We start from the raw sequence: 72,089 nt of genomic DNA, 5'->3' as shown, positions 1-72,089 counted from the left end.
TGAATGTGACCCAGATGAGGGCTTCAAGTGCTACAAGTTCCCTTTGAGGACCTGTGTGTGTGTGTGTGTGTGTGTGTGTGTGTGTGTGTGTGTGTGTGTGTGTGTGTGTGTGTGTGTGTGTGTGTGTGTGTGTGTGTGTGTGTGTGTGTGTGTGTGTGTGTGTGTGTGTGTGTGTGTGTGTGTGTGTGTGTGTGTGTTTGTCATATAGCTCTACTTGCATGGCTGTTATATCAATCACTCAACAAAACCCCCAGGAAGACATGGTTGGAATGTTCCCGCCAAACTTCTCTCTGTCTCAACCCCATGTTTACTCCCAGCATTGTGTCTCTTGAGTGTGACTGGAGGTCATGAAATCTCCCTACAGTCTTCTCTAAGTGGCTAGTGGCCTCCACTGTGGTCTGCTGGGAGATTTTACCACTCGTAAAACATGAGTTCTCAAGGGCTAATCACTGACCCTTCATGTTCCTCTCTGTCTCTCTCTCTCTCTCAGTTTACCTGGAGTTGACATACCATACGACGTCAAACCCCTATTCGTTGACAATGGGGGTCAGATAGCTCACCTGGCCCTGCTGATAATAGCCCAGGTCTGACTCTGGTCAGCCCCTCACATCTCCCATTGTTCAGGAGCAGGAGCGAGGCCTAGGCCTGCTTGTCCAAACGTTTACCAACCGGCACCCTCTCTAAACTCACCAAACAAAAGGTTGTCTATACTACTGCTGCTGTGCTTGAATGTAACCACACACAGTCAGGCATGCGCGCGCGCACACACACACACTGTGGTGGAAAAATACTAAATTGTCATACTTAAAGGTATCTTAATAGAAAATGACTCTTTAAATGTACCTAAGTTTTTATTTTAGCAATTCCATTTACTTTCGATACTTAAGTATATTAAAAACCAAATACTTTTAGACTTTTACTCTGGTAATATTTTACTGGGTGACTTTCACTTTTACTTGAGTCATTTTCTATTAATAATATACACTACCTGTGAAATGTTTTAGAACACCTACTCATTCAAGGGTTTTTCTTCATTTTTTACTATTTTCTAAGTTGTAAAATAATAGTGAAGACATCAAAACTATGAAATAACACATATGGAATCATGTAGTAACCAAAGAAGTGTTAAACAAATCAAAATATATTTGACATGAGAGATTCTTCAAATAGCCACCTTTTTTGTCTTGATGACAGCTTTGCACACTCTTGGCATTCTCTCAACCAGCTTCATGAGGTAGTCACCTGGAATGCATTTCAATTAACAGGTATGCCTTCATAAAAGTTCATTTGTGGAATTTCTTTTCTTCTTAATGTGTTTGAGCCAATTAGTTGTGTTGTGACAAGGTAGGGGAGGGGTATACAGAAGATAGCCCCATTTGGTAAGAGACCAAGTCCATATTATGGCAAGAACAGCTCAAATAAGAAAAGAGAAACAACAGTCCATCATTACTTTAGTTGCAAAAACCATCAAGCGCTGTGATGAAACTGGCTCTGATGAAGACCGCCACAGGAAAGGAAGACCCAGAGTTACCTCTGATGCAGGGGATAAGTTCATTACAGTTAACTGCACCTCAGAAATTGCAGCCCAAATCAATGCTTCACAGAGTTCAAGTAACAGACACATCTCAACATCAACCGTTTAGAGGAGACTGTGAATCCGGCCTTCATGTTCCAATTGCTGCAAAGAAACCACTACTAAAGGACACCAATAAGAAGAAGAGACTTTCTTGGGCCAAGAAACACGAGCAATGGACATTAGACCAGTGGAAATTTGTCCTTCGATCTGGAGTCGAAATATGAGATTTTTGGTTCCAACCGCTTTGTGATGAGTTGGACTGCAGAGTGAAGGAAAAGCAGCCAACAAGTGCTCAGCATATGTGGGAACTCCTTCAAGACTGTTGGAAAAGCATTCCAGGTTAAACTGGTTGAGAGAATGCCAAGAGTGTGCAAAGCTGTCATTACGGAAAAGGATGGCTCTTTTAAGAATCAAATATAAAATACATTTTGATTTGTTTAGCACTTGTTTTGGTTACTACATGATTCCATATGTGTTATATAATAGTTTTGATGTCTTCACTATTATTCTACAATGTAGACAATAGTAAAAAATAAAGAAAAACCCTTTAATGAGCAGGTGTCCTAAAACTTTTGACCGGTCGTGCATGATATCATCTTTGTCTCTCAAAATAATTTGAACCTTAAAATTTTTTATTTAAATGATTCCAATTTAAAAGTTTAAATTCAACCAGAGAGCGCCCTTGGGTTGTGGGACTAGTCGCACTTGACTGTTGCACTTGAATCATTCCCACGTTGAATGGCTAAGCCTGCTATGCTATGGAACCACTATACTATAACAATATATAGCGAGGCAGAGGCACAGAAACTCACATCGTTACCCTCAAATCATTTTCATATTAGGTTATATAATAATCTTCAACCTTTTCCCCTTTCTCCCGGCCCCTCTCCAGCCCTGCTACAGCCTCTGTGAAGACCACCTCCCCTTTCTCAAAGACCCCCTTTGCCACAGCCTCTGTGAAGAACACCATCTCCTCTGCTGTCTCTCAGGGAACCTCCAGCTCTGCTATAGTCTCTGTCAGTGCTCTCCTCTGCTATAGTCTCTGTCAGTGCTCTCCTCTGTTATAGTCTCTGTCAGTGCTCTCCTCTGCTATAGTCTCTGTCAGTGCTCTCCTCTGTTATAGTCTCTGTCAGTGCTCTCCTCTGTTATAGTCTCTGTCAGTGCTCTCCTCTGTTATAGTCTCTGTCAGTGCTCTCCTCTGTTATAGTCTCTGTCAGTGCTCTCCTCTGCTATAGTCTCTGTCAGTGCTCTCCTCTGCTATAGTCTCTGTCAGTGCTCTCCTCTGCTATAGTCTCTGTCAGTGCTCTCCTCTGTTATAGTCTCTGTCAGTGCTCTCCTCTGCTATAGTCTCTGTCAGTGCTCTCCTCTGCTATAGTCTCTGTCAGTGCTCTCCTCTGTTATAGTCTCTGTCAGTGCTCTCCTCTGCTATAGTCTCTGTCAGTGCTCTCCTCTGTTATAGTCTCTGTCAGTGCTCTCCTCTGCTATAGTCTCTGTCAGTGCTCTCCTCTGTTATAGTCTCTGTCAGTGCTCTCCTCTGTTATAGTCTCTGTCAGTGCTCTCCTCTGTTATAGTCTCTGTCAGTGCTCTCCTCTGCTATAGTCTCTGTCAGTGCTCTCCTCTGTTATAGTCTCTGTCAGTGCTCTCTTCTGCTATAGTCTCTGTCAGTGCTCTCCTCTGTTATAGTCTCTGTCAGTGCTCTCCTCTGCTATAGTCTCTGTCAGTGCTCTCCTCTGCTATAGTCTCTGTCAGTGCTCTCCTCTGTTATAGTCTCTGTCAGTGCTCTCCTCTGCTATAGTCTCTGTCAGTGCTCTCCTCTGCTATAGTCTCTGTCAGTGCTCTCCTCTGTTATAGTCTCTGTCAGTGCTCTCCTCTGCTATAGTCTCTGTCAGTGCTCTCCTCTGCTATAGTCTCTGTCAGTGCTCTCCTCTGTTATAGTCTCTGTCAGTGCTCTCCTCTGCTATAGTCTCTGTCAGTGCTCTCCTCTGCTATAGTCTCTGTCAGTGCTCTCCTCTGTTATAGTCTCTGTCAGTGCTCTCCTCTGCTATAGTCTCTGTCAGTGCTCTCCTCTGCTATAGTCTCTGTCAGTGCTCTCCTCTGTTATAGTCTCTGTCAGTGCTCTCCTCTGCTATAGTCTCTGTCAGTGCTCTCCTCTGTTATAGTCTCTGTCAGTGCTCTCCTCTGCTATAGTCTCTGTCAGTGCTCTCCTCTGTTATAGTCTCTGTCAGTGCTCTCCTCTGTTATAGTCTCTGTCAGTGCTCTCCTCTGTTATAGTCTCTGTCAGTGCTCTCCTCTGCTATAGTCTCTGTCAGTGCTCTCCTCTGTTATAGTCTCTGTCAGTGCTCTCCTCTGCTATAGTCTCTGTCAGTGCTCTCCTCTGTTATAGTCTCTGTCAGTGCTCTCCTCTGCTATAGTCTCTGTCAGTGCTCTCCTCTGCTATAGTCTCTGTCAGTGCTCTCCTCTGTTATAGTCTCTGTCAGTGCTCTCCTCTGCTATAGTCTCTGTCAGTGCTCTCCTCTGCTATAGTCTCTGTCAGTGCTCTCCTCTGTTATAGTCTCTGTCAGTGCTCTCCTCTGCTATAGTCTCTGTCAGTGCTCTCCTCTGCTATAGTCTCTGTCAGTGCTCTCCTCTGTTATAGTCTCTGTCAGTGCTCTCCTCTGCTATAGTCTCTGTCAGTGCTCTCCTCTGCTATAGTCTCTGTCAGTGCTCTCCTCTGTTATAGTCTCTGTCAGTGCTCTCCTCTGCTATAGTCTCTGTCAGTGCTCTCCTCTGCTATAGTCTCTGTCAGTGCTCTCCTCTGCTATAGTCTCTGTCAGTGCTCTCCTCTGCTATAGTCTCTGTCAGTGCTCTCCTCTGTTATAGTCTCTGTCAGTGCTCTCCTCTGTTATAGTCTCTGTCAGTGCTCTCCTCTGCTATAGTCTCTGTCAGTGCTCTCCTCTGCAAATGCAAACACCTTGATTGGTTATTGTGGCAACGCATCACTAGTCTCCATAGACTCTACTGTACTCCAGACCCTTTTTAAAAATCCAAAATTAGGGTCTTGATTCAATCATATCGAGAGTTAACCCACGGTTGCTCTTGTGTGTCACAAACCCCTCCCTTCCTTCCTACTGAGCACACACTGGTTGAATCAACGTCTATTCCACGCCATTTAAACTAAATGAGTTGAACCAACATGGAATAGATGTTGAATTGGCAACTGTCCCCAGTGGATTATTATCCCGAGCGCTTTAGAAGTTCAAAACATGTCACATCTGCTCCCGCTCTCCCTCGCTGGCGCTCGAGGCCGCCAGGCTGCTCGTCATTACACACACCTGCCACCAGCGCTTCATCGGACTCACCTGGACTCCATCACATCATTGGATTGCCTCTCCTATATCTGTCACTTCCTCAGGTTCATTCCCATGTCTACATTGATGTTGTTTTGTTTCTCTTGTCCAGATGCTGTTCTTGTTTAGTTTCATGTCTATTTATTATTAAATCTTCACCATGTACTTCCCGTCTCCCAGCGTCTGTCGTTACGGAACCGTTATAAAACAGAGATATAAGATGTAGCCTATTGCATAATTGTCATGTTAATTTGGAGGGGGATTTAAAGCCTAATCTGATCGGGATTACACTTTTAGAATATTCTTTGCCGAGGGATAGAATAATGTTTTTCGGAAGACAAAGGTTCGTTGTAAGACAAAGGGTTCTACCTAGAACCTTTAACATCCTAAGAACCGTTTTTTGGAAGAAAGTTTTTTTTGATGATTCCTTGGAAGGGAAGAAGGATTCTACCTAGAACCATATATAATATTTCCCAGCATGCTCTATTTCAGGGAGATTTTCTGATTTTCTGAGATATACTGAGCAAGAGGACAAGTACATTAGAGTGTCTAGTGTGAGAAACAGGCACATCACAAGTCCTCAACTGGAAACTTCAATAAATAGTACCTGCAAAACATCAGTCTCAATGTCAACAGTGAAGAAGCGATTCCGGGATGCTGGCCTTCTAGGCAGAGTTGCAAAGAAAAAGCCATATCTCAGACTGGCCAATAAAAATAAAAGATTAAGAAGGGCAAAAGAACACAGACACTGGACAGAGGAACTCTACCTAGAAGGCCAGCATCCCGGAGTCGCCTCTTCACTGTTGACGATGAGACTGGTGTTTTGCGGGTACTATTTAATGAAGCTGCCAGTTGAGGACTCGTGAGGCGTCTGGAATAAGAAGAAACCGCGACAGATAACTGATCATGGAAGATACTAACTGCATGAAGAAGGTAGCGGGAGTTTAGTTCAGTAATAAACCTGACCTCATTGTGATTGTTCCACCATTATCATTCCGTTCATTAAGAACAACACGTCTATATGGTGTGATTGTTCCACCATTATCATTCCATTCATTAATAACAACACATCTATATGGTGTGATTGTTCCACCATTATCATTCCGTTCATTAAGAACAACACGTCTATCTGGTGTGATTGTTCCACCATTATCATTCCATTCATTAAGAACAACACGTCTATCTGGTGTGATTGTTCCACCATTATCATTCCATTCATTAAGAACAACACATCTATATGGTGTGATTGTTCCACCATTATCATTCCATTCATTAAGAACAACACGTCTATCTGGTGTGATTGTTCCACCATTATCATTCCGTTCATTAAGAACAACACGTCTATCTGGTGTGATTGTTCCACCATTATCATTCCGTTCATTAAGAACAACACGTCTATATGGTGTGATTGTTCCACCATTATCATTCCATTCATTAAGAACAACACGTCTATCTGGTGTGATTGTTCCACCATTATCATTCCGTTCATTAAGAACAACACGTCTATCTGGTGTGATTGTTCCACCATTATCATTCCATTCATTAAGAACAACACGTCTATCTGGTGTGATTGTTCCACCATTATCATTCCATTCATTAAGAACAACACGTCTATCTGGTGTGATTGTTCCACCATTATCATTCCATTCATTAATAACAACACGTCTATCTGGTGTGATTGCTCCACCATTATCATTCCATTCATTAATAACAACAAGTCTATATGGTGTGATTGTTCCACCATTATCATTCCGTTCATTAAGAACAACACGTCTATCTGGTGTGATTGTTCCACCATTATCATTCCATTCATTAAGTTCAACAAGTCTATATGGTGTGATTGTTCCACCATTATCATTCCATTCATTAAGAACAACAAGTCTATATGGTGTGATTGTTCCACCATTATCATTCCATTCATTAAGAACAACACGTCTATCTGGTGTGATTGTTCCACCATTATCATTCCGTTCATTAAGAACAACACGTCTATCTGGTGTGATTGTTCCACCATTATCATTCCATTCATTAAGAACAACACGTCTATATGGTGTGATTGTTCCACCATTATCATTCCATTCATTAAGAACAACACGTCTATCTGGTGTGATTGTTCCACCATTATCATTCCATTCATTAATAACAACACATCTATATGGTGTGATTGTTCCACCATTATCATTCCATTCATTAAGAACAACACGTCTATCTGGTGTGATTGTTCCACCATTATCATTCCATTCATTAAGAACAACACGTCTATCTGGTGTGATTGTTCCACCATTATCATTCCATTCATTAATAACAACACATCTATATGGTGTGATTGTTCCACCATTATCATTCCATTCATTAAGAACAACACGTCTATCTGGTGTGATTGTTCCACCATTATCATTCCATTCATTAAGAACAACACGTCTATCTGGTGTGATTGTTCCACCATTATCATTCCATTCATTAAGAACAACACGTCTATCTGGTGTGATTGTTCCACCATTATCATTCCATTCATTAAGAACAACACGTCTATCTGGTGTGATTGTTCCACCATTATCATTCCGTTCATTAAGAACAACACGTCTATCTGGTGTGATTGTTCCACCATTATCATTCCGTTCATTAAGAACAACACGTCTATCTGGTGTGATTGTTCCACCATTATCATTCCGTTCATTAAGAACAACACGTCTATCTGGTGTGATTGTTCCACCATTATCATTCCGTTCATTAAGAACAACACGTCTATCTGGTGTGATTGTTCCACCATTATCATTCCGTTCTTTAAGAACAACACGTCTATCTGGTGTGATTGTTCCACCATTATCATTCCATTCATTAATAACAACAAGTCTATATGGTGTGATTGTTCCACCATTATCATTCCATTCATTAAGAACAACACGTCTATCTGGTGTGATTGTTCCACCATTATCATTCCATTCATTAAGAACAACACGTCTATCTGGTGTGATTGTTCCACCATTATCATTCCGTTCATTAAGAACAACACGTCTATCTGGTGTGATTGTTCCACCATTATCATTCCGTTCATTAAGAACAACACGTCTATCTGGTGTGATTGTTCCACCATTATCATTCCGTTCATTAAGAACAACACGTCTATCTGGTGTGATTGTTCCACCATTATCATTCCGTTCATTAAGAACAACACGTCTATCTGGTGTGATTGTTCCACCATTATCATTCCGTTCATTAAGAACAACACGTCTATCTGGTGTGATTGTTCCACCATTATCATTCCGTTCATTAAGAACAACACGTCTATCTGGTGTGATTGTTCCACCATTATCATTCCGTTCATTAAGAACAACACGTCTATCTGGTGTGATTGTTCCACCATTATCATTCCGTTCATTAAGAACAACACGTCTATCTGGTGTGATTGTTCCACCATTATCATTCCGTTCATTAAGAACAACACGTCTATCTGGTGTGATTGTTCCACCATTATCATTCCATTCATTAAGAACAACACGTCTATCTGGTGTGATTGTTCCACCATTATCATTCCGTTCATTAAGAACAACACGTCTATCTGGTGTGATTGTTCCACCATTATCATTCCGTTCATTAAGAACAACACGTCTATCTGGTGTGATTGTTCCACCATTATCATTCCGTTCATTAAGAACAACACGTCTATCTGGTGTGATTGTTCCACCATTATCATTCCGTTCATTAAGAACAACACGTCTATCTGGTGTGATTGTTCCACCATTATCATTCCGTTCATTAAGAACAACACGTCTATCTGGTGTGATTGTTCCACCATTATCATTCCGTTCATTAAGAACAACACGTCTATCTGGTGTGATTGTTCCACCATTATCATTCCGTTCATTAAGAACAACACGTCTATCTGGTGTGATTGTTCCACCATTATCATTCCGTTCATTAAGAACAACACGTCTATCTGGTGTGATTGTTCCACCATTATCATTCCGTTATCTCAGCTGATAAGAACACTTCTGGAGAATATAACGGTTGTTTAGAAATGTTATTTCTGTCTGTTTCTATTTATTATCGTAACAGGCATATATTATTATTAAGCATTAGACACAGAACTCTCAAAACATGAAAACATTCATCCAAACTATTGTATACCGTCAAAATTGCAAATACATTCTTCAAAAGAACAGAAAGTTAGTCTGTATTTTCAAAAATCCCAGTAGATAAATAGATTCTCAGTCACTAAATCATGATGATCAAAACTGGACGTACAACTATCCAAAGGTGCAGAATTATGGGTAATTACTCTCCTTTGATACATAATGTATATCACCAAACAATTTCATACACATCTAATCAAATATTATTCCTGATTAAAAAAAATATATATAGAGAGATAGAAAGGGATAAAGGGGGGGGTTGAGAGAGAGATAAATATGTTTATTTATTTTATATATATTTATAGAAATCAAACTGGATGGACATCAGAAATAGAGGAAGGACTAAAAACAAACAACATTTAACTATTGTAAAATAGTCTGTAAAATGTGTATAATATGTAAAAACTGAAGGTAGAAGCCTAAGTGTCATTGTTTATTAGTTTACTCCAATTGGGGGAGGGTGGTAGGGTTTGTGGGGAATAATAAAGGTATATTCTACAAAAAAGTATGTATGTATGTGTACATGCATGAATGTTTATGTGTACATATATATATATATATATGTGTATGTATGTATGTATGTATGTATGTATGTATGTATGTATGTATGTATGTATGTATGTATGTATGTATGTATGTATGTATGTATGTATGTATGTGTACATGCATGAATGGTTATGTGTACATATATATATATATATATGTGTATGTATGTATGTATGTATGTATGTATGTATGTATGTATGTATGTATGTATGTATGTATGTATGTATGTATATGGATATATACATTTACCTCCAAAATATATGGGGGATTAGAAATGATGCAGACAATTACATTGATGGAAACAACAATCTATCTGCAGTATTAAAGCTGATCCCCCCCCCCCCCCCCAAAAAATAAATAAATAATAATATGACATTTGAAATGTCTTTATTCTTTTTGAACTATTGTGAGTTTAATGTTAATTATTTTTATTGTTTATTTCACTTTGGTTTATTATCTATTTCACTTGCTTTGTTCCCCAGTTCTGCCACTGAGCAAGGCAGTTAACCCACTGTTCCCCGGGCGCCAAGGCAGTTAACCCACTGTTCCCCGGGCGCCAAGGCAGTTAACCCACTGTTCCCTGGGCGCCAAAGACGTGGATGTCCATTATGGCAGCCCCCCCCCACCTCTCTGATTCAGAGGGGTTAAATGCGGAAGACACATTTCAGTTGAATGCATTCAGTTGTACAATTGACTGGGTATCCCTCTTTCCCTTTCCCCTTTCCCATGCCAATAAATCCCCTTAAATTAGAGAGAGAGAGAGAGAGAGAGAGAGAGAGAGAGAGAGAGAGAGAGAGAGAGAGAGAGAGAGAGAGAGAGAGAGAGAGAGAGAGAGAGAGAGAGAGAGAGAGAGAGAGAGAGAGAGAGAGAAGAGAGAGAGAGAGAGAGAGAGAGAGAGAGAGAGAGAGAGAGAGAGAGAGAGAGAGAGAGAGAGAGAGAGAGAGATTAGGGTTCTCCCTGGGCCCTGAGTGATATCAGGAGACAGGAATGAAATGGGTTCAGGTTCTGCTGACATGGCCTTTCAGGGGCCCAGAACCGGGTGATTCCTACTACCACAGACCACAGGCCACATACCCTGATGGTATTCTGTATTCTCTCACTCTCACTCTCTGTGTGTGTGTGTGTGTAAAATGGTCACTGCATTCTCTCTTGACTCTTTCTTATGTGTTTTTTACGATCAAAGCTTGTCAATGAGAATTTGGTATTCCTGTGCATATCCGAAATAACATTATGTCCCACATCCAGCCCTTTCACCCACATGGCTCAGTCGTTGGTGTAATGGCTGTCTATCTCTTCCTCCTCATCTGACGAGGAGAGGCGAGAAGGATCGGAGGACCAATACGCAGAGTGGTAAGTTTCCATGTTTTAATATAATCCACGAAAACAAGACACAATACAAAATAACAAAAGAACTAACCGAAACAGTCCCGTGTGGCAACAAACACTGACACGGAAGACAAACACCCACAAACCAACAGTGAAAACAGGCAACCTAAATATGGCTCCCATTCAGAGACAATGCAAAACACCTGCCTCTGATTGAGAACCATATCAGGCTAAATGAACAAACCTAAACATAGAAACAAATAACATAGACTGCCCACCCCAACTCACGCCCTGACCATACTAACTAAAGACAAAAGGGAAAATAAAGGTCAGAACGTGACCGTTGGCTGGACTTCTCGTCAATTAAGTGGCAGAAAAAACCATTGACCCTTTCTGCCACTAGCAGACACGACTATGATCGTGAGAGCTAACGAGAGCGATCCTGTAGAGGTTAAGTATGTATTGCATTAAACATTTATAACATCATTATGATGCCTTATTAAACATTATCAACACATTTATGATGCCTTATTAAACATTATCAACACATTTATGATGCCTTATTAAACATTATCAACACATTTATGATGCCTTAAACACTACTAACATATTCATGGTGCCTTATAAAACATTAATAACATATTTATGATGCCTTAAATGTTAATAACATATTTATGAAGCTTTAATTACACATGCTTCGTGCTTCAGAGGGCCTGGTCCTGCAGAGCATATTGATCAGTGTTGATTATTCAGTGTATAATTTATAGTGTTGATTCAAGAGATAAATTGACTCTGTAAGAGTAACATTAGCACTTAGTGGTGTAAAGGAACCACCAGTGTTGACGTTAATAACCAGAGTTATTGTTTTACACTGTGGAGAGTAAACCAGTCCAATCAAAACCACACCCATCATTATTATATTTCCCAGAATGCACGACTGCAGGTAGATCTTTAAGGATTGTTTTTGTACATCTGTGTTTTTTGCATGTACTTTGATTGATTTAATCTTATGCTACACAAAAATAAATAAGATACATTTTTATTAACTGATCCAATCAGTTAGTTAGATGTATTTATTTTCTGGTTTAAATGGTTTAGGTAGTGCTTTTTATCAAGTTTCCTAACCCTGACAGTCATTCTGAATGCAGGTTGCAGGTGAATAAAAAATCTTACTCTTGAATATTCTAACTCTGTCTGGATTCCAATGGGAATTACAAATCATTTTCTAAGTCAGCACAATGTGACTTGCAGGCCTGATGTGGTCTGTAGACCAGGGGTTTCCTAACACCGCTGTGTTAGGGTAAAACTAGGCCATCAGTTAAGCCAATACGTAAGGCCTTATGATAGATGTAATGTATTGTCATAGAGTTGAATTTGTATTCGCCAAGGAACTCACTTTGTGAAATCCAAAGGCCTTTAAAAGGAAAGAATTCAACAACAACCATGTCTCTGTCACTAACAAATACAATAATGGGTGTTAACTCTTAAATCTACTCAAAAAGAAAAGGCACACTGGGAAATATGCAAATTGGGCTTTACAACGTACAGTGTTAAAACACCCCCCAAAAATATTCACTGCAGTTTCATTATTATGAGCTACGCAAACACTCCAATCAAGTTCCTTTGAATACTTGTAAACAGTAAAATGGGGAACACTGCAACATAATTACATCTATAACACTTTCCAAAGTGTTGTTTTAACCCCAGTACAGTCGGACTCATACGTCAACTATATGTCGTGTACCTTTAAAGTTAAATGTACAACATGTATTTTGCTGTGTGCTGTAACCCTGACTCTACCAGCCACTCTTCTAATAATTAAGGCTAATAAACAGTTTTTTTACTGAGTAAAAAAAGCAGTAATTGTATGCAGAAATGAGGTCACCCTTTTTATTTAACCTTTAATTAACTAGGCAAGCCAGTTAAGAACAAATTCTTATTTACAATGACGGCCTACACCGGCCAAACCCGGACAACGCTGGGCCAATTGTGCACCAGCGTTGGGGTGGGGGACTCCCAATCACAGCTGGTTGTGATACAGCCTGGATTTGAACCAAGGTGTCTGTCATGACATCTCTAGCACTGAGATGCAGTGCCTTAGACCGCTGCGCCACTCGGGAACCCATACTCTTTAATTTCAAGTAAAAAAGAAATCTTAAATTCGAATTTATTATACAAAGAACAGATGACAATGCTTGAAATTATTGAAATAACTCTATAACATTTTTGATGCAGAATTTACACAATTCAAAAGACAATTGGTCTGTAGTCGTAATAAGGTGTAAATCAGTATTGCCCTCTGGTGGTATGATTTGGAACTGGTAATTTACCCACATTACACTCCCGGACGTTAGGTGGCAGTAAACACTTGCAGTTGGTCACCAAACGTCACTAATGAAGACAGAAGAAGACACATGAGGAAGTTTTACCTTGCTTCTTTGTTTAGTATCTTCAAGTGCATATTTTTTATATTTCGGAAACCTTTAGCTAGCGTACAAATAATGAGCGTCATCTAGTCTGCAACACAACTTCATGCAATTTTACGATTTTGTTTTGATTGAACACATGAGTTAATTTAGTGTACATCATTTATGTTAACTACTAACGGTAGCTAGCTAGCTAGCTAGCAAATACAGTCAGGAGCATTTATTGATGTCAATCTCTGACGGCTTGCTCAAATCATGATGGTGAGTACCAGCTATCCATAACCCACTACAGTGCTGGAAAGTAAATCATGTATTAATCAATGTACATGTTGTATGGGTTGTGTACAGTTAACCCTCAATCATGACTCAAATTCCATAGCTTTACATTGAGCCATTGGACGTCCCTTAGGTCTGTTTAGTAACGCGGGTGTATTAGTACACACGCGTTGCTTTCAATTGTATTGGTTTGCACAAAAACCGTCTGTGGGAAGCCAGAATTGAGATACAATTCCATTTCAAGTTACTGTGCTGGTGGGCAGGACGGTTGGTCAGTATGACAGGGGGGAATTTCATACAAAATATCTAAAGGATCGTATTATTAAACTAAGTTTCCAAACATGGGTCTGTTGTAGAACCACTTTATCGATTCTTACCTTATGTCAGAGATACAAGTCCCCACATGTAAAAAATGTTTTTGTCCAAATGTGTCTCACATGCAGGACTTTTATTTTGATATGAGGTAAGCAGAGAGGAAGTGGGTCTAAAACAGACCCACCTTTGGAAACTTTGTTTAATAATACGATCCTTTAGATATTTTGTATGAAATTCCCCCCTGTCATACTGACCAACCGTCCTGCCCACCAGCACAGTAACTTGAAATATAATTGTATTTCACTTCTGGCTTCCCACAGACGGTTTTTATGCAAACCAATACAATTGGCAGTGACTCTAGTGTATATAAAAACACCTATATGTCCCCTTTAGCCTTACGAGGCTAATGACCCGATGCTGCGCAAAATGCTCTGTCTAAAAGCAAATACGGCTCGTTTTTGGAGACATTTGGAACTTAACTTTCATATAAGCGAGAAATCATTTTTCAAATACAAAAAATACACTTCCTGTATGCAGTTTAGGTTCGTGTTATTTTGAAAACACATGCAATCCAGACGGAAATGTGGAATGGAATCGTCCAAATGCGAGCACAAGGTGAGAGGATGTGTCGAACTCGAAGCCAGGTACAACTTTGCTAAACTGCGCACAGTAAGTGTGTCTTTTGTATTTGAAATTGTATTTATTACAGTTAAGTTCCAAAGATTTCCAAAACCGTATCGCTAGCGAGGATTAATAACATTTCTAAATGTTAAAACATCGTCGGGATTGTAGTTCATATGGAGCCAGCTGTCCTCCATGACATCTGCTGAGAACCCAAGACAAGGGCCAGCTGTAAGCCAACTTGAACCCCCTTGGGTTCTGGAGAGGTTGTGTACAGTATGTCTGAAGCCCTAACCCTGAAATATAAGCTGTAACAATCTTTTCAGTGTTCACACTTTTCTGATCTTATGTTTATAATCAGAGATTACCAGAGAAATGTCCTCTCAAGTCCAATTTACCAGTTAATGTCTGATCTTTATTTTAGGATGGTGAGAAAAAACCCAGCCTGCTGCTCTCCTTTACCGAACCCAAATCTGAGGGTCCTGATTGTAAGAGTGGAGCCCAGAGTGAACAGCAGGTTCCAGAGATGGCATCAGTGAAGCAGGAAGACTGCAGTCAAACACTGGGGCTGAATGTCAACATTAAAGATGAAGTAAAGGAGGAAGAGATTGAAACATTTGTGTATCATGGTAAAAAAAAACTTTTCACAGTCTCAGAATAGGACTGTAGGAGTGCTGATGTAGGATCAGTTTAGCCTTTTAGATCATAATGAATAATATTATATGGATGGGGAGACCTGATCCTAGATCAGCATATCTAATCTGTGTGACTTTAGGTCCAGGTGAACTGACTAGGCTAACGCTCCTGTTTTAATGAAAGAGGTAATCTAGATGGTGTCTCATGCTACTCACCTGATTTACCATCAACATTTTATGTCTTCTTCACTAGACGTGTAACGTTTAAACAACATCGGGATCGTTAATGTTTAGAAAAAATCCCTAACCGAAGAAATGTTTTTCGCTCACAAAATTTAGATCACCGTGCAGTTATCACACAACATATTATTTTCTGTGTTATAGCCTAGCTACAGTAGATGATAGGCTATAAAGGCCTGGGGAAGTTGTGTAATTTAAATAGAGAGTAAGAAGCAAACTCTAGGTTACTTTGGTGAATATGTGAGATACAGATACCTATACTTGCAGTTCTTTCTGCCTGCCCCCTCCTCTCTCTCCCTCACGCTGGCCTGCCTACCCCTCCTCTCTCTCCCTCACGTTGGCCTGCCTGCCCCCTCCTCTCTCTCCCTCCTCTCCCTCCCTCATGCTGGCCTGCCTGCCCCCTCCTCTCTCTCCCTCACACTGGCCTACCTGCCCCCCCTCCCTCTCTCTCCCTCACGCTGGCCTGCCTGCCCCCTCCCCTCTCTCCCTCCTCTCCCTCCCTCACGCTGGCCTACCTGCCCCCTCCTCTCTCTCCCTCACGCTGGCCTGCCTGCCCCCTTCTCTCTCTCACTCCCTCACGCTGGCCTGCCTGCCCCCTCCTCTCTCTCCCTCACGCTGGCCTGCCTGCCCCCTTCTCTCTCTCCCTCCTCTCTCCCTCACGCTGGCCTGCCTGCCCCCTCCTCTCTCTCCCTTCTCTCTCTCCCTCACGCTGGCTCACCTCCTCTTTCACTTCGCTAATGTGAGTGTGTGTTCAGTCTTCGATCTGTTGCGTGTAGAATATCCTAATGTATTCAATGATGTTAGGGTCCTGTTTTACTGAAGTTGTGAGAGACAGATCTTGATTACCGATAGATAGTGAACAGTTCTGACTCTTATCTGCCTGGTGGCGGACCTGCCTATACTGGTCCCCTACCTTCTCTCTCAGTCCCTCGCTAACTCGCTTTGGATTCTAGCTGACTCGAATCTTGCCACTCCGAAATGGGAGTTGACACTGAGAGTTGACGTGCAAGGGAATCTATTATTTTGTAGTTGACTCTCCACCACTACGTCATCGTTGTTAACAGTTGGAAAAATGTCAGAGCTAGGCAAGCGACAGCAGCGAAGTCCTGTTTGGTGACGATACTTTGAGAAGTTAAAGGAGAAGGTGGTGAAATGCAAAACTCCGGGAACGGAGTAGCGATGACTGCGGTAGACTGAACTGCATTGCCCTAGTTTTCATATGCAGGACCCTTTTGCCTCATGAATACATGCCATTTTATTATTTTTGTCGTATCTTTTAAACCTTAAAAAAAAATACTGTTTAAAAAATAAAAAATAAAAAAATGTATGTCACATCCCTATTCTTGAACTTAGGGCCGCCTGGAGAACTCAAAGAAGAGACAGAAGAACTCAAAGTCTTACTACTCAAAGGTATGTGTTTTCTACCTTCTCACACATGGAACATTTTTAAGCCACAGTTCAGAGTCTGGCCAGAATTCAAACCAACGTAGATACCCGACATCACTCAGCAATTTAATTTTAGAATGCCTTGTTTCAGGGAGTATGACACATGCACAACCATCAGGCTAATGGCATTCACCTGTCACTGGGGTATGCATTTTCCCCCCCACAAATTACAACAAAAACACAATTGAATAATGGCCTAGCACCTTATTTTACAGCTACGTAGGACCATGATAGAGGTGGACAATTGTGCTAAGCTCGTAACCCATTGTTTTTATTCCTCAGGAATGAAGGGAACCGGTGCCGCCTCTAGCCTTTTGGGGGCCCTAAGTGGGCAAAACATACACTACCGTTAAAAAGTTTGGGGTCACTTAGAAATGTCCTTGTTTTTGAAAGGAAAGCAAAAAAAATTGTCCATTTAGAATAACAAATTGATCTGAAATACAGTGTAGACAATGTTAATGCTGTAAATGACTATTGTAGCTGGAAACGGCTGATTTAAAAAAAAAAATTGAATTTCTACATCGGCGTACAGAGGCCCATTATCAGCAACCATCACTCCTGTGTTCCAATGGCACATTGTGTTAGCTAATCCAAGTTTATCATTTTAAAAGGCTAATTGATCATTAGAAAACACTTTTGCAATTATGTTAGCACAGCTAAAAACTGTTGTTCTGATTTAAAGAAGCAATAAAACTGGCCTTCTTTAGACTAGTTGAGTATCTGGAGCATCAGCATTTGTGGGTTCAATTAAAAGCTCAAAGTGGTCAGAAACAAATAACTTACTTCTGAAACTCGTCAGTCTATTCTTGTTCGGAGAAATGAAGGCTATTCCATGCGAGAAATTGCCAAGACACTGAAGATCTGGAACAACGCTGTGTACTACTCCCTTCACAGAACAGCGCAAACTGGCTCTAACCAGAATAGAAAGAGGAGTGGGAGGCCCCGGTGCACAACTGTGCAAGAGGACACGTACATTAGTGTCTAGTTTGAGAAACAGGCGCCTCACAGGTCCTCAACTGGCAGCTTCATTAAATTGTACCCGCAAAACACCAGTCTCAACGTCAACAGTGAAGAGGCGACTCTGGGATGTTGGCCTTCTAGGCAGAGTTCCTCTGTCCATCTTAATCTTTTCTTTTTATTGGCCAGTCTGAGATATATGGCTTTTTCTTTGCAACTCAGCCTAGCAGACCAACACCCCGGAGTCGCCTCTTCACTGTTGACGTTGCATCCCGGCCAGACCCTCCGCTAACCCGGACGACGCTGGGCCAATTGTGCACTGCCCTATGGGACTCCCGATCACGGCTGGGTTGTGATACAGCCCGGGATTGAACCAGGGTCTGTACTGACGCCTCTAGTACCTTAGACCGATGCGCCACTCTGGAGGCCCAAAATGGAGGAGTTTTAAAGCTAATTTCCTGCAATTCGCCAATTTTTCTATGACTGTTCATATGATATCTGTGCGAGAGTGACTAACAAAAGCGATGTGGTTCCCCCTGGAGGTCAGGGCCCCTGAGCACGTGCCCGGGGGTAATTTGGTGATGATTACTACAAGGTTTAGATATCTGGCTAGACTACCTTACCTAGCAGTCTAAAACATTTTAGCTGACATGGGCTAATTGAGTGACTTACATAAGTGGAAAATTGCCAACGCACTACCAAATTTTGAAATTGCACCTTGCGTATTTTACTTTTATAAATCTCAACAGACTGAGTTCGTATAAAAAACGCAACCCTGGCGGCTGCAGGGCCCTACGCGCAGCTTGTAGTTTACGTATAGGAAGCGGCGGCACTAAATGGAACCATCGGAGGAGAGCTGGACATACTCGTCTCCAGTGAAATGTTGTCTGAAATGTATCGGACATTTAACTCTGAAACTGAACCAACCCCTCAAAGGAGCAACACGTTGAAATGTCTATTGTTGCAGCAGGATTATTTTTGAGGAAGTTACTGTGGAAAATCCAGACTTAATAGAAGATAGACTTTCATTCTGGAGAGGGTTTACTGCCTCATTATGCTGTAGACTTTCATTCTGGAGAGGGTTTACTGCCTCATTATGCTGTAGACTTTCATTCTGGAGAGGGTTTACTGCCTCATTATGCTGTAGACTTTCATAGCAAGAGATGCCATTTATGACTGAGCAGTATTGTTTTTCTGTTGTGATTTACACAGGAGAAGGACCTGACTACGCTGAACTTAAGGTTGCAGTTGAAACGTCCAGAGAGCAACACCATGAAGAAAGCAAAGCTAAGGGGTCTCACCACTGCCCGCACTGTGAGAAGAGTTTCCCATTCCCATCATATCTTGAAAGACACCTGCGGAAACATACAGGAGAGAAGCCTTACTCCTGCCCTGTCTGTGGGAAGTGCTTCAGAACGTCAACTCATTTAACCACTCACCAGGGAGTTCACACAGGGGAGAGACCTTACTCCTGCTCTGACTGTGGGAAATGTTTCTCTCTTATAAGTAACTTTAAACAACATCAGCGAACACATTCTGGAGAGAAGCCTTACTCCTGCTCTGATTGTGGGGAGAGTTTCTCTCAACATGGTAACATGCGCCGTCACCAGAAAAGACATTCTGGAGAGAAGCCTTACTCCTGCTCTGATTGTGGGAAGAGTTTTATTACAACATCTGAATTAATCAGTCACCAGAGAGTGCACACAGGAGAGAAACCTTTCCACTGTTCTGTCTGTGGGCAGAATTACTTTAGCCTGAGTAATTTAATACGCCACCAGAGAATACATACCTAGGACAGAAGCCATATTCCTGCTTGACTGTGTGAAGTGCTTCAAAACATAATCTGAACTAGAGGTCTTTACGAATCCACCTGTACCCGAATACCCGAGAACCGATCCGGGACATGAGCGGATCTGGATCCAGAATTCTAAATAATGTTACAGGTCTGGGTCGGATCTGATTTGATTGTCATGGGTCTCGGGTATGTGTAATTTAACTGACTTGTCCGGAAGGGGCCCATACAGATCGGAACTCAACTGCTGCAGTAGAGAGAGAGACATGTTATGATTTATGCTGCTGCTCCTTTTCACGAGAGTGGAGCGTGCAGCTTTTTGTTGGCCAATCATAAGTCATCAAAGCGGCAATAGGATGCAGTCATAGAGCCTCCATGTGTGGCAAAAGGCAGAAGATATCTAATGAATGGAAGATAAACTTTTATTTACATTATTTTAATTCTAACTATAGGCAACAACGACCAGGAGCCAACAGGTAGGCTGCTACTTCATTCAGAATATGAAGGTGTTATTTGTAACTGTAGGATGAGAAAACGCATGTACTTCAGCCTCAGGTGGGGCGGCAGGTATCCTAGTGGTTAGAGTGGAGGGGCGGCAGGTATCCTAGTGGTTAGAGCGTTGGGCCAGTAACCGAAAGGTTGCTAGATCGAATCCCCGAGCTGACAAGGTCAAAATCTGTCATTCTGCCCCTGAACAAGGCAGTTGTTGTAGGCTGTCGTTGTAAATAAGAATTTGTTCTTAACTGACTTGCCTAGTTAAATAAAGGTTACATCTTTTTTTAAAGTTGCCTAGCTAGCTAACGTTAGCTAGCTTAACTAGCTTCTCCCGCGTTTGATGGAGTCAAGACGGGTACTACATAATCATATTTGATTACTTGATAGCTATGGCAGCTATTAGTCTATTATAGTGCAAGTCGGCATGTTGGTTGGTTGCTGTCTCTTGTCTCATGACCCTCGCTGACAGTACTTCCGCCTGCTAGAGCGGCACCTCTTGTCTCATAACCCTCGCTGACAGTACTTCCGCCTGCTAGAGCGGCACCTCTCTCCCTCCTCTCGCGCTTTATCAGCTCCGGTTAATAAAGTAGCTAAAAAACATTTATTTTCTGCTGCTTCCATCGTTCTGATCGGATCAGACCGGGTCTATACGGTATGGGCCTAGTTGTCCTCGTGTCTGTTCGGAACGGGTTTCTATATTTGAAAATTAGATTTATGCATGTCTGGGTGGGAAAGCCCCAGGTCCTTTTGGGAATGGGTACAACTTTTTGGACCCTTGAAGACCTCTAATCTGAACTAACTCTACGTCAGAAAGTGCACACACGGGAGAAATCTTCCTGCTGCTCTGACTGGGATTCACTCTAATGGGTTAATAATGATAGTGTGTACACCGGTACACAACACAAGCAGAATTCATAGAGTCAGAAAAAGGTACAAGTTTTGCTTCCAGGTGATTGGGAGGTGCAATGGCGGCTCGTTGCTGAGCTACACCAAACCATCGCAAATAGCCAAATCACCTTTACAGAAAATGCTGCAATTTATTTAATCTAAATGTAGCAACTATTTATTATTGTGCTTTCCACTGCAAACTGTCCACTGAGACTCTAATCGACCACGGTGAACCCACATTCAACGCTACGCTCTGTCCAACAGCGGAATACTAACTCCGACATCAGAGAATCAACCGGTGACTTGAGCGAGATAAAATGAAAACATTTATGAACACGCTACAAACCGATTTCCGAAAAGAAATGGAGGAAATTAAAGCTGAATACTCAGAGGGAGTAAAACAACTCAGACTGGACACCAGCTAGTCAAAACAAATAATGCCTCGCATAAGCAACAATTGGGCCAAATCTCCTCTCAAACAACGAAGGTATAGTCAGACCTAGCGCAAAACACCAAGATAGTGACTGAATGCAAAGACGAAATGGAGAAGCTGACACTCAAGTTATCCGTTTAAGAGGTCAGGGCTAGGAGGCCAAACAGCAGACTCGTGAACCTGAAAATTGTGATTTCCCAAAAAAAAAAAAAAACAGGCTTCCAAAGTGGATTCCCGCCCAGGAACCGAGTGTATGGAGAAAGGCTCACTGAGCAATCCATCCACTCTGATCTTGGAAGCACTGAATGGCTATACTGAGGCCAGATGCCCAGCTACCATCGTCTATGAGGGCAAGGACATCACTTTCTATGTGGATTACAGTCTCCATACCATGCAGAGGAAAGCTTACACTGAGGTCCGGAAGAAGCTTGTCGTAAAAAGTACACAGAACTTTCTAGTCCATGTGATAATGTCCTCTCTCACACTGTTGAAGACATGGAGAGGTACCTACACAGTCCCAACATTGACCCTGTCTGCCGAGGATGGCGTCCCTCCAAGCTGTTATGGAGCGCTACACACCGAGGACGAGGAGCCCAACCAGCATGTATCAGGAGGGATGGCCCAACAGGGAGGACCAGCATGTATCAGGGTCAGGAGGGATGGCCTAACAGGGAGGACCAGCATGTATCAGGAGGGATGGCCCAACAGGGAGGACCAGCATGTATCAGGGACATGAGGAATGGCCTAACAGGGAGGACCAGCATGTATCAGGGTCAGGAGGGATGGCCTAACAAGGAGGACCAGCATGTATCAGGGTCAGGAGGGATGGCCCAGCCTGACAGGGAGGACCAGCATGTATCAGGGTCAGGAGGAATGGCCCAGCCTGACAGGGAGTGGAGAGCGCAGCAGTAAACCACAAGGGAAAGGTCTTTAATTTCTCCTGAGACCGAGCCGCTACTTGACGAGCCGCTACTGATCCCGTAGATACACTACACGGCCAAACGTATGTGAACACCTGCTCGTCGAACATCTCATTCCAAAATCATGGGCATTAATATGGATTGCTTCCATTCAACCGCATTAGTGAGGTCGGGCACTGGGCGATTAGGCCTGGCTCGCAGTCGGCGTTCCAATTCATCTCAAAGGTGTTAGATAGGGTTGAGGTCAGGGTTGTGTGCAGGCCAGTCAAGTGTTTCCACACTGTTCTCAACAAACCATTTCTGTACGGACTTCGCTTTGTGCACGGGGGCATTGTCATGCTGAAACAGGAAAAGGGCCTTCCCCAAACTGTTGCCACAACGCTGGAAGCACAGAATCGTCTACAATATCGATGTACGCTGTAGAGTTAAGATTTCCCTTCACTGGAACTAAGGGGCCTAGACCGAACCATAAAAAACAACCCCAGACCATTCCTCCTCCACCAAACTTTACAGTTGGCACTATGCATTGGGGCAGGTAGCCTTCTCCTGCCATCCGCCAAATCCAGATTTGTCCGTCGGACTGCCAGATGGTGAAGTGTTATTCATCACACCAGAGAACATTTCTACTGCCCCAGAGTCCAATGGTGGTGTAAAGCTTTACACCACTCCAGCCAACACTTGGCATTGTGCATGGTGATCTTAGGCTTGTGTGCGGCTCATGAAGCGCACGACAAACAGTTATTGTGCTGACGTTGCTTCCCGAGGCAGTTTGGAACTCTGTAGTGAGTGTTGCAACCCGAGGACAGGCGATTTTTACACGCTATGTGCTTCAGCAGTCCCGTTCTGTGAGCTTGTGTGGTCTACCACTTCGCTGCTGAGCCGTTTTTGCTCCAACATGTTTCCACTTCACAATAACAGCACTTACAGTTGACCAGAGCAAATTTGACAAACTGACTTGTTGTTGGAAAGGTGGCCTCCTATGACAGTGCCACGTTGAAAGTTACTGATCTTTTCAGTAAGGCCATTCTACTGCCAATGTTTGTCTATGGAGGTTGCATGGCTGTGTGCTAGATTTTATACACCTGTCAGTAATGGGTGTGGCTGAAATAGCTGAATCTACTCATTTGAATGGCGTCCACATACTTTTGACCATGTAGTGTAGCTTACGTTTAATGACTTTTTGTTGTGTGTCTGTTCTTTTGTTATAGTATTTTGATTTTGAGTACTGCGCTGTTGGGAAGGGCTTGCAAGTTCATGTTAAGCATTTCACTGTATTTCTGCATGTGACAAATAAAACTTAAAAAATCAACATTTTGTCATGGCTATCTCAGTCTCTGGACTCCATTGAAAACCTGTGGTTTGAATGGAAGACTCTATAAGCTCAGATGAAGGATATCAAGGATCTGTAAAGATTCTGTATAGAGGAACGGTCTTAAGATTCCTCCTAATGTTGTTCTCCAATTCCCATAAAATATGTTAGAAGAAGGCTCAGTGACGTTGTCGTGGGAAAGGTGAGGAGGGTGCTGGGAGTATTGAAAACAGGGGATTCGATAATGTTGAATCTTATCTGTTTTAGATGTATTACTTGTTAAACAGCATACAATATACCTCTGTATTTGTATGATCTATTTTAAAGTATATTCTTTTGCTCATCTTCATCAGGGGATCCAATCAATTTGGACCCCACGGTACATACAGTACAATGGGAGAGGGGTGTGGCATACACAGGATGTGGGTGTGGCATACACAGGATGTGGGTGTGGCATACACAGGATGTGGATGTGGCATACACAGGATGTGGATGTGGCATACACAGGATGTGGATGTGGCATACACAGGAGGTTGTACTCAGACCACTATTGAGGACTGGGATTCTCATATCTAGAGACTTTGGAACTTCTGTGAGTGTAATGTTTACTGTTCATTTTTGTTTATTTCACTTTTGTATATTTATCTACCTCACTTGGTGTGGCAACGTTAATATATGTTTCTCATGCCAATAAAGCCCCTTGAATTGAATTGAATTCCACGCCAAGGAACTTCTAGCCAGTAATTTTCCAGTGCAGTGGATTTGAGTTTCATTCCATCTTTGTTTGAACCTCGCAGGAGTTTATGTAATGGTGAGTCGTGAAACAACAGCTGTATTCTCATATTAGGTGTCTGTTTATTTGTTAAACAGAAGCACATTCATTTACATTTAATTTAAAAAACTAGTTTTCACCTCTCACAAATATTGTAAAATACTTCTAACCTACACTTTCATGTCTAGAAAAAAATATTCCTTGAATTCGAATTTATTATACACAGAAAATAAGGGAGAAGCGTTGATGACAATGCTTGTAATAACTCTATGACATGTTTTTTTTTATACAGGACTGTTGTAATCATGTTTAAAGCAATATTTCCCTCTGGTGATATGATTTAGATCTGGTAATTTACCCACATTACGTGGCGTGTTCAAGTGCTAGTCAGAATTAGAAAACTCTGAAATGTACGATTTGCTAAATTCACTGGCTGTAGTTGTACACGTGCCGCGTTCAACGAATATAGCAAGTCGAACATTTCCGAGTTTCGACTGGAATGCGGACACTGCAACACTCCCCAGCACTGGATGACACTACAGGACAAACACTGACAGATGCGTGCGATTTTTGGTTGCAGGAAGTCGCCTATTAGTCAGGGCCAGGAAGAACATTCGGGTAGATTGTTGTTCACGTAGCTACCAACAAATGTGTTGTGCAGCGGGGTGCCAGAACTGAAAAAAGCACTAGACAGGATCTTCATTTTTACCGCATACCTTCATCTAGCACTCGTTTTAAAGCCAACCGCCGACATATGTGGCTGCAAACACTTAAAAGAAGTGACTGGACTGGGGACCTCATTCAGAATGCCCGTTTTTGCAGTGCTCATTTCATATCAGGTAGCTGAGTTACTATCTAAATAGATTACCCAAAAATAAGGAACGAAATTGTTAGCCATTTAGTTAGACTTAAATGTAGTCAATATATTTTATGTACACATGAGCTTAGACGCTATTATATTTATTTTATTATTGAAATTCCTAATAGTTAGCTAACATTAGGTTAATTTAGCCACGTTATTGTTGTCTTGGCTAGACTAACTATCGTTGAACAGCCACAAAAACAATTCGATTTATAATGAGAAACGCGTCGATTGTCGGAAAAATATTAAGCTTTTCTGTCAACTAGCTATATACTCTAGCTTTCTTATAAACTAGCTAGCTAATTAAGTTAGCTTTCTTGCTAACAGTTACATTGATTTGACGACTTTTCCTACCTCGGCTTTCTTACACAAGGTATTATCAACCACTGAAATAATCCCTTTATTTGTAGGAGGCATCTATGGACATCGACAGTCCAGACTTTGTCCCCTCTCTGTTTGCCTACTCAACCCAGAGTGAATCCAAAACACCCCACGTAAAATTTGAAAGGTAATAAAAGCATTTGGTCACTTTACTTGATTTAGTAGCTAGGTATACTTTAACAGTGGGATTATTGCTGCGTTCAAAACAACTGGGAAATCCGAGACGTCCGAATCAGTGGGAAAAATTCGTTTTTTACAGTCATTAAACTCTGAATTCTTAGTCGGTAACTAGGTCGGGAACTCAGACATTCCGACCTGAAGATCACTGCCATCATTATTTGACCTGCTTTTTTCTCTCTTGAGTTCTGTTGTCTTGGAAGAACCCATTTATAATGGTTGGTTCTGTGGTCATCTGAAAAAAAGTATAGTTTTACTAATCACTTCTCTGTAATAGATTGAAAATAAAAAGGGATTTCGCTACACCCGCAATAACATATGCTAAATATGTGTGTGACCAATGAAAATTGTTTTGAAGAATCCACAGACCACTTGCTGACAAATCCACCGCTGCTGAAGTCACTGAAGGGGACCAGTCCATAGCAGTCATTGATCAGAATTGATCAGAATGGATCAGAATCCAGCACAGTAGGTGACAGCATACACTTGGTTACAGGCATTTCCGTTAACTAGGCAGATTATTAGCAACGATTACAGTGCATTCGGAAAGTATTCAGACCCCTTGACTTTTTCCACAATTTCTTACGTTACAGTCTTATTCTAAAATTGATTCAATTGTTTTTTTCCCTCATCAATCTACACACCTCCCTCTGCAACTGGATCCTGGACTTCCTGATGGGCCGCCCCCAGGTGGTGAGGGTAGGTAGCAACACATCAGCCACGCTGACCATCAACACGGGGGCCCCTCAGGGGTGCGTGCTTAGTCCCCTCCTGTACTCCCTGTTCACCCACGACTGCATAGCCAAGCACGACTCGAATACCATCAGTAAGTTTGCTGACGACACAACGGTGGGAGGCCTAATCACTGACAATGATGAGACAGCCTATAGGGAGGAGGTCAGATAACTGGGCAGTGTGGTGCCAGGACAACCTCTCCCTCAACGTGAACAAGTCAAAAGAGATGATCGTGGACAACAGGACAAGGCGAGCCGAACAGGCCCCTATTAACATAAACGGGGCTGTAGTGGAGCGGGTCCACATCACCAACAAACTATCACTTTGATAAATAATATCACCATAATAAAGAGCAGATTAAAAGGTTGACTGAATAATCTGCTTCCTACTGCTTCGAGAAAGGCACCATCTCTTTCTGTAGAAAAAACAACTTTACATTTTAGCTTCTTAACCATCTTGATCATCATGTTTACAATGTTATTCATCAAACAGTTGTTTTTGAAATCTAAATATTACTCATATTGCAGAACATGCAGTAAAGCTTCAAATGACATCATTTCCTGCTTGGTAGCATCTACAGACTGAAGATTGTAGAGGAGGCCTGGGTAAGCCCAAAATGTCAGCCACGTCCACACTTTTATTCATTATTTTTTTAACAATGTTTTTACATACAAAATCCAATATACCAAACAGACATTTTTTGTGTATTACATTTCAGAACAAACCAGGATGTTGTGATATTTTTTTGTTAGTCAAACAGATCCGTCCATAAATGCAAGTATAGTCATTGTTAGCTGCCTATCGCTGCAGACGTGTGTATGGTCTCTAATGAGAAGCCTGTGTGTTATTTTATTTGAATGAAAAAGCATAATGCCATAACAACAGAAAACATGACATTTTAAAGGAAGTAATTTCAACAAGAAATCATAAATATAAAATATCTGAAATAATATTGACCTAATCCTCTTGTCCAGGTCTCTCTCTGGGAGAAATGTCCAGCTCTGGTCCCCCACCAGCAGCAGAGGGAACTGTGGAGTCAGCTTTACCCTCTGTCACCATGGAGGAGCTACCCTCCACCTCACCATCAACACCTTGGCCAGCACCAACAGTGCCACCCCAACCCATCACCTCCCATCCTGCACCAGCTCACTCAATCCACTCTCAATCAATGAATCAAATTTATTTTATAAAGCCCTTTTTACATCAGCAGATGTCACAAAGTGCTTTACAGAAACCCAGCCTGAAACCCCAAATAACAAGCAATGCAGATGCACTCTCTGGCACTGCACCCCAACCCATCACCTCCTGTCCTGCACCAGCTCACTCCATCCACTCTGGCTTTTCTCCCCAACCCATCACCTCCTGTCCTGCACCAGCTCACTCCATCCACTCTGGCTTTTCTCCCCAACCCATCACCTCCTGTCCTGCACCAGCTCACTCCATCCACTCTGGCTTTTCTCCCCAACCCATCACCTCCTGTCCTGCACCAGCTCACTCCATCCACTCTGGCTCTATACCCCAACCCATCACGTCTGGCTGGACACCACAGGGCCCCCAAGCCAATCTGCTCCAACAAATCCTGGACACACAAACACAACAAATCCATGTTACACAGACCGCCCAACACATCCACCAAGCTCTTTATGATTTACTAGAAAAAGCACATGAAACACAGAAGGCACACCTGGATGTGGAGAAGAACCGGCTCCAGCTGGATGGAGAGCGCTTGAGGGTGGAGACAGAGCGCCTGCAGGTGGAGAGGGAGCGCCTCCAGCTGGAGAAGGATCGCCTGGGGGAAGGGGAGGTGCTTCGGCAGCTCTCTGTCTCCGGGTCAGTCCCGTCCTGCACCAGCTCACTCAATCCACTCTGGCTCTGCACCCCAACCCATCACCTCCCGTCCTGCACCAGCTCACTCCATCCACTCTGGCTCTACAGGTCATCTATAAGTCTTTGCTAAGTAAAGCCCCGCCTTATTCCAGCTCATTGGTCACCATAGCAGCACCCACCCGTAGCACTCGCTACAGCAGGTATATTTCACTGGTCACCCCCAAAGTGAACTCCTCCTTTGGCCTCCTTTCCTTCCAGTTCTCTGCTGCCAATGACTGGAACGAATTGCAAAAATCACTGAAGCTGGAGTCTTATATCTACCTCACTAACTTTAAGCACCAGCTGTCAGAACAGCTTACAGATCATTGCTCCTGTACATAGCCCATCTGTAAATAGCGCACCCAACTACCTCATCCCCATATCGTTTTTTTTGCTCCTTTGCACCCCAGTATCTCTACTTGCACATTGATCTTCTGCACATCTATCACTCCAGTGTTTAATTTCAAAATTGTAATTATTTCGCCACCATGGCCTATTTATTGCCTTACCTCCCTAATCTTACTTAATTTGCACACACTGTATATAGACTTTTTCTATTGTATTATTGACTGTATGTTTGTTTATCCCATGTGTAACTCTGTTTGTGTCGCACTGCTTTGCTCTATCTTGGCCAGATCGCAGTTGTAAATGAGAACTTGTTCTCAACTGGCCAACCTGGTTAAATAAAGGTGAAATAATAAATAAATAAAGCACGTAGTGAGTCACTCAGCCAACGAGCGGGAGAGGAGGATCGAGCCGCCTGGGAAGAAAGGGGAAAGTTGAAATCAAAGGATGTGGAAAGGGAGGAGACAGAAGGGAGAAGGATTTAGCATCAGGAAGAGGATAGGATAGAAAAGAGGGGTGGGGTCAAAAAGGCAGAGTCAGGAGACAATGTCATAAAATACAGCAAGTGTTATCTTGTTTTCTTACTCAGGTCAAATGTTCCTCTGCTTTTGCTGGACCCTTCTGCCCTCTTGCCCCCTAAACCCTGTTCAAATGGGATGGGAGTGAGGGAGTGTGCATCGATACACACAACACATTGTCTGATGACTGAATTATTCTGCTGCTCTGTCGTTCGCTACGTACTTCAGTCTGAGACTGACATCATTTAAGTTGTTTGTGGTGACGTCAAAATGAGGGGTGTTGTACAAAACAACGTCATCAGCGATTGGCTCATCTCTAACCGATCAGTATCAGATGGCCTAGAAATCGTCAGGAGGTACTCCTAGGTCTGATCCAGACTCATTGCAGTGAGTGTGGCGTAGCGTTTGGTCGGAGCAAGGAGTTTGGGTAGCCAGGCAACACAATACAGGCACAATTCATAGAAAAAGTGTTGAGTGAACTAATTAGGGAAATGTTGCACATTTGATAGTTTTCAATGTTTGACATGAACTGAGCTTAAGAACATGTTCTGTACCTTTTGCTTTGGTTAATATTTGTCTTCTGTAAACGAAAAGCATTACTATCAGAACTTCTGCCCAGATGGTTGTATGAACAAACTAGTAACTATATAATTGGAGACTGGTATTAAAGACACTGGCTCTTATAACTTTTCAATTCAACTCTATTTTGACTTTTATCTAAGGCTGCTCTAAAGCCACACTTCGAGCATATTCTCAGTGGGCCACCTATAAAAATGTGAACAATGGAGCAAAAAGCATCTGGGCTCCCGAGTGGCGCAGCGGTCTAAGACAATGCATCTCCGTGCTAGAGGCGTCACTTCAGACACCCTGGTTCAAATCCAGACTGTATCACAACCGGACGTGATTGGGAGTCCCATAGGGTGGCGCACAATTGGCCCAGCGTCCTCCGGGTTTGGCCGGTGTAGGCCATCATTGTAAATAAATAAAACATTTAACTGACTTGCCTAGTTAAATAAAATACAAATTAAATCCCATGCTAATTCCCCATACACATCTGCATGATTTCTACCGTCTGTAGCTATCAAGTAATACCCTTCCATTCAACGGGTATTAAAGCTATCATTTGTTTACAAAATAGTGGTGGGTGGTTAAAGTGACCAGTGTTCCATGTCTATGTACACAGGGCAGCAGCCTCTAAGGTGCAGGGTAGAGTAACATTATTAAAGTGTACTTTTAAGTCATTTAGCAGACGCTCTTATCCAGAGCGACTTACAAATTGGTGCATTCACCTTATGATGTCCAGTGGAACAACCACTTTACAATAGTGCATCTAACTCTTTTAAGGGGGGGGGGGGGTTAGAAGGATTACTTTATCCTATCCTAGGTATTCCTTAAAGAGGTGGGGTTTCAGGTGTCTCCGGAAGGTGGTGATTGACTCCGCTGACCTGGCGTCGTGAGGGAGTTTGTTCCACCATTGGGGTGCCAGAGCAGCGAACAGTTTTGACTGGGCTGAGCGGGAACTGTACTTCCTCAGAGGTAGGGAGGCGAGCAGGCCAGAGGTGGATGAACGCAGTGCCCTTGTTTGGGTGTAGGGCCTGATCAGAGCCTGAAGGTACGGAGGTGCCGTTCCCCTCACAGCTCCGTAGGCAAGCACCATGGTCTTGTAGCGGATGCAAGCTTCAACTGGAAGCCAGTGGAGAGAGCGGAGGAGCGGGGTGACGTGAGAGAACTTGGGAAGGTTGAACACCAGATGGGCTGCGGCGTTCTGGATGAGTTGTAGGGGTTTAATGGCACAGGCAGGGAGCCCAGCCAACAGCGAGTTGCAGTAATCCAGACGGGAGATGACAAGTGCCTGGATTAGGACCTGCGCCGCTTCCTGTGTGAGGCAGGGTCGTACTCTGCGAATGTTGTAGAGCATGAACCTACAGGAACGGGTCACCGCCTTGATGTTAGTTGAGAACGACAGGGTGTTGTCCAGGATCACGCCAAGGTTCTTAGCACTCTGGGAGGAGGACACAATGGAGTTGTCAACCGTGATGGCGAGATCATGGAACGGGCAGTCCTTCCCCGGGAGGAAGAGCAGCTCCGTCTTGCCGAGGTTCAGCTTGAGGTGGTGATCCGTCATCCACACTGATATGTCTGCCAGACATACAGAGATGCGATTCGCCACCTGGTTATCAGAAGGGGGAAAGGAGAAGATTAATTGTGTGTCGTCTGCATAGCAATGATAGGAGAGACCATGTGAGGATATGACAGAGCCAAGTGACTTGGTGTATAGCGAGAATAGGAGAGGGCCTAGAACAGAGCCCTGGGGGACACCAGTGGTGAGAGCACGTGGTGCGGAGACAGATTCTCGCCACGCCACCTGGTAGGAGCGACCTGTCAGGTAGGACCAATCCAAGCGTGGGCCGCGCCGGAGATGCCCAACTCGGAGAGGGTGGAGAGGAGGATCTGATGGTTCACAGTATCAAAGGCAGCCGATAGGTCTAGAAGGATGAGAGCAGAGGAGAGAGAGTTAGCTTTAGCAGTGCGGAGCGCCTCCGTGACACAGAGAAGAGCAGTCTCAGTTGAATGACTAGTCTTGAAACCTGACTGATTTGGATCAAGAAGGTCATTCTGAGAGAGATAGCAGGAGAGCTGGCCAAGGACGGCACGTTCAAGAAGGTGGCAAAGAGCTTCCTAGGGTTAGAGGCAGATGCTTGGAATTTAGAGTGGTAGAAAGTGGCTTTAGCAGCAGAGACAGAAGAGGAGAATGTAGAGAGGAGGGAGTGAAAGGATGCCAGGTCCGCAGGGAGGCGAGTTTTCCTCCATTTCCGCTCGGCTGCCCGGAGCCCTGTTCTGTGAGCTCGCAATGAGTCGTCGAGCCACGGAGCAGGAGGGGAGGACCGAGCCGGCCTGGAGGATAGGGGACATAGAGAGTCAAAGGATGCAGAAAGGGAGGAGAGGAGGGTTGAGGAGGCAGAATCAGGAGATAGGTTGGAGAAGGTTTGAGCAGAGGGAAGAGATGATAGGATGGAAGAGGAGAGAGTAGCGGGGGAGAGAGAGCGAAGGTTGGGACGGCGCGATACCATCCGAGTAGGGGCAGTGTGGGAAGTGTTGGATGAGAGCGAGAGGGAAAAGGATACAAGGTAGTGGTCGGAGACTTGGAGGGGAGTTGCAATGAGATTAGTGGAAGAACAGCATCTAGTAAAGATGAGGTCAAGCGTATTGCCTGCCTTGTGAGTAGGGGGGGAAGGTGAGAGGGTGAGGTCAAAAGAGGAGAGGAGTGGAAAGAAGGAGGCAGAGAGGAATGAGTCAAAGGTAGATGTGGGGAGGTTAAAGTCACCCAGAACTGTGAGAGGTGAGCCATCCTCAGGAAAGGAACTTATCAAGGCGTCAAGCTCATTGATGAACTCTCCAAGGGAACCTGGAGGGCGATAAATGATAAGGATGTTAAGCTTGAAAGGGCTGGTAACTGTGACAGCATGGAATTCAAAGGAGGCGATAGACAGATGGGTCAGGGGAGAAAGAGAGAACCAGTGTTTCATGTCTATGTACACAGGGCAGCAGCCTCTAAGGTGCAGGGTTGAGTAACCGGGTGGTAGCTGGCTCGTGATGGCCTTGAGATAGAAGCTGTTTTTCAGTCTCTCAGTCCCAGCTTTGATGCTCCTGTTCTGACCTCATCTTCTGGATGATAGCGGGGTGAACAGGTGATCTTTTTGGCCTTCCTGTGACATCGGGTGCTGTAGGTCCTCCAGGACAGCAATCACTGCCTGGTATGGCGACTGATAGGCGCTACAGAGGGTAGTGCGTAAGGGCACAGTACATCACTGGGGCCAAGCTTCCTGCCATCCAGGACCTCTATACCAGGCAGTGTCAGAGGAAGGCCCTAAAAATGTCCAAAGACTCCAGCCTCCCTAGTCATAGACTAATCTCTCTGCTACTGTAAGGCAAGTGCTACCAGGGGCCTGTTGCACAAAAGTAGAATTAAGACATCCGGGATAAATGACTCAGCTGAGCTCAATGAAGCCAAAACATGTGCGTCCAGGCTTAATTGGTTGCACAAAGACCAAGCCAGGATGAGCAGACACGGATTCATTAAGCCAGGTGAAACCAATCCTGGATAGGTGCGCGCTCACGGCTCACTCAAATAGACCCCGCCACAGATCACAGATTAACTGATTTACCATGGCAACTAGAGCCGCGTACTTTTCCCCGTCGGAAGCACAAATCCTCATGGAGGCATACGAGGAGGTAAAAGATATAATTAAGAAGAAAGGCAACACCGCCACAGTGATAAAGCAAAGAGAAAAAGCGTGGCAAAGTATTGCAGACCGCCTGAATGCGTAAGTAGTGCACAATTACACACTCACCGCTCCGCTGAAACATCACAATTACAATTCAAATATTTAATTCACATCTCCAAAAATGCAGTTGTACTGTAATTATGAAACGGTTAAATTTTTAATTGAAATGCACTGCAGATATGAGTGAAATTGTGTAAAGTAACTCCATCACACTGTATAAAGCTATGATACATTTTTTGATATTTTTACTGAAAACAAGACAAAAATACCAAGTAATTTTTTGCAGTGTGACTCCATTAAATGTGTGTGTGTGTGTGTGTGTGTGTGTGTGTGTGTGTGTGTGTGTGTGTGTGTGTGTGTGTGTGTGTGTGTGTGTGTGTGTGTGTGTGTGTGTGTGTGTGTGTGTGTGTGTGTGTGTGTGTGTGTGTGTGTGTGTGTGTAGATTAAACATGAACGGGCCAAAACGGACATGGCAGCAGGTCAAAATCAAATACAAGAACATTCTGCAGAATGGTATGGTCCCTGACTAATATTTAACAAAGCACAAGCATATATTGTACCCAGAAGGTGCCTGCTCACACATTGTCTGTACTGTTTTAGCAGTGAAAAAGAATACCCACAGACAAGGCACGGGTGGTGGGTCACCAAAGGCTGACCTTACCCCAGCAGAGGACATGGCCTTGGAGCTAAATAAAGGCAGGCCCGTCTTAGAGGGGATCCCTGGGGGGAAAGAGACGAGCATAGGTTCCTCCCAAGATGCCACCCGCTTCATTCAAGGTATGTCCTTCCATCTCTACATGGGATACAACCACATTCATATTGAATCAATTTGGACTGTCTGACTTTGGTTTACCTATTGCCTTGCAGTGTCTGGCAGCACTGTGTTCCTGTTAGAGCCACCAGCACAAGCACCAGACGATGCTGATCCAGTGAGTACTCCATCAAAGGCATACTGTAGGCCTGGCATGTCTTGTCTACTAGCTTCAATATGAATCCGATTAAATGTGATAGGGTGAAGGCCCCAGTGCAGCAGCAACAGCACATGATGGAGACGATGATGAGGAGGAGACCATCTCTCTGGATTCCAGAAGGCATGAGGTATCATGTTAAGACTGTGAAAGTACTATTTACTCTACAATGGTGAGGAGTCCTCATCAAAATCAAAAAATCTAATTTCTTTTACAGGACCCAGATGCTATACAGTGGGAAAACCAGCCTGGCAACATAGTGCGTATTAATAAAAGGACACCACATCCTGCCAAATTCCAGCTGCGCTAATTGTATTGTGTTCACAGAGCTCACAAGCTATCAGAAAGTTGTATGGCAACCACCTCCGGCGCCAAATAGAACTGGCAGACATAGACATTCAGTACAAGAAGAAAAAGATGGAAAATCTTGCACTGGAGTCCGAAATAAAAAAGAGGACAATTAGGAAACTGGACCTTGAAATAAAAAAACTTGAGAGGGAGGTGAGATATGCCTTCAATGTACACTGTATGCTAACTGTAACACAAATGTATTAATCATTATTTTTCTTTCCTCCCCCAGCTCCAAGAAGATGACACAGCTCAAAATAAAAATTAGGTATATTCTCGTAAAGTCAAGTGAGCCATGACATATGAGCTCTTATTGTGAGCACACAGGACGGTGGCATCTTTCTAAGGTTTTTTTTATTTTCCCAGCAATCAGTACAACCAAGTCATCGTTATAAGGCATCGCCCTCTTTTGCCCACCCCCCCAGCACCAGGTGTGGCCACTAGCCTATATGAAGGCCCAAAATTGTGTGTTCCTTTCTGCTCTGACAATGGCATGCCCATTCGTGCGAGATGTGGTGGATGAAGAAGCACTTGTGCTGAGGAGAGCCTTCAGGCGAGAAAGGGTCTTCAGGGACCGGTTGGACCCACTGGCCTTCCCTGATGACCATCTATATGAAAGATACAGGTTTTCTGCAGATGGCATCAGGTATCTATGCAGACTACTGGGTCCCAGGATTAAGCACCGCACTGCACGGAGCCATGCACTGAGTGTGGAGCAAATGGTTTGTGTGGCCTTGCGCTTTTTTGCTAGTGGAGCCTTCCTGTACTCAGTGGGGGATGCAGAACAGCTGAACAAGGCCACAATTTGCCGCACAATAAGGAGTGTGTGTCTGGCTATCAAAGCATTAGCAGATGTCTTCATCTCCTTCCCTGGCCACAGAAGACTCTGTGACATCAAAGAGGAGTTCTATAGGATTGCAGGTAAGAGGATCTACAAATTACAGGACAACTGTTAACACATAGTAGGATACTCATTACTTTGTGTGACAGGTTTCCCCAATGTCATTGGTGCAGTGGACTGCACACACATAAGGATAAAAGCCCCCTCAGGTGCCCATGAGGCCGATTTTGTGAATAGGAAATCCTTTCACAGCATTAATGTTCAGGTGAACATAACTTTTTGATATTGTCCATTGACGAACACTCTGCATTGCCAGTGATGTGCATTGATTGGTGTAATATTCCTCATCTTATGATTTCAGATGGTCTGCAATGCTGACTGTGTGATCAGCAATGTTGTGGCAAAATGGCCTGGCTCAGTCCATGACTCCAGAATCTTTCGGGCCTCTGAAATCTATCAGTGCCTATCACAAGGTAAGCCACACAACCCCTATTTATAACCATCATGGCTGTGTCAAGAATATCACTGTGTTTATGAGGTAGTAATGATGAGATTTTGTGTTGACAGGTGAATTCTCTGGTGTGTTGCTGGGAGACAGGGGGTATGGCTGCCAGCCTTTTCTCCTGACACCTTTCACAGACCCCCAGGAAGCACAGCAGGCCTACAACCATGCCCATGCCAGGACCAGGGCCAGAGTTGAAATGACCTTTGGCCTCCTGAAGGCACGCTTTCACTGCCTTCACAAATTAAGGGTCAGCCCTGTTAGGGCATGTGATATTACTGTGGCTTGTGCTGTCCTCCACAATGTGGCCTGCCTGAGGAAGGAGAGGGCCCCCAGAGTGCCACCAGCCATGGACTGGGACAATCCGGCAATCTTCCCTGATGACGACAGTGGTCGGCTGCTGAGGGACCAATATGTGTTGAATTATTTTAGTTAGTATGTGTGCTTTCAATTTTGGTTAAATATGTCCTGCGGTGGCAGAGGAATTTGGTTTTTTTTGGGTTCGTTTTTTGACGAATTTGGCCTCTTATGATGTTTGTGTGGTATACTGTGTGTAATACAAGGCTGCAGGGAGGCTACTGCATCCATTCATTTGTCTGTTCAGTTGATGTGTATGGATTTGTCCTGCATTTATTTTAGTGTGCAGACATGCAGGGTGTGTTATATACAGACCTTTGAATGTGTATGTATCATTTTGTATAATATGCTTGGATTCTGTGCTTTCCATCTTGTAGAGTCACTGTGACTTCAGTTTCGAAAGGAGCTGATGGTTTACCTGCTTTGTTTTGTCCTTATTCAATAAAGGAACATAATGTTACACATTGTGTTTTTATATTCATATGGAATGTGTATTTGTTTATATGACAGAGTACTAGGGCCACACTGAAGAAAAAGGATAAAGTCATAAATTTATGAGGCTGGTTCTTTCTGCAGAAAAGCTACATATTGTTTTTACAGTTTTGATACTTATGACAATGTGATACTTAATATTCTGGCACATCAGCATGTCTTTGTTTATGAAACCATACTGAAGTACAATTTCACGAAATGCCCCACATCTGTCATTTTAACAACTGTCCTCCTTTAAAACAACTGGTTACAATATTATGACTTGTGTTTTTTTCCCCTCTGTGGCCCTAATATTCTATCATTTTATATATAGCCTTATAGTCTATGGGAAACTGTAAATTATCTAATGATAGCAACATCATCTAAAAATCATTTTTTATCCAAAATCATTGAAATTAATGATCACAAACGTTTAAATAATAACAGTGGGTCTAGTTATATGTGATAACAATGTATAGTGAGCAGTGAAATAACTATTGGTTTCCATTTGTGGTGACTGCTGACTGACATTAGGGATGAGATTAAATAGATCCTGGAATTTAGCCTGGTCTGGAGCAGGCTAGCTCCACAGAATAAATCTCCATGGTAATTTATACCATAACATATCCTCCTGCCCCCTATCCATCTTTAGTGCAACCGGATTACGGATCAATTGAGCCAGGATCACCAAGATATCCTGGCTTAATCCCTTATCCTAGTTTTGTGCAACAGGCCCCTGAGCACCAATTCTTGGTCCAAAAGGCTTCTTAACAGCTTCTACCCCCAAGCCATAAGACTGCTAAACAGCTAATCAAATGGCTTATCTATTATCTATGGATAGTCACGTACATATTACCGCAATTGCCTCGACTACCCTGTACCCCCTGCACATTTACTCGGTACCGGTACCCACTGTATACAGCCTCGTTATTGTTATTTTATTGTTGCTCTTATTTATTTACTCTGGTTTATTTAGTAAATATTTTTCATAACTCTTATTTTTCTTTAAACTGCATTGTTGGTTAAGGGCTTGTAAGTAAGCATTTCACGGTAAGGGCTACCTGTTCGGCGTATGTGACATAAAATGTGATTTGTTGTAATAAGGTGTAAATCAATATTGTCCTCTGTTGGTATAATTTGGAACTGGTAATTTACCCACATCACACTCCCGGACATTAGGTGGCAGTAAACACTTGCAGTTGATCACCAAACGTCACTAATGAAGACAGAAGAAGACATATGAGGAAGTTTTGCCGCGTTTCTTTGTTTTGGATCTTCATGCGCAGTTTTTTTTTGACGTTTCGATACTTCAGAAACCTTTTATTTCGCTTACGAATAACGAGCTAAATGCAATTTTATGATTCTGTGTTGATTGAACGCATATGAGCTAATTTAGTATACAGCGGCTCTGTCGACTAGCTACTGTAGCTAGTTAACGTTAGCTAGCAACACAGGAGGCTTTCTTGACGTCAGTCGCTAAGGCTTGCTCATATCATGGTGAGTGCAGGCTATCCACAGCCCATTGCACGGCTGTAAAGAAAATCATGTATTGATCAATTTACATGTTGTATGGGTTATGTACAGTATGCCTAAAATAGAAGGCATACGAATATTTTCAGTGTTCACACTTTTTTCCTGATCTTATGTTTATAATCATAGATTACCAGAGAAATGTCCTCTCAAATCCAACATACCAGTTAATAGCAGCTATTTGTATTACATGGTAGTCATTTCATATTTTTACTTGGGATGCGTGTCTGATCTTTTGTTTTAGGATGGTGATCAAACCCAGCCTGCCACTCTCCTTTACCGCACCTAAATCTGAGGGTCCTGATTGTAAGAGTGGAGCCCAGAGTGAACAGCAGGTTCCAGAGATGGCATCAGTGAAGCAGGAAGACTGCAGTCAAACACTGGGGCTGAATGTCAACATTAAAGATGAAGTAAAGGAGGAAGAGATTGAAACATTTGTGTTTCATGGTAAAAGCAGAGCACCGCCTGTTTTCACAGTCTGCTAGTAGGACCATTTGTAGGATCAGTTTTGCCTTTAAGATCATAATGAATACGATTATATGAACAGCAGGGACCTGCTCTTAACCCGGCTAGCACATTTGGTTCCTTGGAAGTTGTGGAAACTTACGTTTTTGGCTTCCCATTGGTTCTGGGAACAAAGCCAAACGTGTCCTGACTGGTTAAACATTCTGAGAATGGAAATGATAGGTTAATAAAACATGCCATAAAAACATTCTGGGAACCATAGTAAAACGTTCTCAGAACATCCCTGCAATCTAGAAAAGGTGGAATGTTCACTTAAATGCCTAAAATAGAAGGCAATTTAGAAGGCTATTTAAAGGACGTTCTGAGAACATATTTTAATAAGACTTATCACTGCTAGCTTAGTTTGGGTAACCTGTTGTGAACTCCAAGCAACTCCAAACACATGGATATTAATTTGCTTAGGTATTAATCATGCAAACACACTTTTTTTTTATTGTGGCACCGCATCAATGCGATTCTAACCTATGATCTTCTGCTCTCTATTACTGGAATTAGTCCACTGCTCTGTTCATTTTAGTCTATTCAAACAGACTCCATTTCAAAGTAAATAATCACTCATTAAGATCAGGTGTGTCCAATTAGTGGGTGCGGCAAACCCACCTGAACACACTTAACAAGATAGGATAGAGTTTTGTTGATGGGAGATTCGGGAAGTGTGTTGAATGAGGTCCAGCGGTCAGAGAGACGAAAGAAGCGGAGAGCTGATGGTTTTCCGAGAAGAGTTGAGTCTGGGGGTCGTTTTTTTCCAGTGTGTGGTCACTGCTCATGTTCCCAAAATGTTGCCCCCCGGAGGAATGCCACTAGGCCGCAAGTCAAGTCGGGAGAAGAGGACTATTGGGACAGGGACGCAAAGGTGGTTTTCTGACGAGGGATGGAAGGATGGAGGAATAAGAGGTCGAAGAGAATGAGGATAGCAGAGGTTGAATTTGAGGAAGGTGGAGATGGGGTGTCAAAGAGGATTGGTGTCAAGTGCAAACAGAGTGAGCCGTACACCAGACCGAGTTCTGGAGGTGAAATGGAAGTTAATGAGGTGTTGTGAAGAGCTTGGAAACAGAGCCTGGCATCAATGGACATGATAAAGAAGAGTCTTGTCCAGTAGGAGGGGGGAGAAAGTGCATCCTTGCCTTTTGGCAGAACCATTTGTGGTTTCAGGGTGGGTGGGAAAGGAGTTGGATGCAGTGAAGGTAACCTGTTGTGGACTTGTGATATTTGTTTGTTTATTCTGACAAGAGGGAGCAGGCGGTCCGTGTCACGCAACTTGGGTCAAGATCTGTTTCTTGCTTTGCTCTCAGGAACGAGGCACCATTGAAAGTAGTGATTTTCTGGGTTAGTTTTAAGTGTGGAGGTGGCGCAATTGAAGTTTTAATTCCTGGTGTTTGTGACGCCCGCCGTTTGGTGCGACGCAGATCCCGTGGTGAAACAGGAGTCACTGTCAGTCTTTTTGAGTCAGAGTCTCTACCTGACAAAGTCATGTTAGGATATATATCAGTTATCCTTTAGAGCTTTTGTGCTGAATCCATTGCCCTGTTTCAGGTGTAACATTTACACCTGAAGAAAGTAGAGGAGGATGGGTCAAGGATCCTAAGAGGATCCCTGTGAGTAGTAGATCTGTGCCAGCACAGAGGGATAGGCCAATTAGTGATATATGCTTCAGAAAGGTTGGCTTCCTAGCGTTCAGAGCAATAGTTATCAACTGTATCACAGAAAATAGATGTGGTGGCAGCTGCGGAGAAGTATTTGGCTATTTGACTTCAGAAGAATTCCAGGGTGTGTTAAGTGGTGGTGTCCCGTCCTCCCAGGTCGTTGGCATGGTGCAGGAGCAGATGGGGTCAAAGTAGTGGAATGGCTAGTCTGTTTTTAATGAGTGTAGGGTTAGTTGGCAGGGTGTTTTTTAGTGTTTTTTTTATTTTTATTTCCCGTTATGTATCACAAAGTATAATGGATTTATATTATAGTCCAGTTGGGGGCGGTAATGCAACATTGGAGGCCATCTGCCGTTAAACTCAGAATAATTAGTTTTGATGCCGAGAACGTAATGTTTGTTTTTTAAATAGCCTTCTTAGAATGTTCTTTGAACGTCTTAGAATGTTCTTTGAACGCTACTGTTTTCTTGTGGTTTTTATGGAACGTTTTCTTAATGTTCTAAGAACATGAATTTCAACAGAATGATGAGGAAACCTGCTTAAGTACTGAAATTCCCACAGAAGAATGTAGTCTCTTAACATTCTCTGAACAATTTGAGAATGTTACTTTAAATCAGGTCTGTTCAACTCATTCCTCAGAGGACCTATTGTCTGCTGTTTTTTTTCTTCAGTTTTTTTTTCAATTAAGACTTATACAACCAGGTGAGGAGAGTTCCTTACTAATTACTGACCTTAATTCGTCAATCGAGTACAAGGCAGGCGTGAACCTGCAGATACTTGGCCCTCTGTGGAATGAATTTGACACATTTGCTTTAAATACAAACATGAGGAAAACTGTAGGAAACGTTATGCTGAAGTACTGAAATTCCCACCTAAGAAACATATGGTTCTCAGAACGTTATGTGCTACATGGGTATCCTGCAGCATTCCCAGAACATTGTGGGGAGGTTGTATGAAAAACAACTCACCAAGCTCTAAGAAATATGGTTCTCAGAACGTTATACGCTAGCTGGGAAATCAGCACACCTAGTCTTTAAGGTAAATTGATTAGGCTAATTCTCCTGTTTTCAGTCTTTTTTAATCCTATAGCAATACACTTTTGGAAACCTTTTAACGTAACTGTCATATAAATAACCTTTTAAAATAGAAAATATATAATTTTACTAAACTGTGCATAGTATGTATCTGGCTGTTTTCACACACACCCTTTGCTACGACGTCCTCTCACCTTGTGCTTACATTTCCATTGGACTATTCCATTCCACATATCCGTCTGGATCGTTTGTATTTGTTAAACTCCAAATGTTTGCATTTGGAAGAAAAAAAATTCCAAAAGAAAAATTGTTAAACTCCAAATGTTTCCAATCCTGTATATTGCAAGTGAGGATTATTTAGCGTTTAGACAGAGCATTTGGTTAACGCAGAGCAGCGTTGGAGAGTTGGGCCATTTTCCCCACTGGGCAAAATGGGACGTGGAATGGCTCCACTGTAATGTAATTGGAGTCATGAAAAGGGTAACCTACTCACCTGATTTGCCATCAACATGTTATATTTGTCTTCAACTTAGGGCCGGCTGGAGAGCTCAAAGAAAAGACGGAAGAACACAAAGTCTTACTACTCAAAGGTATGTGTTTTCTATCTTCTCACACATGGAACTTTTTTAAGCCACAGTTCAGAATCTGGACAGAATTCAAACCGACGTAGATAACCGACATCACTCAGCAATTTAATTTGAGAATGTTAGCTCCAGCCTGCTTTGTTTCAGGGGGCTGAACAACACCCAATGACAAACAATACCTTGATTCGAGCAATGTTATGAAAAAGAATACATGATTTTATGATGCATGTACACCCATCAGGCTAATGGCATTAACCTGCATGTTGGACTCAGTCCAAGAGATACACTGAGTGTACAAAACATTAGGAACACCTTCCTAATATTGGGTTTTGCCCTGAGAACAGCTTTAACTCATCGGGGCTTGGACTCTACAAGGTGTCAACTGTTGAGTGGGAAAATCCCAGCACAAAAAATATAATTGAGTAGTAGCGTACAACCTTGTGTTATGTAGGTCCATGATAAATTGAAATGCACTTGTTAGATTCCACAAGAATCAATGGAACCATTGGATGAACATGTTTTATTTAACTTTTATTTATCTAGGCAAGTCAGTCGAGAACAAATTCTTATTTACAACGACGGCCTAACCCCGGACGACACTGGGCCAATTGTGCGGATAGATCCTGGATTCGAACCATGGTCTGTAGTGACACCTCTAGCGCTGAGGTGCAGTGCCTTACACCGCTGCGCCACTCGGGAGCCCAAAAGTCTCCAGTGAAATGTTGTCTGAAATGTATCGGACATTTAACTCTGAAACAGAACCAACCCCTCAAAGGAGCAACACGTTGAAATGTCTATTGTTGCAGCAGGATTATTTCTGAGGAAGTTACTGTGGAAAATCCAGACTTAATAGAAGATAGACTTTCATTCTGGAGAGGGTTTACTGGTTCATTATGACGTAGACTTTCATTCTGGAGAGGGTTTACTGCCTCATTATGCTGTACTTTCATTCTGGAGAGGGTTTACTGCCTCATTATGCTGTACTTTCATTCTGGAGAGGGTTTACTGCCTCATTATGCTGTAGACTTTCATTCTGGAGAGGGTTTACTGCCTCATTATGCTGTAGACTTTCATTCTGGAGAGGGTTTACTGGTTCATTATGACGTAGACTTTCATTCTGGAGAGGGTTTACTGCCTCATTATGACGTAGACTTTCATTCTGGAGAGGGTTTACTGCCTCATTATGCTGTAGACTTTCATAGCAAGAGATGCCAGTTATGACTGAGCAGTGTTGTAAACCCTACTGTGTAATAGATTAGGTGCATTAACTTAATTTATTAATTAGCATTCAGGACCCAAACTATCGGTTTATAATGGCCAGAGGCTTTTTTACGTTTTGGTAGGCCATCATTGTAAATAAGAATTTGTTCTTAACTGACTTGTCTAATTCAATAAAGGTTAAATACATATACCACACCCCGTTAGGCCTCATGGTTTAAATACCACACAGTTGCAACTGTGTTTCTTAATGTGACCAACAAGGGAGAACACTAGTAAGTTAATAAAAAGTTTAGGCTGTTTCCTAGGAATGAATCACAAACGACAACCTGATGCAGATTTTTTTATATCAATTTCGCATGTAGATAAAGGAAAAAGAAAACCGAAAGGAATGGAGAAGGAAACTGAAAAAAAGAGGCATCGATTCACCCCCGGAGATGAGGATCTTATTATTTCAGGGGTACTTGGGCACTGGGAGGACCTCTTCGGTGCCCAGGCTCACATTCGCCCGCGGGGGTCGAAGACGGTAACCTGGAACACCATCGCTAGGACCTTGACCTCGGCTGTGGCGAGATGTGGTGACGATGTCCGGAAGAAGTTCAATCTCATAAGGAGCCAAGTCAAGCAAAAGGTTTCTTCTATCCGGACGTTGTCCACCCAGACTGGTGGGGGGGTCAACACCGTGCCGGTGCTGACTGACCTGGAGCAGCAACTTTTCTCCCGAATGGCAGAGACCGAAGCTGGTGTAGGGCCTGTTGATTTGGGATTTGGTGAGTGCTAATCTTGTAATTACATCTTAATGTTATATTAAATTATTATAATTACATCATAGTAATAATATATTATACATTGGGACTATATACAGTATATTTCATAATTCAATATTGTATAATGTGAGGTATATTTCACTATCTATTGTTTGGTTTAAATTTGACATTTTAAGTAATCAAAAATAATGAATAGAAGTTGATGTTTTGGCCTTAACCAGGCCTTCTTGTAGACTGGCCCTATCATATTTGCTACAAAGCAAGTGTATATTCAGATCAATTACATTAATTATTGAGAAATATAAAAATGTATATTTCCAAAAACACTGCTTCTGATTGGGGTTTAATGTTGATTTGCTGTACATAAATTGTTTGACAGAATGTAGGCCTACTGCACGAGATGCATCAAACGTTCCAGAGAGGGAACTCTGCGACCCATTTAATACAGAGAAACTGACATAATTAGACAATGTAACTCATGGTATTATTGCACATACAGCAATTCACCAGCAAAGGGAGATCATTTGTATTCAATTTTCACATAACATTTTAGTCATTTAGCAAACGTTCTTATCCAGAGAGGCTCACAGGAGCAATTAGTGCCAAGTGCCTTGCTCAAGGGCACATCAACAGATTTTTCACCTATTCGAAACAGCGACCTTTCAGTTACTGCCCCAAAGCTCTTAACCGCTAGCTTACCTGCTGCTCACTGTTGGGAATGCTCATAAATGCTTTTTAAAGTCACCATTAGCCTCATGGGTAATTCCCTGATCAGTTTCCTTCCTCTCCGGCAACTGAGTTAGGGAGGACACCTTGTGACTGGGTGTATTGATACACCATCCAAAGTGTAATAACTTCACCATGCTCCAAGGGATATTCAATGTCTTTTCTTAAAAAAAAAAATGTTTTAACTCCTCTACTAATAGGTTCCCTTAGAGATAATTGTATGTGTGGGGTACAGAGATGAGGTAGTCATAAAAACATTGTTAAACACCGTTATTGCACGCAGTGAGTCCATGTGAATTGTTAAGTGTATTTTTACTCCTGATCTTATTTAGGCTTGCCATAACAAGGGGGTTGAATACTTGAGTCAAGACATTTCAGCTTTTAATTTTTAGTTAGTTAGTGAACATTTTGAAAAACATAATCCCACTTTGATATTATGGGGTACGTGTTTTTTTTTAAATGTTACCTTTATTTAACTAGGCAAGTCAGTTAAGAACAAATTCTTATTTACAATGACAACTGTGGGTTAACTGCCTTGTTCAGAGGCAGAACAACAGATTTTTAACTTGTCAGCTCGGGGATTCGACCTTTGCAACCTTTCCATTACTAGTCCAACGCCCTAACCACTAGGCTACCTGCCGTGTAGGCCAGTGTCTACAGAAAAACAACCCCCCCTTAAAATTGATGTGTGTATCCACAAATGTGCCAAATCTGAGTTTTTTTATTTATCATGTTTACAATGTTCAATATTACTCAAACAATTGTTATTAATCTAAATATTACTCATATTACAGAGCAGACAGTAAAGCTTCAAATGACATCATTTCCTGCTTGGTAGCATCTACAGACTGAAGATTATAGTGTCGTAGAGGAGGCCTGGGCAAGCCCAAAATGTCAGCCACATCCCCACTTAAATTAATAATGTTTTCACGTACATATTGATATCTACCCAACATCCTCCACCAACAGACATTTTTGTGTATTACATTTCAGAACAAACCAGGATGTTGTGATATTTTTGTTGCATTCAAACAGATGCATCCATAAATGCAAGTATAGTTATTGCTCATTTTATTTGACCATTTTGAAATGCATGGAGAAGCCACACCCAGGCAGCCAATACGTGCACCAAAATGGCAGAGGATTATACACACAGGAAGTGAGACCTGTTTCCACTGTGGACCTCTAATGGCAGAGGATTATACACACAGGAAGTCAGACTTCTTTCTATTGTGGACCTCTAATGGCAGAGGATTATACACACAGGAAGTCAGACTTCTTTCCACTGTGGACCTCTAATGGCAGAGGATTATACACACAGGAAGTCAGACCTGTTTCCACTGTGGACCTCTAATGGCAGAGGATTATACACACAGGAAGTCAGACCTGTTTCCATTGTGGACCCCTAATGGCAGAGGATTATACACACAGGAAGTCAGACCTGTTTCCACTGTGGACCTCTAATGGCAGGGCCAGTGGCTGCAGGGCAAAACGAGAGACATGGGCTCTGTGCCGTACACTGAAGCGCACACAATGTTCACATATATATATAACAAAAGCTAATCTACACATCTAATGAATCAGTCCACTAGCTCAGTGACTTTACACGAGGCTAGGAGGCTATCGCAACATTAACCAAGCCTTGAAGGAGTGTTTAAACCGAAGACTAGGAGGCTATCGCAACATTAACCAAGCCTTGAAGGAGTGTTTAAACCGAAGACTAGGAGGCTATCGCAACATTAACCAAGCCTTGAAGGGGTGTTTGAGCCGAAGACCGGCAGAAACCGTTTTTATCCCTTCAGACGTTTGTGTGTGTGGTCTCTCATGAGTAGCCTATGAGGCAAGGCAAAGTTTACATTTCACTGAGCCACACAAACTTTATTAAATTCCATACAGACTGTATTAAATCAGCACCAGTGTTAAATGAGTACCTGATGAATGGAAAGAACAGAACACACTCCAGGAATAATTTAAGTGTATTCTTTATTTGAATTAAAAACCATAATGCCATAATGGTTTACCAACAGAAAACATGACATTTTAAAGGGAGTAATTTCAACAAGAAGTGATTAATAAAATATCTGAAATAATATTGACCTAATCCTCTTGTCCAGGTCTCTCTCTGGGAGAAATGTCCAGCTCTGGTCCCCCACCAGCAGCAGAGGGAACTGTGGAGTCAGCTTTACCCTCTGTCACCATGGAGGAGCTACCCTCCACCTCACCATCAACACCTTGGCCAGCACCAACAGTGCCACCCCAACCCATCACCTCCCGTCCTGCACCAGCTCACTCAATCCACTCTCAATCAATGAATCAAATTTATTTTATAAAGCCCTTTTTACATCAGCAGATGTCACAAAGTGCTTTACAGATACCCAGCCTAAAACCCCAAATAACAAGCAATGCAGATGCACTCTCTGGCACTGCACCCCAACCCATCACCTCCTGTCCTGCACCAGCTCACTCCATCCACTCTGGCTTTTCTCCCCAACCCATCACCTCCTGTCCTGCACCAGCTCACTCCATCCACTCTGGCTTTTCTCCCCAACCCATCACCTCCTGTCCTGCACCAGCTCACTCCATCCACTCTGGCTCTATACCCCAACCCATCACGTCTGGCTGGACACCACAGGGCCCCCAAGCCAATCTGCTCCAACAAATCCTGGACACACAAACACAACAAATCCATGTTACACAGACCGCCCAACACATCCACCAAGCTCTTTATGATTTACTAGAAAAAGCACATGAAACACAGAAGGCACACCTGGATGTGGAGAAGAACCGGCTCCAGCTGGATGGAGAGCGCTTGAGGGTGGAGACAGAGCGCCTGCAGGTGGAGAGGGAGCGCCTCCAGCTGGAGAAGGATCGCCTGGGGGAAGGGGAGGTGCTTCGGCAGCTCTCTGTCTCCGGGTCAGTCGCCCTAGAACACCAGACGCCTGTGAGTTCAAGAACAGGCAGTGCCTCCCCCACCCTTCCTCTGGGAACACCATCAGCCTCCATGTCCAGTCCCCTCACATTAATATCACCTACTGCACCACACTTTGACTTCTTATTTTCCCCTTTCCCATTACCGGTAATCACAACCCATTCCACCCAGCCATCACAAACCAGCCCTGCCTACACCTCTCCTACCTTAACCAGCCCTGCCCCAACCTCCCCCACCTTAACCAGCCCTGCCCCAACCTCTCCTACCTTAACCGTTTCTGCCCACTCTCTCATCCCTCCAATCTCCGGATCTGTTAAACGGCGAGTTCAGGAGACAGTCCGGCCTTGGCCTGCACCCACTGCTAAGAATAAAAAACATCAATAAACAAAATGTAATAAAATACAAGTGTTTATCTTTTCTTACAGCCTCTTCACACTTACTACACATTACTCACATGTAGTCTTGCGTACTTGCTACGGAGAGGGAGTGGAAGGATGATAGGTCCTCCGGAAGTTTAGTTTTCTCCCAGTTCTGTATAACTGTTGTGTTAGCAACCCTGTTGTGTTAGCAACCCTGTTGTGTTAGCAACCCTGTTGTGTTAGTACGTAGTGAGTCACTCAGCCATGGAGCGGGAGAGGAGGATCGGGCTGCCCGGGAAGGAAAGGGGACAGTTGGAGTCTAAGGGAGGAGAGTAGGGTTGAAAAGGCAGTCAGGAGACAGAAGGGAGGATTTAACAGAAGGAAGAGGATGGGATAGAAGAGTAGTGGGAGAGAGCGAAGATTGCATTGGTGGTCTCATTTTGTGAGCTTGGGTGGCCTAACACTTCGCGCCTGAGCCGAACAGTCAGAGCGGGTCTCACTTTGAATGTGAATTTGCGCCAGCTCATCCAACCAGAAAAGCGGGCTGTTCCATCTTGGTAGGGGGTCTGGCCGTTGCCCACTGGTCAGCTAAATGCTCAATATAAATGATTAACAGAAACATTTTGCAAAAATATTTTAAAAAACTGGCTCATGGGCCGCCGTGTCCTTTATTTATACACGCAAACAAACAATGTATTCAGATCCCTGGACTCTTCCCACATGTTACGTTACAGCCTTATTCTAACATGGATTAAATATTATTTTCCCCTCAATCTACACACAATACCCTATAATGACAAAGCGAAAACAGATTGTTACTAATTTATAAAAAATGAATCTGTAATACCTTATTTTCATAAGTCTTCAGATCCTTTGCTATGAGACTCATCAATTTGTAGAAACATCAAGGACCAAGTCCACCTGTGGTAAATTCAATTGATTGGACATGATTTGGAAAGGCACACACCGGTCTTTACAAGGTCCCACAGTGGATGTCAGAGCAAAAACCAAGACATGTGGTCGAAGGAATTGTCCGTAGAGCTCTGAGACAGGATTGTGTCGGAACAGATCTGGGGAAGGGTACCAACCCATTTATGCAGCATTGAAGGTCCCCAAGAGCACTGCCTCCGTCATTCTTAAATGGAAGACGTTTGCAACCACCAAGACTCTTCCTAGAGCTGGCCGCCTGCCCAAACTGAGCAATCGGGGTAGAAGGGCCTTGGTCAGGGAGGTGACCAAGAACCCGATGGTCACTGACAGAGCTCCAGAGTTCCTCTGTGGAGATGGTTGTCCTTCTTGAACAATCCACTAATCAGGCCTTTATGGTAGTGGCCAGATGGAAACCAATCCTCAGTTAAAGGCACATGACAGCCCGCTTGGAGTTTGCCAAACAGCACCTAAAGGACTCTCAGACCATGAGAAACTAGATTCTCTGGTCTGATGAAACCAAGATTGAACTCTTTAGCTTGAATGCCAAACATGTCTGGAGGAAACCTGGCACCATCCCTACGGTGAAGCATGGTGGTGGCAGCATCATGCTGTGGGGATGTTTTTTAGAGGCAGGGACTGGGAGTCGAGAGAAAGATGAACGGAGAAAAGTACAGGGAGATCCTTGATGAAAACCTGCTCCAGATTGCTCAGGACCTCAGACTGATGCGAAGGTTCACCTTCCAAGAGTACAACGACCCTAAGCACACAGCCAAGACAACGCAGGAGTGGCTTTGGGACAGGTCTCTGTATGTCCTTGAGTATTCCAGCCAGTGTCCGGACATGAACCTGATCAAACATCTATGGAAAGACCTGAAAATAGCTGTGCAGCGACACCCCACACCCAACCTGACAGAGCTTGAGGGGATCTGCAGAGAATAATGGAGGAACTCCCCAAATACAGGTGTGCCAAGCTTGTAGCATCATACCCAAAAAAGATTCAAGGCTGTAATCGCTGCCAAAGGTGCTTCAACAAAGTACTGAGTAAAGGGTATGAATAGTTATATAAAATGTAATATTTCCGTTATTATTTTCATTAATTAGAAACTCATCAGGTGACCCCATTTCCCAATTTCAGAACGCTATCTTTACTGTCCTAGGTGGGTATTTAAGTTCTGGTCAGATCACCAAAAAAAGGATATGACTTTTTGGATATTCAACACTCTAAAATTGCCATTTTCTATACTATAAATTACACAAAAATGTTACAAAACCACCAGGGCGCCCTATTGTAGCGGGCATTGGTGCAGTAACAGCCACTTTATCAACTTTTGTTGACTTTTCTTATTATACCATTCGCAGAACAGCACCCCTCCTTTGTAAAGGACACCAGCAGTATGATCTCAGAACAGCTCCCCTCCTAAAGGACACCAGCAGTATGATCTCAGAACAGCTCCCCTCCTAAAGGACACCAGCAGTATGGTCTCAGAACAGCTCCCCTCCTAAAGGACACCAGCAGTATGGTCTCAGAACAGCTCCCCTCCTAAAGGACACCAGCAGTATGGTCTCAGAACAGCACCCCTCCTTTGTAAAGGACACCAGCAGTATGATCTCAGAACAGCTCCCCTCCTTTGTAAAGGACACCAGCAGTATGGTCTCAGAACAGCTCCCCTCCTAAAGGACACCAGCAGTATGGTCTCAGAACAGCTCCCCTCCTAAAGGACACCAGCAGTATGATCTCAGAACAGCTCCCCTCCTAAAGGACACCAGCAGTATGATCTCAGAACAGCTCCCCTCCTTTGTAAAGGACACCAGCAGTATGGTCTCAGAACAGCTCCCCTCCTAAAGGACACCAGCAGTATGATCTCAGAACAGCTCCCCTCCTAAAGGACACCAGCAGTATGGTCTCAGAACAGCTCCCCTCCTAAAGGACACCAGCAGTATGGTCTCAGAACAGCTCCCCTCCTAAAGGACACCAGCAGTATGGTCTCAGAACAGCTCCCCTCCTAAAGGACACCAGCAGTATGGTCTCAGAACAGCTCCCCTCCTTTGTAAAGGACACCAGCAGTATGATCTCAGAACAGCTCCCCTCCTAAAGGACACCAGCAGTATGGTCTCAGAACAGCTCCCCTCCTAAAGGACACCAGCAGTATGGTCTCAGAACAGCTCCCCTCCTAAAGGACACCAGCAGTATGGTCTCAGAACAGCTCCCCTCCTAAAGGACACCAGCAGTATGATCTCAGAACAGCTCCCCTCCTAAAGGACACCAGCAGTATGGTCTCAGAACAGCTCCCCTCCTAAAGGACACCAGCAGTATGGTCTCAGAACAGCTCCCCTCCTTTGTAAAGGAAACCAGCAGTATAGTCTCAGAACAGCTCCCCTCCTTTGTAATGCAAAGGAGGGGAGCTTATGAGAAACTTGGCCTAATTAATAAATGTTCAATACATTTTATGTATATTTAAAACCAAATACTTTTAGAGTTTTACTGGGCTACATTTACTTGAGTCGTTTTCTATTTAAGGTATCTTTACTTTTACTCAAGTATGACAATTGGGTACTTTTTCCACCACTGGTCGTGACTGGGTGTATTGATACACCATCCATGGTGTAATTAAAGGCATATGCTCAAAGGCATACCGGTATTCAATGTCTGCTTTTTAAATGTTTACCCATCTACCAATAGGTGTCCTTCTTTGGAAAACCTCCCTGGTCTTTGTGGTTGAATCTTTGTGGTTGAATCTGTGTTTGAAATTCACTGCTCGACTGAGGGACCTTACAATTATCTGTATGTGTGGGGTACAGAGATTAATTAGGTAGTCATTCAAAAAATATTAAACGCGTAGTGAGTCCATGCAACTTACTTGCCATAACAAAGGGGTTGAATATTTGACTCAAGACGTTTAAATTTTTCCATTTGTAAAAATGTCTAAATATACATAATTAAATTGATTGAATCTTTATTTAACTAGGCAAGTCAGTTAAGAACAAATTCCTATTTACAATGACGGCCTACCAGGGAACAGTGGGTTAACTGTCTTGTTCGGGGGCAGAACGACAGATTTTTACCTTGTCACCTCGGAGATTCGATCCAGCAACCTTTCGGTTACTGGCTCAACGCTCTAACCACTAGGATACCTGCCGCACCACTTAAGTATCAAAAGTAAAAGTATAAATAGACGGCACTATTTTTATTTCATTACAGATAGCCTGTGGCACACTCAGACATTTACAAATTAATTATGTGTATTTAGTGAGTCTGACAGATCAGAGGCAGTAAGGATGACCAGGGATGATCCCTTGATAAATGCGTCCATTGGACTATTTTCCTGTCCTTCTAAGCATTTAAAATGTAACGAGTACATTTAGGTGTCAGGGGAAAAGTACAAAACTTTTACCTTTTTACTTCCTAAAGAAAATTGTCAAATATAAAATCTATGGCAAGACTTGAATGGCTGTCTAGCAATGACCAACAACTAACTTGACTAACTAGAGCTTGAAGAATGTTTAAAATAATAATGTACAATCTAGGTGTGCAAAGCTCTTAGAGACTTACCCAGAAAGACTCAGTTGTTATCGCTGCCAAAGGTGACTCGGGTGTGAACGTGTTGACTCGGGGGTGTGAATACTTAAGTAAATTAGATATTTATGTATTTCAATAAATATGCAAAAATATCTTACATGTTTTCACCTTGTTATTATGGGTTATTGTGTGTAGATGGGCCAGTGAGAGAAACATGTATTTAATCACTTTAGAATTCAAGCTGTAACACAACAAAATGTGGAATAAGTTAAGGGGTATGAATACTTTCTGAAGGCATTGTATTAACCAGAAAAATGTCTGGCTTTAACGGTCAAAAAACAGAATAGTGTTTTTTATAAGCACCACCTGAGCCGTGTCATGAGGACACCTGAAACACCTATTGAGATGTGCCTTTTGTTAAGTAAAGCAGGTAATACGTGAGGTGCTTGGGAGGCTGAAGCCTTTTAACAAGCACATTTTTAAAACCACTTCCAGGTTGCCTGGACTACTAGGGTATGCTTTTTAAAATGGCAATTAATGGAGTAATAGCCTACAACCTTGTTTTTTGCATTATGATAAACCGGTTAGACGCTGGGGCCACCCATACAAAACATTTATGCATGATTGTAAGTCGCTTTGGATAAAAGCGTCAACTAAATTGTTTATTATTAGTATTATTATTATTATTATCGTAACCCTTGTAACTCTCCAGTGAAATGTTGTCTGAAATGTATCGGACATTTAACTCTGAAACAGAACCAACCCCTCAAAGGAGCAACACGTTGAAATGTCTATTGTTGCAGCAGGATTATTTCTGAGGAAGTTACTGTGAAAAATCCAGACTAAATAGAAGCTAGACTTTCATTCTGGAGAGGGTTTACTGCCTCATTATGCTGTAGACTTTCATTCTGGAGAGGGTTTACTGGCTCATTATGACGTAGACTTTCATTCTGGAGAGGGTTTACTGCCTCATTATGCTGTAGACTTTCATTCTGGAGAGGGTTTACTGGCTCATTATGACGTAGACTTTCATTCTGGAGAGGGTTTACTGCCTCATTATGCTGTAGACTTTCATAGCAAGCGATGCCTGTTATGACTGAGCAGTGTTGTAAACCCTACTGTGCAATAGATTAGGTGCATTAACTTAATGTATTAATTAGCATTCAGGACCCAAACTATCGGTTTATAATGGCCAGAGGCTTTTTGCGTTTTGGTAGGCCGTCATTGTAAATAAGAATTTGTTCTTAACTGACTTGTCTAATTAAATAAAGGTTAAATACATATACCACACCCTGTTAGGCCTCATGGTTTAAATACCACACAGTTGCAACTGTGTTTCTTAATGTGACCAACAATAGATTAGGTGCAATAACTTTTTGTATTCATCAGGCAAATAACTAGCTTGTTGCAAATATTGACTTGTTTTTCCTATTATCATTTACACAGAAGGACCTGACTCCGCTGAACTTGAGGTTGACGTTGAAATGTCCGGAGAGTAACACACGACAGTTCAAAGATAAGAGGTCTTACCACTGTCCTCACTATGAGAAGAGTTTCCCATTCCCATCATATCTTAAAAGACACCTGCAGAAACATACAGGAGAGAAGCCTTACTCCTGCCCTGACAGTGGGAAGTGCTTCAGAACATCAACTCATTTAACCACTCACCAGGGAGTTCACACGGGGAAAGAAATCGTACTCCTGCTCCGACTATGGCAAGTGCTTCCCAACATCAAGTCAATTAATCTCTCGGAGTTCACACAGGAGAGATCGTATTCCTGCTCTGATTGTGGCAAGAGTTTCTCAAGACTGAACTTCCTAAAGTTACACCAGTGAGATAAATCATTCTCCTGCTCTGACTGTAGAAAAGTGCTTCGCTAAATCTAGTAACCTAACAGTGCACACAGGGGAGAAATCGAACTCCTGCTCTGACTGCGTAAAGTGCTTCATCGCATAAGCTAACACTTCATAAAAGAGTGCACACGGGAGAATCCTTAGTCCTGCTCTGACTGTGGCAAGAGTTGACTGAACAGCCTAAAATTACACCAGCGAACACACTCGGAGAGAAACCTTACTCCTGCTCTGACTGTGTAAAGTGCTTTGCTACATCTAGTCAGCTAACCGGTTATAAGAGTGCACACAGGGGAAAGCCTTACTCCTGCTCTGACTGTGGAACGTGTTTATCTAAACTGTACAGCCTAAAACGTCACCAGAAAAAACACACACAGAGGACTGAATCCTTATGAATGTTCTGACTGTGGGAAGGACTGAGCCCTTACGACTGTGGGACTGAGTCACAAAAATAGTCTAACCATTCAACAGGGAGTTCACATGGAAAAAAATCTGTGGGAGGGGATTTCACTAAAATGGGATAAGAGATGAAATTAAAGTTTGTACACTTAAATTCCATTGAAATGAAGAGGGCAGTCCATGAGCACAGACGAAAGATGTTTTAAGGATCTGGGGAAATTCTGTATTGAAAAATTATCTAAGATCCCTCCCAATGTGTTCTTCAATCTCATAAAACATTATACCAAACGGCTCAGTGTCGTTATCCTCGCAAGGGGTATTGAAAACAGGGGTGCCAATAATTTGACCCGTCTTTTCAAAAAAATGAATTATTACTTGTAAACAATCTTTCTCTGAGCAATTGTATTAAAATAAAATAATTTTCAAAATTTTGGAAGGAAACAATATCGCTCAGTATTTGTATAATAATTTTAGGATTTTTTGCTTATCTGATGTGTCATTAATTCCGTACCCCACTGTATCTGGTCTCTGTCCTTGATTTCCTGTGGTAAGACGTATGAGATTCACCCCTGCTGGTTCTCCTTTCTCCTCATGGCTGGAGGGTGCGTGCATGTGGGTTCAGGGTGTTACAACATTCTAGACATTGCAGATATAAATGTCTCGTCATGAAGGATATGAGACGACACTCTGTTCTATGTACAAGCTACATGTCTATTTGAATGAGCTGCATCCCTCCAAACATGCACCAGGTACAAATACATATCTGGTTGAATGTCTGATTTCTACAAAACGAGCACCCACAGCTCCATTTCCGTTTAGTACCAGGGCCTGTATTCATAAAGTGTCCCAAGAGTAGCAATGCTTATCTTATGCGTATTGTAAACCCTACTGTACGATAGATTAGGTGCAAATATTGACTTGTTTTTCTATGATCATTTACAAAGAAGGACCTGAACTTGAGGTTGACGTTGAAATGTCCAGAGAGCAACACCAGACAGATAGTTCAAAGATAAGAGGTGAGACCTGTCCTAAGGAACTACTAAAAGTGCTCATTGTGTAGAAAATACTGCAGGCTCTTTGTATGTGCAAAATATTGTTCTGTTAGCGGACCTCACAGGAATGAAGAATCCAATGTTAAATAAAATGATTGCAATCTGAGTAATTCAATTATCCCACGTGATTCACACTGGAGTGTTGTCGAAAAAAACAATGCGGAAGTTGCCATCACGTTTGTTATGGATATTTGTTTTAAAAGAGATGCCAAGTCATAAATGACACTGTACTCATTAAACAATGAACAAATAACTTCACCCAGTCTACAAAAAGCATTTCTGGTTCCGTTTTAGGGCAGCAAGGCCTCGGATAAGAACCCCCTCTCGAAGAGTGTTGCAGTCCAAATGGCCAGGCAAGGCCTAGATAGCGAGCTAACGTTAATAACAAAAAATATATATATTGAAAATATCACCACATACTATTTTTGTTTTGCTCACAAGTAAGTAAACTATGGAAATGTGTAGCTAGCTAAACTAAGTATTCAGCACCTACGGGGAAATATATGCTAAAGTCTAGTCCCGATGTTATCCCTTGTCTGGATAGCATCGTCAAATCGGGACTAGCTAAACCCGTCGAACTAACATTCGCTACCTTGCCATTTACTTCGTAGTTTAGCCAGCCAAGGCCCGGTACATGGTACTAAATTAGCGTAACAACATTGATTAATAAGGGCGATTCCAGCATGCAAAGGTACAACTTTAATGTTTCCCAGAATTGCCCAGTATCTGTGCTTTATTCTGCGTTCAAAACAAAAGATACTAGGTCAAATCATAACGTAAGTGATCTTCAGGTCGGAGCTATAAAAAGAGGTCCAGATTCCCGATTTGGATAAAGGTTCAAATCAAATAACGGTTCCCAGTCGGAGCTCGTCTTTTTCCGAGTTCCCAGTTGTTTTGAACTCTCGGAAGCCGGCAATTTCCCAGTTCGCAATTCCCAGTTGTTTTGAACGCGGCATTAGAGATGTCGACGATGAGTATGACGTGTCTCCTGGCAGTGCTATCGGGATCACTGAGACGTCCCTACCCTCAACCCATAAGCATAACCCTTGCCTAACCTTAACATTACGATTTAAAATGACAACTTCAATGGGGGGCCGTGCGTCCCAAGGACCCCGTATTGCACGGACCAACTTTGACATAAACCGCAACGACGAGAGAGCGGGATAGAGTTAGTGAGCCTTATCTACTTTGAAGAACTAATCAAATGTATTTTGTAGACAGCTCTGCAGCATACTTAGGCAGGCTAGTGTAATAAATGATGTTTTGTATGTGACTTTAACCCATAGCTACAATGCTGACATAATGCCTTTTTACTAAAGTAGATTTTGTTGTAATACTTTGCTGCACCCCACAGATGAACTCGTTCTGCCTGTGCCAGATACTAACCTCACTCCCACACACACACAGAGAGAGATGGCTGACACAAACCATTGATGAGTACTGATAAGGCAGGGGGGCGCTCTGACCTCAGGGGGGCGCTCTGACCTCAGGGGGGCGCTCTGACCTCAGGGGGGCGCTCTGACCTCAGGGGGGCACTCGGACCTCAGGCGCCAGTTGCGGGTGTCTGCATCAACATCTTGTCAATAGAGGAGACAACCCAGACCAGCATGGCACTCAACGAGCACGCGCATGCATACACACACACACACACACAAACCCCTGTTTCAGGCGGGAGTTCCACGAACAAAGAACATTACCATGAACCAATGAGACATTGATATCAGCCTGAAGGGGACGATCCTCCACTACCGACGACCAGTCAGCAGCACGAGCTGCCAGAATCTACCTACGTCATTACCTGTATAAAATGTATTGGACACTATGTATGGGGACTCCTTTTTGATAGTTCGCTAGGAACTTGACAAACGGATCCGTGCAGCACGATTTGTCAGATATCATTTACCAATAATAAAACTGTCTTACTATATACCGATCCACCCTGTCCAGCGTTTTAACTTCGTCTCATTTCTCTAGTAACTGTTACATCAACTTTTGACACTAGCGTCGCGACGTCCCCTGAATGCCCCTCTGCTAGCCGGCTAGAGCATATCGGACTATTAGCTGAAGAGGCCCATCGGACAAATTCTTTGGCCACTATACCTATTTTGCCAATTGGCCTGGTTTACCACACGGAGCCGTGCTGATCCATGACGACTGTAACAGCACGAGTGGTCTACAACAGACTTCTTCCGTCGCGATATCCCTCTAATAGGCTGACCACACCGCTCGCGTCGCAAAATACATTTAGAAATCTATGTTACTCAATTATTGCACCCACACTGCTCGTGAGTGTCAAATAAGCGTCTGCGTTGCCAATGGCTAAAATATAACACCTTGCCCAAACCGTCTGCGCGCTGCGCTATCGTGCATAAATTTATTTTGCCCCCCACACGAAACATGATCATGACATGCAGGTTAAAATATCAAAACAAACTCTGAATCAATAACATTAATTTGGGGATAGGTCAAAAAGCATTAAACATGTATGGTAATTTAGCTAGTTAGCTTGCACTTGCTAGCTAACGTTAATTTGTCCCATTTAGCTAGCTTGCTGTTGTTAGCTAATTTGTCCTGGGATATAAACATTGAGCTGTTATTTTACCTGAAATGCACAAGGATCTCTACTCCGACAATTAATCCACACATAAAACGGCCTATCTAAACTTTCATTGTATTACCACGACTACCGGCAAAACAGTTTGTCTTTCTATCACCCACGTGGGTATAACCAATGAGGAGATGGCACGTGAGTACCTGCTTCTATAAGCCCAGTATGTAGGTATTTATATATATATACACAAGCAAACCAATCTGGTTTGAGCTTAGTGGGACTATCATTTGTTTTTTAACAGGACAATGACCCAAAACACACCTCCAGCCTGTGAAATTGATTTTTGACCAAGAAGGAGAGTGATGGAGTGCTGCATCAGATGACCTGGCCTCTACAATCACCCTACCTCAAGCCAATTGAGATGGTTTGGAATGAGTTGGACAGCAGAGTGAAGGAAAAGCAGCCAACAAGTGCTCAACATATGTGTGAGCTCCTTCAAGACTGTTGGAAAAGCATTCCAGGTGACTACCTCATGAAGCTGGTTGAGAGAATGCCAAGAGTGTGCAAAGCTGTCATCAAGGCAAAGTGTGGCTACTTTGAAGAATCTAAAATATTTAGATTTGTTATACACTGTTTTTGGTTACTGCATGGTTCCATATGTGTTATTTCATAGATTTGATGTCTAAACTATTATTCTACAATGTAGAAAATAGTAAAGAAATAAATAAAAACCCTGGAATGAGTAGGTGTGTCTAAACCTTTGACCGGTAATGTATATTAACGGATGTACATGTCAAAATGCTGAATTTTGAAACTTTAGCATGTCTTGATTGATTTGAATTCTCCATGTGGTCTATATTACAGAGCACTTCATTAAATATAACAGACTTTTAAAACTCAATATTGGTGCACAATTTCTACTTAAAATACCAAAGGCACTCTTTTTGTGGAACGACCCACCTACACCCAACAGAGTCTCTGAACCAAATACAATCACCACACAGATGGTAATCATAGCTGACTTGGATGTATGTCTTTGTTTAACAGAAGAAAAGCAAACCATTCAAGTCAATCGGGCACAATTCACAGGACGCTGCGATTATATCCAACAGGAATGAGGTCGTTAGACACTGTTCACCGTACAATTGTAGACCAATCAAGGTGATGGGTTCATCTTTAAATCAACATTCATCAAGAGTGAGTTGATTGACAGAACAATGACTGCCATCTGCCATCATTGTTGGCCCTTGGACAACAAGTCCCTACATGATGTCTACATTACTTCATCATTTAGAACTTGGTGGTCAATAAGGCTCTGGCTAAACTAGCTGCTGTGTGTGTGTGTGTGTGTGTGTGTGTGTGTGTGTGTGTGTGTGTGTGTGTGTGTGTGTGTGTGTGTGTGTGTGTGTGTGTGTGTGTGTGTGTGTGTGTGTGTGTGTGTGTGTGTGTGTGTGTGTGTGCGCAAAATCTTCTTTCCACACGGACCTGGTGGAAGAATGGTGGAAAGTGTAAGCAGAGTGAGCCATACGCAGCCATATCAAGGTCTGGAGGCAAAATGGAAGTGAGTGAGGGTGAATTATCGACGTTAGCAGGTGTGGTGACGTTCTCGGAGCCTGAGACACCAATGGTCAGGATAAATATAAGTCCACATTGTTTTGAGAAAATTGACCTCATGCCTTTTGGCTGATCCATATGTGGTTTCAGAGTGGGTGAAAATGGAGTTTGGTGCTGTGGGATCGGTGAAGGTAACCCGAAAGTGATCTTGTGATAATAGGTTGTGTTTCTGCCGGTCAGAGGGAGAAGGCGCTCCACGCCAAACAAATGGGGAAACGAGATGCCGTTGATTACTGGGGTAGCGGTAAATGTGACAGTGGACCAACTGAAGGGGAAAATTCCCAGTGTTTGTGATGCTCTTTATTTGGTGCGATGCAGACAGGGTGGCATGAGTGGTAAAACAGAAGTAATTGTCTGTTCTTTTGAGTTTTGATGTTGAGTCTTTGCCCGACAAAGTGAATTTAGGATATTTCAGTTATCCCCTATGAGCCTTTGTGCCGAATCCATTACGTTGTTACAGGTGTCAAGATTATGGGCATGTGGCACCAGTGTGTAGGAGGGAGGTGTGAGAAGTGTGCAGAAGGACATGAGACAATGGAATGTGTAGTATTGGAGAAAGAAGCGGTATGTGTTCATTGTAGGGGTGCACATGGGGCCGGGGATCAGAAATGTCTGGTGCGAGAGAGGCAGGTGGAGGTTGCCAGGGTTAGAGTAGTGCAGAAGGTGTTGTATGCTGAGGCAGTGAAGAAAGTAAAGGAAGATGGGTCAAGGGGGTGAGATCCTGAGAGGGTTCATGTGAGTAGTAGATCTGTGCCAGTACAGAGCGATTGGCCAACGAGTGATATATGCTACAGTAAGATTTACTTTTTAGCATTCATAGCAATGGTTATAAACCGTACCGCAGGTCACAGAAAATAGAGGTTCTTGAGGCAGCTGCTGAGAAGTATTTGGGTGCACGAGATTTGATGTCAGAAGAGTTACAGGTTGTGTTGAGTGGTGGTGTCCCGTCCTTCCAGGTGTAACGGATGTGAAATGGCTAGCTAGTTAGCGGGTACGTGCTAATAGCGTTTCAATCGGTTACTCACTTGCTCTGAGACTTGAAGTAGGGTTTCCCCTGTGGCTTTTGTGGAGCGATGGGTAACGACGCTTCGTGGGTGTCAGTTGTTGATGTGGGCAGAGGGTCACTGGTTCGCGCCCGTGTCGGGGCGAGGGGACGGTCTAAAGTTATACTGTTACACAGGCCTTGGCCTGAGGTAGGACTAGATAGGTTTAAATAGTGGAATAGGGTGGTGGGTTTTTAATGAGTGTAGGTTTAGATGGTAGGGTATTTGTTTATTTACGTTTTCATAAGGGATTTATACATTGTTGCCGAAAGTAGTTTGGGGTTGGGTGTGTTTTTACTTCAACGCGCTGCAGGTGGCTATACTGGTCCTCTATTAAAGGCCCAGCGCAGCACCCTTACTTTCAGTGTATAGCTCAATCTAGTTGTAGGCGGAAATGCAACATTTATTGGATGCCAACCACCATTTAATCATCGAAGAAGAAAAAGACACTCCCGGACAACAGGTGGCGTGTGTCTACATTAAGTGTAGTTTGACAGAACGCCTACTATGTCGAGAAAGAAAACGAGGAAGTTGCAATTGCGTTTGTTCTGGTTCTTATTTTAGAGGAGATGTTAGGTCATAAATATAATTTAAACAATTAACAATAACTTCAACCAGTCAACAAAAAATATTTTCTGATTCTATTTTTGCGAAACAAGGCCTCAGGTAAGAACCCGCCGCTTGCGGATCTGTTGCAGGGCAAATGGCCAGGGAAGGCCTCGCTAACGTTTGAGACTCAACTATTAGCTAAAGCTAACAAACAATGCATTGCTAAACAATGTCGCCACATAACGTTTTTTCCCCCGCAAGTAAGCAACATAGGGAAATATGTAACGTTAGCTAGCTAAACCAAATATTATGTAGCTGCTAACCTAGCTAGCTAGCGAAATATGTTGGCCAAAACCAAAATAGCTAACGTTAGCCAGCTACCTTGCACATGTAGATTGTATTTCGTTGCTTAGCCAACCAAGGCCCGGGACAGGGAACTAAGTTTGCGTTGCAACATTGAATAAATCAGAAAATATGGGATGTGTTGTGTGCTAACTAGCTATATAGCAAGCAAGCAAGCCATCAAATGACATAACTGTCGTGCATTTCATACAGACTTATTTTCCAGGTTGTTAGTTTGGACTTCATTTTGGAACAGTGAGGATAACCATCCTGCAGCTTTGTACCGCTTCTCCACACTGAGTCCAAGACTATACTGACTGGGTCCTGACTGACAACATCACTGGGCACCACAGGAGAAATGGCATCAGTGGAAGACAGTAGTCAAACACTCCTGCTGAATATCATCACGAAAGATGAAGAGGAGGAAGTGAAGATTTGGGAATATGATGATTACCCAGGTAAGAGAGCAGGTTTTATCAACAGCGGTTAGACCTAGTGGTTAGAGCGTTGAGCCTGTAACCGGAAGGTTGCTGGATGGAATCCCTGAGCTGACAAGGTAAAAATCTGTCGTTCTGCCCCTGAGCAAAGCGGTTAACCCACTGTTCCCTGGGCGCCGAAGACGTGGATGTCGATTATGGCAGTTCCCCCACACCTCTGATAGAGGGGTTGGGTTAAATGCGGAAGACATGTTTCAGTTGAAAACATTCAGTTGGACAACTGACTAGGTATCCCCCTTTCCCAGTGGTGTTCTGGTCCTCAACGCCAGCTGGTTTTCATACTTTCCTTTTAGTCAAGAGTCAGATTAATTTCAGTATTTTTAGGACACTATTTTTATGCTGTTGTTGATCGAGCGAGGCAGATTTAAAGTACATACTTTGGTTTATTTAGATGCCCGCCAACTACTTTGTTACATGTTTTTAGTATTTTTTTTTATTCCCTTAAGTCAATGCAGGATGTTGTAGTTACACCGTTTTGACATAATTTGTTATGTTCTCATTCACACAGGAGCGAGTCCAGAGATGGCATCGGTGGGGCCGTCAAACAGCAGTCAAACACTGGGCCTGAATGTCATCATAAAAGAAGAAGAAGAAGAAGAAGAGGAGGAAGACGACATTGGGGAATCTGATCACGGTAAGAAGTGAAAGGAAATGTAGCATTCTAGTTTCAACCAGAGAAACCTACTTAGCCCCACTTCAATAGTACTCTCCATACACTAGAAGGTTAGTTCTCTATACCCATTTTCACTACTGCTTTATTGGACACATTTTTTATTTGATCCAATGATTGTGGATGTAGGCTCCCGAATGGCGCAGCGGTCTAAGGTACTGCATCTCAGTGCTAGAGACACTGGCCCAGCGTCGTCCGGGTTTGGCCGGGGTAGACTGTCATTGTAAATAAGAATTTGTTCTTAACTGACTTGCCAGGTTAAATAAAGGTTAAATAAAAATTAAATAAAGTGTGCTGCACTTGCTCACCTGTTTTTATGTTGTCATTCACCCAGGAGAGACCTCTAACTCCTCTGAGCAAGTCGAGACATTTCCTGCATCAGGGAAGAAACATCAGGAAGGGAGCAAAGCTAAGGGGTCTCACCACTGCCCACACTGTGAGGAGAGCTTCCCATTCCCATCATATCTTGAAAGACACCTTCGAAAACATTCTGGAGAGAAGCCTTATGCCTGCTCTGTCTGTGGGAAGCGCTTTCCTGCATCACATCATCTAACAGTTCATCAACGAGTGCACACAGGAGAGAAGCCTTACCACTGCTCTGACTGTGGGATGAGTTTCTCTCAACTGAGTGGCTTGAAAGGTCACCAACGAACACACACTGGAGAGAAGCCTCACCACTGCTCTACCTGCAGCAAAAGTTTCTCCTATCTGCGAGACTTGCAACGTCATCAGCTGATTCACACAGGAGAAAAGCCTTACTCCTGCTCTGACTGTGGGAAGGGTTTCACCTCACCAAGCCATCTAACTGTTCATAAGCGAGTGCACACTGGAGAAAAGCCTTATAATTGTTCTGAATGTGGGGAGAGTTTCTCTTATGTGGGTAGCTTCAAACATCACCAGAGAATACATACAGGAGAGAAGCCATACTCCTGTCACGACTGTGAGAAGCGCTTCACCTCATCGAATCAGCTAAAGGTTCACCAGAGGGTGCACACGGGAGAGAAACCTTTCTGCTGCTCTGAATGTGGGGACTTTTTCTCTCAACAAAGTAACTTGAAATCACACCAGCGAACACACAGGAGAGAAGCCTTACCATTGATCTCACTGTAGAGACCCTTGTTCTTAACATACTAACTTCAGTCAGACATCACCAGTAGGGAAGCTTTTACATATGACTGATGCACATATTCAATTCATTCCTTAAGTGGATCAGTGGGCACACAGGAGAGAAGCCATATCAGTAATGCTAGGACCTGCAGAGATTAGTTACCCCCATAATGGCATTCATAGAAGAAGTCGGGGACATTCTAGAATGCTTGTGGTGATCTCCAATGGCTTAACCTGACTTAAGGACATTGAATCAAAAGGAAAGTAGAGAGAAACATCTAGGGGTTAACTGTGTAATGTTTCTAAAGGTGTGTAAAAGGGAAATAGTCAAATAATGCATTAAAAGGATTGATACATATTTGAGTTAAAAGCTATTAGATGCTATATGGAACTCTTTAAAGTTTGTTAAATTATATATTTTTGTTATGTAGGCCTAACTGTATTGGCTATGAGTTATACTGATAATAAAGTCTTTACCCTGAATTCAGATGTTTTTCCCTCTTTGATTTAGGATACATTTCAACAACAGAAAAATACTCTTATTAAAGTTGCACTGAAGCTAGTAGTAAATCAATGACCCGTTTGTTTATGTAAATAGATATTTCAGAGGCGTAGCCTAGTGGTTAGAGCGTTGGACTAGTATCCGAAAGGTTGCAAGATCAAATCCCCGAGCTGACAAGGTAAAAATCTGTCGTTCTGCCCCTGAACAAGGCCGTTAACCCACTGTTCCTAGGCCGTCATTGAAAATAAGAATTTGTTCTTAACTGACTTGCCTAGTAAAATTAAGGTAAAATAAATAAAGAGTTTGTATGAAAGAGCTGTGAACTCATCTGCGATTGCTCCCATCTACCAAAACCTTCCCTTTCGTGTTTATAAGCACCACAACACTTACTGATGCCATTTGTTTGAAATCTGCTCATACAAACAGTATAAATGGGAGAGGGTGTGGCACGCAAAGGAGGAACAGGAGGTTGAACTCTGACCACTGTTTAGGATGTATTCTTTCTAGAAGTCCATACCTTGTAAACTAGCTATAGCCAGCAGATCCTCAGCAGGATCCAGGGATAGAACCTTCAACCTCAGGCCATCATGAACAAAAAAAAAACACGCCAAGAGGTACAAGGTCATTGATTCAGCTGTCATGCTGAGGAACATTGATGTATTGGACAATTACAGGAGTGCTGATCAAAAGGACAGTTTTGCCCAGTCGGTAAACCTCCGACTTGAGAATGTTGAAAGAAGACGCTGTGTTACAAGAGAACATTATGGAAGTCCTATTTCGGTACCACTGTGAAGGTGATTCTGATGAAGAGGATGCAAGGATTGGACGATTTGATCATGGTAAGAGCAAGTTTTATCCAGAGCGGTTTGGGTCTTTTCAAGTTATTACGTCTCATAAGTCTTGTGAAATTAGTGTATGGTTAGTAAACAAAATATTACACAAAATATGATTTGTTATTGCTGTTTTTCTTTTGCCCCCCACTGCAACATTGTATGCACATTCACTTAAAGGGACACACACCAACAGTTTTATGTTTTGTAGTAAAAAAGATAGACGATAAGTGTTTCCAATGACATCATTCAATTAGACAATGCCTACTCATAATTGGTTAAGTACATGATGCACACTGATGATGTCATTGGAATCGCTTATCTTTTACACATATGTTGATGTGCTGGAGAGGATGAATACGAAGTTGCAATTTTTTCTAATTTGAGTCATTTAGCAGATGCTCTTATCCAGAGCAATTCGGGTTAAGTGCCTTGCTCAAGAGCACACGGGCCGATTTGTCCCCTGGGGGATTCGAACCAAGACCTTTCGGTTACTTGTCCAACGCTCTCAAAGGCTAGGTTACCTGCCGCCCCAAACTATGCTCATGTGTTCTGCCTTGCAAAGTATTTCATTTTATTAGTACCAGTTTTATAGCTGAAAATAACCTGTCAATTTTCCAGGAGTGCAACTTAAAACCTATAATTTTGGTTGATTTTTTCGGTGTAGAAATGCAAAGTATCCAGCAGGAAATGAGACGACTGGCTGAGGAAAACCATAAGCTAAGGATACAGATCTGAGAATGCTGTAGGACCAAATGTCCCGTGACCGCTGACATTCTAAAGGACCCAGGTTGCTGGTGGTCTCGAGTTACTGGAGGATCAGGTGAACTAGGTTGCTAACATGCTAAGGACCCAGCTTGCTAGTGGGCAAGCAGGTAAGAACATAATAACTTGCACAACAATGTAAGTCAACAAGTCATCGTTTTAGTCAACGTATGATATATTTGGGCTTTAAGTCACAAAACCAAAATGCCTGCTTCGTGCAAATTTCGGCCAATGATGTGTCTTATGACATGGGTAAATTATTTTTAGCATACGTTTTGTTTCAGGGCTGGCTTTTATTTTAATGGTACCACCCTCCAGCATGGCATTGTTTATTCATCAGAAACAACTGCAAAGTTCATGAGTCGCGAACTGAGCTGAGCAACATAATAGATCATCTTTGACTACAGGCAAGATGGTGGATAAATTACAATAATTCACTCAGACCATTTACCATGAAAGAAAATGGTCAACTTCAGTCTACATAACATGTTGGGTCTCCCATAGACCCAAATGCAGTAGCAGCTGGGTCTGGTCTACTGGTCATTGACTTTAATTGAACCAGAAAAAATCTGCGAGTGGGGTGTCTCGCTTTCTCTCCAGTCTCTGGCTACAGATTTTCGCTGTAGACAACACCTGGCTGTCTGAGCAATGGAGACAATTAAAGTAGCAAACTTCCACTTTTTTTACCAGCAACTGATCACAGTCTATTAGATACTTTGTCAAGTTGCACTTATTTTTAGACTAGTCTATATACAAAAAAATACATAAATAGCAAAATTGTGTATGATATGATTGCATTTTGGAACCCCGCTCCTCTGCCGCCCCAAGCTGAATGGTTTTCACCACCCACACTGCTTTGATTGGTGCAGCTAGAAGTCAGAAGATTGATTGAACCACCAGCCGACTACTGCACTACAGACGGAACAATGAGACAGATATTTCACCGTATGTATAAATGTGAAGCATCGAGTTGGCGTTTCCACTCACTATCAAATGTGGTAGTGCAAGGAAGCTCAGTGGCCGGCAGTGGGAGAAGATGGAATGAGATGGATTTTGTCCGACATTCTGATAATTGACTAATCGATTAAACATTTGATCTCAATACAGTTTTCTGTTCCCAAAACTAGAATATGTTATGAACAGAGTGGACTCATTTTTGTAGACTTTACCCTTTGCCAAAGTAAAAAAAAAAAGGTATTGTTTAGAAGGGCAAAGGCTAATTGAGTAATTGCACACTTGCACGTCACATAGTAGGCATTACCCAACGGTACCGCTTGCCGTGAGTTAGCAGAGAGAACAGTCTATGACTTGGGTGACTGGAGTCTTTGACAATTTATGGGGCTTTCCTCTGACACTGCCTAGTATATAGGTCCTGGATGGCAGGAAGCTTGGCCCCAGTGATGTACTGGGCTTTACGCATTACCCTCTGTAGCGCCTTACGGTCAGATGCCGGGCAGTTGTCATAGCAGGTGGTGATGAAACCGGTCAGGATGCTCTCGATGGTGCAGATGTAGAACCTTTTGAGGATCAGGAGACCCATGCCAAATCTTTTCAGTCTCCTGAGGGGCAAGGTGTTGTCGTGCCCTCTTCACGACTATCTTGGTGTGTTTGGACCATGATAGTTCGTTTGTGATATGGACACCAAGGAACTTGAAACTCTCAACCCGCTCCACTACAGCCCCGTAAATGTTAATGGGGGCCTGTTCGTCCTGCCTTTTCCTGCAGTCAACAATCAGCTCCTTTGTCTTGGAATCACTTTAGTCTACCAGACCAATACAATAGTTATGTCCACTTACTGCACTACTGATGCACCTTACTGCACTACTGATGCACCTTACTGCACTACTGATGGACCCTACTGCACTACTGATGGACCCTACTGCACTACTGATGCACCTTACTGCACTACTGACGGACCCTACTGCACTACTGATGGACCTTACTGCACTACTGATGCACCTTACTGCACTACTGATGTACCCTACTGCACTACTGATGGACCCTACTGCACTTCTGATGGACCCTACTGCACTACTGATGGACCCTACTGCACTACTGATGGACCCTACTGCACTACTGATGGACCCTACTGCACTACTGATGGACCCTACTGCACTACTGATGGACCCTACTGCACTACTGATGCACCCTACTGCACTACTGATGGACCCTACTGCACTACTGATGGACCCTACTGCACTACTGAGGATTCATATACTTAGTCTATTTACATAACTCCTGTACATACTCATCATTCTTACTCTATAATTCTATGCTGCTACTGCACTTTATGTGGTTGTTCCACTCACTATGCACATATGTAAACAGTGTATATACTATGTAAAAAAAATTTTTTTATCGTATTATTTATAGCTAATTTTCTTATTATCTGAATGAAGGGAGTCACCAGGGAGTGCACACAGGCGAGAAGCCTGAGTAACTTAAAATATCACCTGCGAACACATACTTTTGCCCTGATTGTGGGTAGAGTTTATTTTCTCTGGGCAATTTAAAACCCCACCAGTGGTGCTTGTGGTAATCTCCATCGATGGTTTAAGGTGATAAACCCCAAATAGAAAAACATCAAGGAAAAAAAAATTTGAGAGGTATGTGAGTTATTTTTATAATATGTGTAAAATAATACATACGTGTTAATAGAAACCTCTACTGCCTCAGAAACCCGGATCCGGGAGCACCCCCCACCCCCCCCACACTGATTAGCATAGCTAGCATAGCTTCACAAGTAAATAGTAGCATCTAAATATCATTAAATCACAAGTCCAAGACACCAGATGAAAGATACAGATCTTGTGAATAAACCCATCATTTCTGTTTTTTAAAATGTTTTACAGGGAAGACACAATATGTAAATCTATTAGCTAACCACGTTAGCAAAATACACCATCTTTCTTTGTCCACCATTTTCTCTCTCCACCACTAGCTATCACCAATTCGGCTAAACTAAGATATTGATAGCCACAAACCAAGAAAAAAACTCATCAGATGACAGTCTGATAACATATTTATGGTATAGGATAGGTGTTGTTAGAAAAAAGTGCATATTTCAGGTAGAAATCACAGTTTACAATTGCACCGACCATCACAAATCGACTAGAATTACTAGATAGAGCAACGTGTATGACCAATTTACTCATCATAAAACATTTCATAAAAATAGACAAAGCATAGCAATGGAAAGACCCAGATCTTGTGATTCCAGACAATATTTCAGATTTTCTAAGCGTTTTACAGCGAAAACACAATAAATCGATAAGTTAGCATACCACATGTGAAAACGTTACCAGAGCATCGATTCCAGCCAAAGAGCGCTATAACGTAATCACCGCCAAAATATATTAATTTTTTCACTAACCTTCTCAGAATTCTTCCGATGACACTCCTGTAACATCATTTTACAACATACATATACAGTTTGTTCGAAAAGGTGCATATTTAGCCATACAAAACCGTGGTTACACAATAAAAATACTAGGAAATCAAGCCTCAATATGTCTGACGTCATCTATCAGAGTGATCTAGTTTAATTGAAAGCTAATCATATACTTGACTAAAAAATACAGGGTTGACAGGAATCGAAAGACAAATTAGTTCTTAATGCAACCGCTGACTTACATTTTTAAAATTATCCTTACTTTTCAATACAGGGTTCGCCAAGTGACGCGATAACAAACAAAATGGCGAAATATGCGTTTAAAATATTTCGACAGAACAACGATTTATCATATTAAATATTGCTTACTTTGAGCTGTTCTTCCATCAGATTCTTGGGCAATGTATCCTTTCTATGTTGTAATCTTCTTTTGGTCGATAGATGTCCTCTGTCCTTCGAAATATCCACTAACGATCGAACGGGACCACAAAACGTGTCCAAAGTTTCAGAGTGCACGACAAATAAATTCCTCAGAATCGCACTAAACGGATATAAATTGCTATAAAACGGTTCAAATTAACTACATTATGATGTTTTTAACAACTATAATGACTGAAAACATGACCGGAGAAATATCACTCTCTAAAAAACGATTTGGAAGGAGGCAGGTCTGATGTCCATTTGGCGCATGACGCATGCAGGGAGAGAGCGGTACTTCTACGTTTTCGTGTATTATAGTGGCTGTGATTGTGCAATCGACTCCATTCAAAACGTGATGACGTACAGACACCCAGAGGAAGACGTAGGCAGTGTCGGTTTCTTCATAGCATTCACTGTCGCCTTAAAAACAGACTCCAGATCAGGGGTAAAAATTTCTGAAATCTGACCCCTGTCATGAAAAGTGCTGTAGATATTGTTCTGTACCACTCAGAGACAAAATTCCAACGGCTATAGAAACTAGAAAGTGTTTTCTATCCAATAATAACAATAATATGCATATTGTACGATCAAGAATTTAGCACGAGGCAGTTTAATTTGGAGACCCAAATATGCTAATGCGGAACAGCACCCCCTATAGTTCCAAGAATTATAATAGATGTTTGGTCAAACCTGTAACACTTTTATAAACACAGTGTGGCTCAGTTGGTAGACCACGGTGCTTGCAATGCCAGAGTTATGGGTTCGATTCCCACGTTGGATCAGTACGAAAATGTATGCACTCGCTGCTGTAAGAAGTCGCTCTTGATAAGAGCTAAATGACTAAAAATGTGAATGTATAATAACCTGAATCAAAAGTGATAATGACTAAGTCAATACATTTCTTACGAAAGTAAAATCCAATAAGTAAGTTTTCTCCAGATAGAGCTGCACCTTTTGTATGTTTGTCCTCTCATATAAAATGAAGTTTTTGTATCTAAAGGCTTTTATCAGGTTGAAGAATTTGATGTCTATATTTTTTGGGGGTATGTAACAATTGGATAAGACAACACTAGTAAAGGCTTTACCGTTTATCTCATTTTAAATTGGTGGGCGTGATTTAGAGGACTACTTCATGACGTGAATACTGACTCCTGGCTTTTATTGTGGACTTTTCCTCATTTCTGTGACCCGGAAGTACTATATTGTTGCTGATGAGACGCTGATGCCGTCCACCATCTTTGGGTCCAACCGTGAACACAAAAATGGGGGCATTTGCACTACTGGTAAAGCTTTATACATGCTCAAAATGTTTAAATGGTGAGTTATTTACCTAGCGATCTAAAGTCTTGTGCAAAACTTTGCTTGAAATTTATTAATTCGATATTAATTTGATGCACTCTAGCTAGTTAGATAGCCAGAGAACCTAGGTAACGTTAGCATTTCTTGTGATCAAAATGACACGGGACTTGCTTAATTATAGATATTTGTATAAATGTAAAGAAATGTTTGTTTTGTTAACAAAATTATGTAGCTTCAAATTGTAACAGGCCTATTGTTCAAATGTTGTAGTCATGGGAGACGCATTTCTACTTCCTGCATTGTTTTACCACATTCATTTGATGGTATGCATATTAGAATATACCTTTAACCCAAAA

General features: G+C 42.6%; 2 protein-coding genes and 1 pseudogene across 3 annotated transcripts; all 3 read left to right on the top strand.

Annotated features, from left to right (window-relative positions):
• Window positions 1-13,316: 13,316 nt before the first annotated feature.
• LOC139563848 (myb/SANT-like DNA-binding domain-containing protein 4) lies at window positions 13,317-37,099 on the top strand. The gene is made up of 14 exons (XM_071382792.1): window positions 13,317-13,594; window positions 14,970-15,174; window positions 16,774-16,830; window positions 19,036-24,252; window positions 26,211-27,561; window positions 33,260-33,641; window positions 34,045-34,115; window positions 34,203-34,379; window positions 34,470-34,531; window positions 34,614-34,700; window positions 34,788-34,829; window positions 34,898-35,839; window positions 36,121-36,232; window positions 36,327-37,099. Exons 6-12 carry the CDS (start codon window positions 33,484-33,486, stop codon window positions 35,123-35,125), a joined length of 825 nt encoding a protein of 274 aa, XP_071238893.1. The 5' UTR covers window positions 13,317-13,594; window positions 14,970-15,174; window positions 16,774-16,830; window positions 19,036-24,252; window positions 26,211-27,561; window positions 33,260-33,483; the 3' UTR covers window positions 35,126-35,839; window positions 36,121-36,232; window positions 36,327-37,099.
• A 1,135-nt stretch (window positions 37,100-38,234) lies between these two features.
• Window positions 38,235-48,445, top strand: LOC139563846 (uncharacterized). Of its 2 annotated transcripts, XM_071382790.1 has the most exons (5): window positions 38,235-38,586; window positions 38,864-39,066; window positions 42,355-42,411; window positions 43,989-44,393; window positions 47,231-48,445. In XM_071382790.1, exons 2-5 carry the CDS (start codon window positions 38,865-38,867, stop codon window positions 48,427-48,429), a joined length of 1,863 nt encoding a protein of 620 aa, XP_071238891.1. In that variant the 5' UTR covers window positions 38,235-38,586; window position 38,864; the 3' UTR covers window positions 48,430-48,445. The 2 variants fall into 2 exon arrangements, with proteins under 2 accessions (XP_071238891.1, XP_071238892.1); XM_071382791.1 differs by lacking the exons at window positions 38,235-38,586; window positions 38,864-39,066 and adding an exon at window positions 39,523-39,865.
• Window positions 48,446-61,723: 13,278 nt separating this feature from the next.
• LOC139563847 (zinc finger protein 79-like) lies at window positions 61,724-65,009 on the top strand (annotated as a pseudogene).
• Window positions 65,010-72,089: the final 7,080 nt, after the last annotated feature.

The sequence above is a fragment of the Salvelinus alpinus genome, chromosome 34, assembly GCF_045679555.1.
Source record: "Salvelinus alpinus chromosome 34, SLU_Salpinus.1, whole genome shotgun sequence".
Classification (NCBI taxonomy): domain Eukaryota; kingdom Metazoa; phylum Chordata; class Actinopteri; order Salmoniformes; family Salmonidae; genus Salvelinus; species Salvelinus alpinus.
Note: the sequence above shows the minus strand (reverse complement) of the source record. Positions and strands in the feature narration are given on the sequence as shown.

Bases quoted from the DNA above. Each gene is read 5' to 3' on its own strand.
- LOC139563848 (XM_071382792.1), top strand. From the start codon at position 33,484: ATGGCAACTAGAGCCGCGTACTTTTCCCCGTCGGAAGCACAAATCCTC. The intron at 33,642-34,044 runs GTAAGTAGTGCA...GTGTGTGTGTAG, and splicing joins ATTGCAGACCGCCTGAATGC to ATTAAACATGAACGGGCCAA. The intron at 34,116-34,202 runs GTATGGTCCCTG...GTACTGTTTTAG, and splicing joins CAAGAACATTCTGCAGAATG to CAGTGAAAAAGAATACCCAC.
- LOC139563846 (XM_071382790.1), top strand. From the start codon at position 38,865: ATGGTGATCAAACCCAGCCTGCCACTCTCCTTTACCGCACCTAAATCT. The intron at 39,067-42,354 runs GTAAAAGCAGAG...TCTTCAACTTAG, and splicing joins TGAAACATTTGTGTTTCATG to GGCCGGCTGGAGAGCTCAAA. The intron at 44,394-47,230 runs GTGAGTGCTAAT...CCTCTTGTCCAG, and splicing joins GCCTGTTGATTTGGGATTTG to GTCTCTCTCTGGGAGAAATG.